Source organism: Pteropus medius, unplaced genomic scaffold (genome assembly GCF_902729225.1).
Source record: "Pteropus medius unplaced genomic scaffold, Ma_sr-lr_union100, whole genome shotgun sequence".
In the NCBI taxonomy this organism is placed as follows: domain Eukaryota; kingdom Metazoa; phylum Chordata; class Mammalia; order Chiroptera; family Pteropodidae; genus Pteropus; species Pteropus medius.
In genome coordinates, this window is record NW_024349802.1 from 25,278,504 (window position 1) to 25,350,592 (window position 72,089).

General features: G+C 35.2%; 1 protein-coding gene and 1 pseudogene across 4 annotated transcripts; one reads left to right on the forward strand and one right to left on the reverse strand.

The window, feature by feature from the left end:
- The first annotated feature begins 850 nt into the window (after positions 1-850).
- NGLY1 (N-glycanase 1) lies at positions 851-51,806 on the forward strand. 4 transcript variants are annotated; one of them, XM_039836730.1, is made up of 12 exons: positions 853-1,034; positions 8,016-8,130; positions 12,671-12,916; positions 21,845-22,010; positions 31,935-32,157; positions 35,217-35,338; positions 36,309-36,454; positions 38,415-38,525; positions 39,794-39,958; positions 43,833-44,018; positions 50,739-50,916; positions 51,277-51,806. In XM_039836730.1, exons 1-12 carry the CDS (start codon positions 904-906, stop codon positions 51,450-51,452), a joined length of 1,965 nt encoding a protein of 654 aa, XP_039692664.1. In that variant the 5' UTR covers positions 853-903; the 3' UTR covers positions 51,453-51,806. The 4 variants fall into 4 exon arrangements, with proteins under 4 accessions (XP_039692666.1, XP_039692667.1, XP_039692664.1 ...); XM_039836732.1 differs by lacking the exon at positions 12,671-12,916 and having other exon boundaries at positions 851-1,034; XM_039836733.1 differs by lacking the exon at positions 50,739-50,916 and having other exon boundaries at positions 852-1,034.
- Positions 13,140-13,254, reverse strand: LOC120581829 (uncharacterized; annotated as a pseudogene).
- Positions 51,807-72,089: the final 20,283 nt, after the last annotated feature.

The following is a 72,089-nucleotide window of genomic DNA, read 5'->3' on the forward strand; positions in this document are numbered from 1 at the left end:
TACAAAATAATACTTACTTTATTATATGGAATGTACATTTTTCTTGTCTTTTCTGCCCCGCCACCCATTCTATTTTGACCTTATTGCGTTTTATGCTGGTCACCACAAGGTAAATCGAGACCACCAAACACACTGCAACCTGCGGTTTGAATCGAGACCACTAAAAACTACATTGCAAGCTCTTTACAGAGGCATCATACTATTTGAGCTGAGACTTAAGCAAGAAATTTTCAATCATCTAATTTTAAAGAGCATCCATACCCCGGATTCCCAGCAGAGTTTACAGTCACGCGATTGTTTTTGAACGTTTGTTGCTCCTTCCTTCTGGGTCTTTCATCACAGAGGTGGGGGCTTTCATCACATCTATCTAGGAAGACCTGACAATCTCCGAGAAGAAAGCTGTAAGACTGTTTTATGTGAGGGAAAAGGATGCTTGGAGGTGGTTTCCCCACCTCCGTGGCTGGATCAATCGAGGTGGGGAGGAACCCAAGTTTCTGCGACCCACCGGCCAGCACAGAACAGCACCCGCTAGCCCTGCCCCTCCTGGCCGGAGCCCCCAGTCCTCTCGACCAAAGCTCCCACCTACTCCCCCAAACCTCCACCCTGACGCTGACCACGATACCCCGCCAGTCCTACAAAACCCTACGGCCCCTTCTGGTCCCTGCCCGCGGGCCCGAACAACCAGGCCCCTCCCTCTCCGCCCAGGCTCCCCGCCCTTCGCGTTAGGTCTCCGCCCCCTCCTTCCGGGTCAAGCCCCTGCCCTGCGGACCAAGACCCGCCCCTGCCGGCCGAGCCCCCCACCCTACCGGCCCGCCGCAGCGGCGACCACGCGCTCAGGCGCCTGCTCAGTGCGGGGCGCGGCGCGCGAGGGGCGGTGTCGGGCGCGGGCGCGGGCGCTCAGGCATGGCGGCAGCGGCGCTGGGCAGTTCCTCCGACCCCGCGTCGCCCGCCGTGGCCGAGCTCTGCCAGAACACTCCGGAGACCTTTCTGGAGGCGTCCAAGTTGTTGCTCACCTACGCGGACAACATCCTGAGGTGCGGGGCTGCGGGGTCGGGCCGCCGTACAGGGACGGGTGGGGCGCGGTTCTTGGCCAGCCGGGGCCCGGAGGGTGGTGAGGGCAGAAGGAGCAGGGCCCTGGGCCTGACTCTGGCCGGGTGTGCGAGCCCGCGGGCCCGGGGCCTCGAGCCCCCCAGCCCCAGCCAGGCCCTACCCCCGGCTGCGAAGAGGAAGTTTCTTTGCACGGGTGACTTGGCACCTGATGTCGGGCCGCGCCGGGGAGAATCGCTCGTCCCGCGGGTAGGGCAGGGAGAGGGAGCTAGGAAGGCGTACCCCCAAACACTGACCTCTGATGTGGTTTTAACTGTCTTTCGTGACGGCACCTAAACTGTAACAGCCCTTCTTTACCATTGCGTGGATTTTACAGAACGGGGTGCCATAAATTTCCATATGTTTATCAGAAGTTAGTCACTGAAAATGTTTCCTTCCTAATATTTTGCGAATATCCTAATAAGTATAATACTGAAGTGATGGGTTTTTAACCTTTTTATGGTCTTTTTCTGCCCGTTTTTTGTTGATTGCAGCGTTGTGAACTATTGCTTTAAAGTTACAATTGTGATATTAACATCTGAATTCTACTTTCAAAACGACCCTTTACATAAAAATTAGTGAAGCTAATCACTTTGGATAAGAGTCATTTGTTTTATTCTCCTGTGAGCAAAAGTACAATTCTATATCTCTCAGGGATCGTATACATTTTGGCAATTGGGAGGCAAGTTTGATTATTCATTTTGAATCATTATCGCGTCAAGTCTTAGATCAAATCTTGTGGTGTCTTAAGGAGAGGCATATGATGTATGGGGGACAGAAATGGAACTGAGGTTAACCAAGTTCCAGGTGCTTTAGAATGATACCTCATTTATCAGGTCGCTATGATTATCTAGGTTCTCTGGGTCCCCTCAGCCCCTGGTGCTTGCTCTTCTCAGTGGTGGGTATATTGGCATGAAGTCTAAAAGGAAATTCCTCTCAGTTTCAGATTATAGATTTCATGTGACCCAGTTTTAGAGACATTAGTTACAAGTGCAATGTTTTAACTCATGGCAGTTATAATAGCATTCATATAAGTAACACGAATGACTTAAAAGTAAACTAAAGGAAAAACATAGTGAGCCCTTATTATGTGCCAGGACGTTACAAGGGATGCAGCATGTATACTTTACACAGTTACACAATTGTGACCTATGTAGGGAACCGCCTCCTCCTCTGTGACACCTTCTCAACTCATGTTCATCATCCTAAGAGGTCTGACAGCTCCTAAGAGCAGAAGGATGCCAGTGGATAAATGAATTCACAGGCTGAGTTCTCAAGAGCCCATCGCATGGAACCTCCCACCTGGAAAGCCACCAAACTGTTTAAACACCCACTATTCAAAAAAGGGAGGTGGCCTTGTAATGTAGATTCACTTCTGCTTTCAATCCAGTGAAACCAAAAATGCTAAGATCAGGGTGTTTTGAGAAAGGAAATCCTTTGCATATAAATAATGATTTTCACGTCATAATTACCATTATGAATGTTTACCAAACTCATAGAAGAAACTTGGCATATCGTAAGGTCATGTTACAGTCTTTACCATGGCTTGTGTTTCTGATCTTAAAAAGTGTTTATGCAGGGAATTAGGAGTTTGGAACTCATTAATTGGAGATGGTATGAAAAACTCTTTTTATTTTGTCTTAAATAGTAGTCGCTGCCCTCCTATTCTTAGATTTTAAACTTCTTCAGGCATCAGGGGGAAAAAACCACCGTTCCTCCTCCTTCCAAGTCCAGTGACTTGCTAACCTCTTAACCGAAAAGCTGCAGATTGCTTCTTTATTTCTAGCCACACTGCATTACAGATCTGCTAGTCTAACTTATTTGAGAGTAAAGAACACTGAGGTTTTCTGTTCCTTTTGCTGTTTTGAGAAATCTATTAGTGGTAGAGATAAGGGACAGTATAAGAGATGTCATGTATTCCTTGCTCCTACTTCAGGGTAAAGTGTACAGTGTACATGCTGCATCCCTTGTACCGTCTGGCACATAATAAGGGCTCACTATGTTTTTCCTTTAGTTTACTTTTACATCATTCATGTCACCTATATGAATGCTATTATAACTGCCATGAGTTAAAACACTGCACTTGTAACTAATGTCTCTAAAACTGGGTCACATGAAATCTATAATCTGAAACTGAGAGGAATTTCCTTTTAGACTTCATGCCAATATACCCACCACTGAGAAGAGCAAGCACCAGGGGCTGAGGGGACACAGTGAACCTAGATTCTCACATAGTATTTTACGAAATGAGAGCTGAAATGAGAATTTCATTGGCAGTTTTTTTTTTTTTTTAAAAGCAGGGATACTTGTCACTACACACAAATGAAAATAATACTGCTAGTTAAGTTAAATTTCTAATTTGGATGATGTTTATCCTATTCCTCGACTAAGTCGTAAAGCTAATTAAATTACAGACTAAAATAATGCTAATTTGTATGCACAGTGTACCATGGATGTTTTGAACCTTTTACCTTTTTTCAGTTCATTGACTTCTAAATAAAGATAAGCCATCTTCAATAATGTCTGTTTTCTCAAAAGTCTGTAATAGTTTCACTGACATTCCACATGGGTTCCTTAGATGATTTGTTTTATTCAGTCTTCTAAAAATTTTTGATTTTCCACTAATTTCCTTTGTAAAGTGCATGCAATTTTTGGTTACAAATGGTACTGAATATGATTGGGAAGGGCCAAGAATGGAAAATGATTTTTGCTTTCAAAGAAAATAAGCATGTTTGGGAGAAGGACACAGGTATGAAAAATAGTCACAGCATAAAATCTATAGAACAATTCCAATATAGCATTTAATTACACTTTTATGTGAGGAAATAGTGAGGGACTTATCTTGGAGCTGTTTTGGAACAGAGTTTTGATGAGTTCAGTTAATGGAGTAGCAGAGAGCATATATTTGACATAGGCAAACAAAAGCCATTTGATAGGCAAGAGAAAGTGACCGTAGTTTCTAGACTGAAAGACAAGCACATAAAAGAGCTTCACGTAGAATAATGATGTAAGAAAACACAAGGCATTGATTTCATTTGTGAAGCTATTGCAGTAATCATAAACATAAGTGCAGATAGAGTATATATATATATATATACAATACACAACACACACACACACACACACACATACACACACATATATATACATATACATATATATATGTATATATATATATATATGGGCAGGGATTGGCAATTCTTGATGACTACAAAGAATAGAACTAGTTAGTTATGGGAGGAGACAACCAAAATAACTTCAGATTTCTAATCTAGTTTACTATTACCTGGAGAAATTGAGAGAGGAGAGGTAACCTGAGGATCGGTGCATTCGTTGGGATCTTGTATGGTAGAGACTGTGAGTTTTGCAATCAGACTAGTGGATTTAAATCCCAGTCAACCATTTCTTTAAAGTGTGATTATAGGTAATTTATGTAAACTCTCTGGGCTTCAGTTTCCTCATTTTTAAAAGGAAAGAAAAATACCTACATTATATAATTGTTGCAAAAGAAAAATAAAGGATCTGGCACATATGTTATCCATAGTTATTTTTCAGTTTTTCATGTTAAGCTAGATTATGTGTATGTTTCCCTTGTCACCTATAGACCATGGTAGAGGTAGAGCCAGAGATGGTTCCTAGATGGTTCTAAAGGCAGATGTTTTTGAAAAATTTACATGTATTTCAGAATAACAAATTTTCAGAAGGACTAGAAACAATTTTTAAAATGACCTACAAAGCAACTTTTGTGATTAGTAACAAAAAATTCAAGATTATAGGATGTATTAATGAACTAAGTTTCCATTTATGTTGACCTTTTCTGGAATTAGGCATTCTAAAGAGGAAGAAACAATAAAATATATTTAATTCTCAGTGTTCTTGAAATTTTGAAATAAAACATAAAATTTTTTCTAAGATACTATGACCTCAGTGGGCAGCCTAGTGTTAACATGTCTTAAAATCTTAGAAATATAGTAGATATAAGTAGATAAGCATGACTTTTTCCTACCATTCAGTTGTAAAGATGGAGACTCATTTTTCATAAGTTAAACAATTTGGTAGATACCTGGGAATAAGACAACTCGGAAGATACCAGAATATGTTCAAAATGGTGGCTGAGAGAGGAACAGGAAATTTGTGCCCTTATAGGACTCCATTCATTCCACATCATCATCCAACAAATAAACAAAAATCTCATTTGAAAGTGCAAAATAATTGCTAACAAGTAGGATAAATGTTACAAATTGTAGAAATTGTTAATGGTCAACAGAGAAAAAAAAAAAACCTCAAAGAGTTATACCAAAAAATATCTGAGAAAATTAAGTTAGTAGAAGATTAAGCAAAAATAAAGGTGACTCTTGGGGATGCTTTAGACACTGCACAGTAAGGAGAGTGGTAATGAGCTCAAGGATAGTGGACACCCTGAGGTAATGCTGTAAAGCTAGAGATTCAGAAGGTGTTTCATGTGACACTTTCCCAAGGGAAGAAATGGGATCTGATGTATTTGAGGTCTTGTAGCCTTGTAGCCAACTTCCCTAAGTCTTTAAGGGCTTTAGGGGTGGACTTTCAGCATCAGTCTGTGCTGAAGACCATGGCTGGTCTACTCAGTATATTTAAAAAGTGGAAGATAGGATTTGGGGAGCTGGACATTAGTGTAATTTTTGTTTGTTTGCAATATGCTTTTAGTTAGAAAAAAACAGATAAATAATATGTGAGGTCCATTGATGTTGTAAAAAGAGAAAATTGCTCACTAAAAACTAACGAGGAAAATCTAAATTATACAGAGAAGCTTTGTATCTACAGTTACTTTGAAGCATATATCAAAATAATAAGCTATATCAGAACAGTGGTGAAAGAGAGAAGAAAAACTGGAAAATTAAGCCTAGTGAAAGACTTTGATCATATAGAAATCTGGAAGCTATTGAGGGAAAAAATATGTTAAAATATCTCAAGTGGTTTTGCACCAGTAGGATATATATTAACCTGGTGGTGCTAATGTGTTTATTACCTTGTGGAATGTGTTGACTATAATGAAAAGATGCCTCATTTAGCTGTGACAAGTTTAGGATTATTTTATAATTTAATGTTTTCTGATGAAATGGTAAGAAAGAAAGGCGCAGTTATGATAACAGTGTGGCATGGAAGCCAGGGATGCTGGACATTGTGCTGTGCCCAAGGCAAGCCTCCACAGCCCCACCACAACAGAGGCCCCACATGTCAATAGTGCCAAGATTGAGAAACCCTGCTCTTAATCTTAATACACAGAATAAAAGAGTAGAGTATATCTTTTTCCTTGTGTTTCTCAACTAATTAGTGATTCTCAAATGACCTGTGGTGAATAACCATGTTTTTTATTTTAATTTCCAATCTTTTTGGACCTATAACTTTTGTAAAATAGAATGAAAGTTTTATGGCAGTATCAAATTGTTATAAAAATTACTAGAAACTCTCAATTTCTTTACTTCTCATGAATGGATATCAAAGAGTCTGTAGATTTGCACCAACCAATCTTGGACATTTTGAGTATTTTAGAATTTTTGTGTCTGAATATTCTGTAAAAAACTTGTATGAGTTTTGAAATTAAGGAAAAGAGGTTTTAAAAAGATCGATATTGGTTTTTTGTCTTATTTTTTTAATTTAATTTTATTAGTTTCAAGTATACAGTACAGTGGTTAGACATTCATATAGTTTATAAAACGATCCCCCCGATTGCTCTTTCTCTCCTCTGGCTCTCCACTTAACCATTACGTTAGGGCTAACTGCGTCTCCTATGCCATGCTCCCCATTGTTTTTATGACATTTTGGCAATAGGGAATTGCTTCATGGAAAATAAATGTAAAATTTGTTGAAATTTTCACAATTAAATTTCCTTTTTTTTGCGGGGGGGGGACGGTTGTTTTTATATAAGAATATCTAGAGAACATGTATAATTGAAACAGAGTTGCTTAATCAGTTGCTAGCTTTAGCCTCAGCTCCACCCCCCAATTCCATACCCCAAGTGGATGGCCTCAGCACTCCTTCCTATGAATCCCTGACACAGCCTCCGATTCCTTCTTAATGTAGTACTAATGGAAGCCACCACCATTTTAAAGGAGCTGGTATCAGATATAAACTTATCATTCTTAATTATGTTACGAAGATCTTTTGAATATAATACTATGATTACCTTATATTTTCTGGGATTTTTTGTTCATTTTGTAGGATTTCTGGTTTATCAAAGTTATTAAAGTCTCAAAGCTTTTCATGTGCTGGTCTCACCTAATGTATATTACTCAAAATCTTAATCATGGTAAAAGAAATTTATATCTTTATTTAATTTTGTTACTATATTTGCTGTGGTGAAAATATATCTTGAATTTGAAGCAGGTCTTAACATTAAATGCAATCATCTGTCTAAGGAAGAAAGAAAATCAGGTGTCTGTAAACATATACCTAGGTTCGTATTTGTCAGAAGTCTTTGAGGAACTGTGATACATTTTTATATAGCTTCTTTATTTCTTTTATGCATTTTACAAATATTTATTAGTCACCACTTGTGTATCAGGCAGCACTCCTGGTGATTGAGATCCATCGGTACAAAACAGGCAGAATCTGCCCCCTGCCTGGAGCTGACATGGACTTTTTTGTTAGCAACCTAAAAACTCATAAAGGTTTCTAGCTTTAACAACACAGGATTAAAATGTCACATGGAGTTCCTTACAGCAGTATTAATATTTTCAGCTGTGAAATTAAACAGTGAAGTTGTAGTAAATGTATACTGAGGAAAGAATCACAAAATGAGGCTACTTTTCTAGACGGTGTTTCTTCTTTCTTCAAAGTTGGGATCTATCCTACTTTGTAGGAGTATAGCCGTATAAAATGTGCAAAGTAGTACAAAGGTGTTGTGAAAATATAAATTGTTATATATAATCAAACTTTTTTTTTTTAATCAGAAACCCTAATGATGAAAAGTATAGATCTATCCGGATTGGAAACACAGCTTTTTCTACTAGACTCTTGCCCGTCAGAGGAGCTGTTGAATGTTTATTTGAAATGGGCTTTGAAGAGGTAAGTCTGTTCAAGCGTTTTTTTCCTCCCCAATTCATGTACAAAGCATTCATTATTGCGTTGATTGATACTTACCTCAGTAAGATTTTTTTTTATTAATTAATGATATTGGAAATCTGTATAACTCGTTATCTCTTCATCTATTAGACATTTAAAAGTCAGAATAAATATACTTTGAAATCACCGTAAACTATAACAACTCTCCCATGGGGAAAGAATTCTTAGAAGTCTCAGTGCTTTATAATTGGGAGGTCAGACATGCAACCCAAGGACCAAATTATCGCTCACTCTAGACTTTTAGTGAAAACCTGCTTTGTGAGCACACATGAATACTAATAGGGTGCAACTACCCTATTCCAGTAAGAAATGAAAAGCTGAGTCATAGGGGTTTTTTTCAGTGACAGGAGAAAAGAATCTCAGTGGGTTTTTTTTGTTTGTTTTTAGGTCAAAAGAAAAGTTTGGTATTTCCATCTTGAGGAATCTTGTGGCATAGTTTAATTTTATGACACAATGAAAGTAGTTATCAAGATTGTGAATTTTCTTTATATGTTTAAAGAAAATTTTAAGCACATAAATTTTCTTTATGTGCCTAATCATTTCTAGTTTATAGAATGTTGAAAGAAGTTGAACCAGGTTATGGAGACTCAGTCAGTAGCAACCAGAATTGACAAGGCTGTAGAAATTGTTAGAGACATACAGAGTTGCAATAGGATACAATTTCCTTCCTGCCTCTCTGCTTCTCCAAATTTTATTCCAGGCTCTTGGGATATATTGGTAAACTAGGTAGATATAGATCTCATCTCCATGGAGCTTGCATTCTAGTAAGTTAGACATGATAATAAAGATGAGTACAGAGAAGAAAATAGGACATGGTAATACAATAAAAAGCAACTGTAATGGTGAGGGGCACATAGAATGAGTGGTCAGAGAGGGCCTCTGAGGAGATAATATTTGAGCTGGGACCTGAGTGACAAGCAGCAATTCAGGTACCTGAAGCTCTCTGGTAAGAGTATTGCAAGCAAAAGAATTCACATGTGCAGAGGGGCTTCTAGCAAGAGTAGCTTTGGCACAGAAAGCTATACAGAGGCTGGCAGAGGCTAGGCCATGGGGTTTTGAGGACTGTGAAAAAGAATTAGACTTTAAATGAAATGGGAAGCCATTGGAAAGTTTTCAGCAGAGAATAATATTTCTGAAGATTACTCTAGTTGTAGAGAGGATATTTTGGATTATCTGGGATGGTGTCAAAGGATAAAGCAGGGAGATGAGTTAGAAAGTGTATTCTGTTAGTCAAAATGAGAAATGGTAGTGGTTTAGATATGTTCCATAAGGGCAGGGCTTTTTGTCTATTTTGTTTTCTGTGTTGCTACCTCTTGAGAATAGTGCTGGTATATTTAGGCACTCAGTAAACATTTGTTGAATGAAGTCTTGATAGCAGTGGAGATGGGGTGAAGTAGAGGGATCTAGAATTTCTTTTTGAAGCAGAATACACAGGACTTGCTGGGGAATTGGATGTAGGGTATAAAGGAAAGGACAGAATCAGGATGACTTCTAGGTTTTGGTTTGAGCAACTAAGTGGATAGAAGTACCAGTAATTGAACATGGGAAGTCTTAGAGAGTAATAGATGTCAGGAGATAAATCACTACCTATCTTTTGGATAATTACAACTGATATACTGTTAAATATTCAAGTAAAGATGTCCAGTAGACAACTGGATGTATAAGTCTATAACTCAAAAGGAGAGGTTAAGCTGGAGGTATAAATTATGGTGTCACCTGCTTATAGTTACTCACAGACATCTGAACATAGAGAATATAAAACTATAGAGGAAGAAAATTGAGAACACTGCTGATTTTGTTTAAAGAAATGCAGATTTTTGAGAGTCAAATGACAGGATAATTGAGTAAATGACATCTGGAGCTGTACTAATTTCTCATTGTTGAAATGTCACAGATGTAGTGGAATCAGATTTGCCTTTCAGCAAATATTCAAGTACCAGGTCAGGTGACCAGTCATCCCAGTTTGCCTGAGACTGTCTTGGTTTTAGCACTGAAAGCCCCACATCTCAGAAAACCCCCTCAGTCTCAGGCAGTCCCGAAAGTTGGTCACGCCAATGCCAGGTAACAAGCCAGATTAAAACTTGCAGTATTATTTGATACAAATAGAGTCACAATTTCAGAAAAGATGAATATGTAAGACTAAGTTACACTTAAAATTTCTGGCTGGCTTTGGACTTCACATCTATCAAATAAGTGTGTTATCATGTGGTTAAGTTGCAAGAGGAACTGGCGAGCCGAAACTGAACTCTACCACCAAAAAGAAATTTGGTGGCTTTGAGATGAGGTTGGAATCTAGACCTATCCTGAAATTTTCAACTGTATATTAAAATTATGAGCGCTTTGGGGCCCACTCGTCTCTGTGGCTGCATTCTTTTTTATACAAATTTTGAAAAGGAGATTGAGAAAGACTGGGATCCAAGTGGATATGTGACCCATCACCAAGAGCCATACCCACCCTCCAAGTGAGGATGAGGGCATTGGAGGGGGACAGTTTTTATTATCTTGGTGACTGGAACATATTAATTATCAGCATTTAGTGGGTAGGGCTAGGTTTGCCTAACATCCAGCAATGAGAATTGTCTCAGCAAAAGAGAAACATAGGTTTGTTAAATACTAGAATTCTCACTGGTTTCTTAAAATGTTATTGGATCTAGTATATTAAGCCTATAATTATCCTTTCATGAAAATCTAGTGCTTTTATAAAAGTTAAACATTTTTGGTACAAATCATTTGGCCATAATCATATGTTCTTTTAGGACTAGTCCCGTAAAGATGGAAAGGAAGAGAGCCAAGGCATGAGGAGCATCTCTGCCTTATCAGGGACCTTTCTGAAGTATGGACTGAGACGTAGCCCAGATTTTTGTTATCCTATATTTTCATCAGTGTGCATGGTGTCATGTACTTTTCTCAGTGCTCCTTCACTAACCACATGAGGCGAGAACCCTCCATATTTGGCTTTAAACCAGATGTCTGGTTTCTCTTCCCAGACCTCATCATAGATGTGAAATAGTTCCTCTCAATATTGGAAAAACCATTGTATTCCAATTTATGATTATATCATGTATGTGATCATCACAACTGTAGAAATACTATCTTTTTGCTCAACCCTTCCAACTGTTTGTACAAGTTTGTGGTTTTGGGTCTTTGTTCAGTCTAACGTGGAGCCTAATGATTAAGATCTTGCAGTTTGAATCCTTGTTCTGACAATTCTGTAAGAGCATCAGGCAGCTTAACTTCTCTGACCCTTTGTATTTTCGTATAAAAAGAGGGAATAAATCTAATGCCTATCTTTCAGGGTGGTTATGAGAATTACTTGAGATACTGTATGTAAAATGCTTAGCACAGTACCTAGAACACATAAACACAGTAAATGGTTGTAGTCTTTTTTACAGCTGTTATGGGTAATGTGTGGAGCTTGCACACATTAAAAAGACCTCTTCCATCTTTTTAAAAAGGATTCATGTGGAACTGATTTTCATGTCGTCATTGAGTAATGTCTTGGTCACTTAATTCCTGTAAGTCTGCCATTACCAGGAAAATAAGGTCATTCTCACTTGTGGTGTTTAATTTAAATGCTTACAACCTACAGGACTGTTTATTGCACTTTGTAACAGCTATTTTATCTCATTTGTAGTTGGTAGAATTACCGTTGTAAAACTGTTGCTTCTCAGCACCTTGAAACTTGATTGAATGTATTTTCATTTCACCTTTTTTCTTGTTTTGTAATTTGCTGACTATTTTACATTGTCAGTCTTGTTATAATCTTTATTGTATCTCAAGGCACTCTGATTATGTTATGGATATTCATTAAATGAATCATAACATAAAGGATTAGATTATTAATATTGTTTAATATTTTGTTTTGTTTGGACCGGAGACGTATGTTCTTAGTAAGCTAGTGTCAACTCTTATTTCTCTAGTTCTTGGGACAGAGTATTACTGTTAACAACCCATAGTTTTGAGTTGTCCATTAGGATATACCTTTTGCTCTCATGGTGCAATTAGTGAAGCCCATATACAGACTTTTAATAATGTAGCTATTCTTTATTGTTTTATGTTATCAGTGATCATTTTGTATAGCTGTATCTCTAGTATCATTATCATTTCATAAGGAATTTCATATAGAACAGTAGTATCAGATACTACTGCAGAAAAAATAGGAGTGTGCATATTTGCAATTCTTACGAGGCTTATTGACATTGACATATTATTCCTAAACAAAATATTTTTAAAGGTCTTTGAACTAATATAATAGTCAGCATTATATGCTAACAAGAAGACAAATTTTCTTAATTTGGGGGTTTATGTTAGGTGTTACCTTTGTATATAAGAAGTGTCATGGTAAGAAAACAGAATGATTGTTAAAATATGTATTCCATAGGCTTCATACACACACACACACACACGCACACACACACACACACACAAATAACTGTCAATGTGAAGCAAGGGTTAAATTTTTTCCTAATTTTATAAATTCCAGGGAGAAACACATCTTGTCTTCCCTAAAAAAGCTTCAGTGGAGCAGCTGCAAAAAATTCGTGACCTCATTGCCATAGAGAGAAGTAGCAGATTGAATGGATCAAATAAAAGCCACAAAGTAGAATTATCTCAGCAACCTGCAACCAGTACCCAGCTTCCTACAACACAGACTTCAGATCCTAATGGGTTAACCCAGCATGCAGGGAACAATGAAGGGCAGCCATCAAATCCACCATCTGCTCCAATGGTAACATTAGAATTAAACCTTCCTAAACTGTTCCTTTCAAATTGTTGAAACAGCAAAAGCTTTGAAATAAGTTATAATTTATTTCTGAATTTAGTCTCTAGTTATTCTTGTTTCTTTCTTAAAATTCCAAAACATCTAAATTTCCTTGTCTCTTAAAAATAATTGTCAAATTTGTAATGAAAGTTGGGGAAAGGGCTCTTTTATTTATACTTTTTTTTTTTAACGCCTCCAGCACCTGGTCTTCCTAGATGGTCTCCCATCCAAGTAACCAGGCCCGACCTTGCTTGCTTCCGAGATCAGATGGGGTTGGGTGTGTTCAGGGTGGCATGGCCATAGACTATACTTTTAAATCTCAACTTGTACTTTATTGCTTCTGTAGGTTATTATTATTTATAATTATTTATAAATGTACCTGTTGCCTTGGTGCTTAAACCAGTTACACAGATAACCATATTTCTGTAAGCTGAAGCAAAGTGTTGGACTTGCTGTACAGTAGCATGGCCATCAAATAAGACTTCCTCCACTGCATTGACACTTTGGATCTGAATTTTACCTGTTGCCATTCACCATGGGGATTAGTTCCAACAGCTTAACCATTATCATTAACTCAATTCAATGAAAAAAAAAATCAGCTTCCTTAGGTTTAAGGTAAATAATGCATTAATTTACTGATAGTGGTGCTAGCAAATTAGCGAAGTTTAGTTATTAGCATATACAGATACATCTTAAAAAACAACTCAAACTACTATTGTGTTACAGGCATTTTTGGTACACCTGAATGATCTCATTTAATATGAAATTATCCTGTATACAAAAATCTCTTGATAAAAGTCCTTAAGTATTCTCCTAAATTTTCACCGTCAGAAAAATTTTCATGCTTTTTCTATAGTAATTTTGTCTGTAGCCAACTTAAACTCATATTGTCTTATTTTAGTTTTTGGAAAACACCTTGTCACTGTCCTCCATACAGCAAGACTTTATGCAGAGTCAGTTATTAAATCTCTTAATTTTCTCCTGAATTATCCCAGAGGCTTTAACCTCACCTCCCTTGTAAGCAAATGATTTGCAGTCATTCCTTTCTGTGGGCTGGGAAGACCTTAAGCTTGTCTTTAAAAAATAAAGGTGTTAGAGGATAGTAGGGGAAGAGATGGAGTTACTGTTTTGTTTTGTTTTAATAATTTTTGTTGAGTGGTTTCCAAACTTTCATGGAGGATTAACTCTTGTAAGACATTCCTTTGTGCCTCAATTGACTTAGGTTAACCTTTAACTCATTTCCTGTTTGCTCAGAGCTGGCAGAACTTACTCCAAGGTAACTCACAGATTACAGTCCTAACCTTACCCCCAAAGTTTGCCATGAAATATTTTGCTTTTATTATTATTTTCGCATTGCTCTAGTATATCAATAGTCTTTGGAAACAAATAGCATCTGTTTTTAATAGTGGTATTTCCATTTACACAATATAGTAACTCTCGAACACTGAAAATGTCAAATCCTAGATAACGTAGCATTTCTACACGTGATGTTAAATGAATGTTGGCAGCGAGCTGCACTTTTGTTTTCTACATGGGAAATGGGTTAAATCTTTAAAATATTTTTTCCCATTAGCTTCACAGCTAATGTTTATTTATAATAATAAATACAACTAGTATTTATGAATGCTTCTGAGAAACTGTTAACTGATACTATTGAATCAACTAGTCATGATGCTAAGTAGCTGTGGGCATCAGAGAAGATAGCATATGTGAAAAGAAAGCTTTATAAATCGTAAAGGGCTTTAAAGGTTTGCCCTTGGTAATATTCCTTTCTGTAAAGTATCTGAGCTACTTCATTCAGTACAAAGTTATCACAGTAAAAAATAAGTGGGACTACTTTAATAAGACAGAATAGTAATCCTAATCCACTTCTTAAAACTGGTTTCCACTCTTTTTTGATTATATGTATTACCAGTAATAAAAAATGAGTACCTGATCCCATAACTGTCTATTTATTTATAAATTATATACTTTTATACTAATGTTTTGTACCTTATATAACAGCCGTGTAAAAAATTAAAGGGTGAAATAAAAAGTAAATGTGCTGTGCACCCCAGTGGATTCTTCTTTGCCCCTCTCAATTATGTGTATTCTGCCTTGGAACACTGAAGGTCTTCATCAGTTTTGCAGTTAAGGTTGGCACTGATACAGAAGCATATTTAACCTCTTTCTTGGCTTTTAGCACCCTTATGTATTTTCTAATTAAAGTGTTAGAATATATCTTTTAAGATTTTCTGCTTCATCTTTTGTTGAATCTCAGTATTAAAGTTTAAAATGCACAGTACTAATCAGTCTTAACAGAAAAGCATATAATGCATGAAAACAGTTTATTTAATGAAATAGTTCTTTCCTGGAACAAGTAGTGTTTTGTTAGTGGTCTGCTTAGGAAATCCATTCGCATCTTCTGAATCTTCTTTAACCATTTTCCCTTTTTGTATTCCTAACCTGGCAATGCAGATATAGTGTGAGGTCTTTAAAACTGTTAGTCACCAGAAAGCCTCTGGATGGTACACTAAATACAAAATGTCATTCTACTGCTAAAACAGATTTAGAGTTTAGAAGAAAATAAACTGTCTCAAAGACATATGCTCTCAGTAGGCTAGTATATGTCAACTCTTATTTCTCTAGTCCTTGGGACAGTGTATCTTTTTCTGTGTTCCCCAAGGGAGTTAGGAGAAGTTAAAATGAAACTTGTTTTTTTATAGCCAACTCTTGGTTATCTATGAATCACTGGAATACACATTTTTAAAAAGTATTTTTTTATTTAAGCTTTTATAACTTCCTATTATAGTACAGCAACCACTAGTTGCTGTACTATAATATTTGACAATTATGTTTTCCTGCCTTGCCCATTTTGAGTCGGGTACAAGTTGAGAATTAAAATGGACCAAAGTTAACCAGTAGGAGAGATTAAAAAAGCATTTAACCTGTATATAAGTTAGACAAACCCTGAGCACTGCTGAACTTTGTCGCTATTATAATTTTTGGGGGGTTAAAACTATATCAAGTAAAATATTGAAGTATAGAACAAGGTGATCGTCACAGATGTTGAAGTTTTCTAATTAGTTTTTTTTTCTTTAAGAGATAAAGTATTGGAATATATAAATGGTGGTGGTTATTAGAAACTTATTTTGCTTCCTTTCTGGAATTTTATGCAAGTGGAATTACATAATATATAGTCTTTTGCTTCTGGCTTATTTCCCTTACATATGTTTTTGAAGTTTATCCGTATTGTAGGATGTATCAGTATTTTTTCCTTTTTCATTGCTGAATACTATTCCATGATAGACATTTGGATTGTTTGCCTGTTATGAATAATGCTGCTATGAACATTTATATGCAAGGCTCTGTGTGGACATTTGTTTTCATTTCTCTTGGGTAGATTCCTAGGAGTGGAACCACTGGGTTGTATGGTAAGTTTATGTTTAATGTCTTAAGAAATTGCCGAGCTGTTTTCCTGAGTCATCGCACTATTTTATATTCTCACTAGCAGTGTGTGAAGGTTCCAGTTTTTTGATATTTTTACCCACACTTGTTGTCTTTTTTATTATAGCCATTTTAGTAGATGTTAAGTAGTATCTTATAGATTTAATTTGTATTTCCTTAATGACCCAACTGATTTTTAGATTTGCTAGTTATGTATGCTGAGTGTTTAGTGTTCTATAGAAATAACTTCCTATTAACTCTTTATATATCTTTATACCCTTTGCCTTCCAAAAGCAGATTCGAAACAGCAAAAACAGTTTTTCAAAGACAAAAAACTTCAGAATGTTAGAAGCATCATGTTTCTAATCTTGCAACTATAGGTTGAAAACGTGATTCTGAAGTGATTTGCTTAAAATAAGCATTCGACAGTTACATAACTACTCTAAATGTATGCTTTCATGTGACACATGACTAATTTGAGAATATGTATGAAGTTGTTAAGGACTGTTCATCCACTCTTATCACTGCAGAAATTATTGCGCATTGTGTGTATGGTATATCGTTATTTAAAATAATTATTTGGGATTATTTCTTTGCAATTATAAAAGTAATGTAGTTGTATTAGATCATGATAAATTAAATGAGTCAACTTTTAAACTAATTTAATCTTAAAGGTCGACCTCTTAGTCTGGATCTCTAGATAGTCTTCATAAGAAAAGAAATCTATTTGGACAGAAGATTTCAATGTCCAATTTCTTGTATGTAAACCTACCATTTTAAAGGTAAAATATACCTATATACCTTTCAATAGGGGATTATTTAAATTACCACACATCCTTAAATTGGCATTTCTAACATCCGTTAAAAATGATAATTTATGGGGTCTGTTTTGACATGGAGAATTATTATGTGGGGAAAAAAGGTAAACTGAGAATTTGAAGTTAAACCACATATGTTATGGGTATGTGTATAATATTTAAATTTTTGTTATAAAAATTCATATACATAAACATGTTTCCTTAAAAAAAGGTCTGGAAAGCTAGACACAGATATCTTAAAATAATTTTCTCTAAGTGGTGAAATTATAGGTGATTTTTATACCATTCAGTATTTCCTGAAATATTTTTTGCAACATTTATTACTTTTATAAATAGAAAAAAGGGGTTTTTTTGTAAGAAATAAGCTTACTAAAGTCAAAAGTTGATTAAAACTATCATTAAAAATTTGTTAAACAGAACTTTGTGTTTAAAAATAGGTTCTAAATTTAAAAACCACAAAAGCAAAGAGTTGCATAAAGGTAGAAAAAGGGCTAGTGGGCTTGGCAAGAGCCGATCCTTTACAAAAGAAGTAAATTGGTAATCCAACTTCCACTGGCTATATCACATGATTTGACACAAAATGCACATTGTCCTTTTTTCTTATAAAGTCTTAAATATCTCACATTAGAAACCAAAATAATTGGAATTCACATATGATTGGTGAAGAAAAAAATCTTTTTTATCCGAAACATACAGATTTTACATTTTAAACTTCTTCCATTTGTACTCCAAATAACTTTAACTCTCAAGCAATTAACTGCTGCCTTACGTACATGGTTACTCAGCTGCTATAATCGCCATGCAATCAGCAAACTTCTATTTTTATGGCTTAGTTTTTTTGGAGTTGTGCCAATGAATATGTAAAGAATTAGGCAAGAAAATAAATTTTATTGTTAGAGATTGTTTGAGTGCCATTAAAAACCACAATGCTTGAGGTAATTTCCAGATAGAAAAGTAGTAAATTGAAAATCAAAATTCTCTGGATGAGTTCTTACCCTCTCGGTGAATGAAAATCTGCATTTAAGAAAAAAAAAAGATAACACTGTAATTGCCTGATTTTTATAAGAATTCTTTCAAATAAAAATGGAGACATTTTTTAATGTTTCTGTATCAATTCTGGTAAAGGAGCATATTCCTCACTGTTGTGAATACCCTGAGTTTATCACCAAGTCTTCATCATGTTCCCATAGTCATTGATCCACTCAAGCGCCTTATGTTAATGGAGGAAATGTGTCTCCTCTAACTATGGGCCAGTCTCTCTTCTGTGCCTGTATTCCTTTCTCTCTGGTCACTGTGGAATCTCAAATGGACTATGCCCAAGTCTTCAACCTCCTCTTTTCTTGGGGATTCTTTTCAATGACTTTAAGGCCAGTTTTCATCTAAAGTTGAATAACTCAGACATGCAGATTCCTGGACATACCCCAGACAAACTGAATCAGAAAAGGAAAGGAGAACTTGAGAAACTGCATTTTTCATACGCATATTAATGTTTAAGAACCTTTTCTATAATTTCGCTTATTATAGAAACAAGCCAGGATAGGAATATCCCTAGATCCTGCATGTCCTGTATTTATTACTTCCTCTTTACAGCTAGTTGTAGGAAGAGTCCCCTATACTATCACTGCGTCTTTACTTCTCTTATACTTGTCTAGAGAGTCTCCATACTTTAAGTGTGTGCACTATCAGTAAAGTGTTTTCAAGCATATCCTCTCAATCTATATTTGTTTATAAATTGCATATATATATTGTTATGCTGATATACTTATGTACATTATACAGTGTAAAGAGGAGCTAAAGTGAATGTTTTCATTTTTTAAAAATGTATTAACAGTGTATCATTTAATGAATGTAGATATGACTATATTCTAAATTGTCTTGATAATTTAGAATTTGGGGGGCTAACTTTGTCAGATCTCAGTAGATTGTGATTTTTTTTTTTTTTTTTGCATTAAAATGTAGCTGTTGAAGGGCTAATAGTAAAACAGTAAAAGATATGTCAGCCCTGCTGTTTTCTTCTCATTACATATACTTGCATCATTAGTATTAGCCTCAATGCCTAAAGGTCTTTGTAATCTTTTTTTAAGTCAGGTTGAGGGTTAATTTAGTTAAAACTACATAATGTAACCAACCGGTAAATCTATTTTACCAGGCACATTTTTTTTCCTTCAACAGTCTTGACATGGCTTCTTTATATCCTTAGTTATAGGTCCTCTGTTCAGCAAGTCTTCAGATAGTTCTCCAGGTTGATTGTTCTATAATTTAGTTGTAATTTTAATGTACTCATGGGGGGAGGCAAGCACAGTGTTTACCTACTTTGTCATCTTGACCGGACCCTTAACTAGGCACATTTAAACTGCAAAACTTTGTAACATGAGAGTAGAAGGAAGAGTGAGTATGTCACTGTCTTCCCTCAGGAAAGCTGCTCCAGCCTGAGATGGAGCCCCTCTTAACCCAAATATTAAATATTATTATAACTTAATTGTTTCACTTTTTGGACAAAAAATAACATAAGTAGAAGTTCTGTTATTTCCTGTCCACCTTCCAATGTACTGTTTTGTACAGCTCCTTTGGTGCATTTAGCCCACTTTGGGGTACCACTTACACAACTAAGGCTCTTACACCTTGCTTTTCTTATTAGCACTACTACAAAGCTTCTTACTAAGATCATCAACAATCTTCACACTGCTGAATTTAATGGACTTTTTTTCAGTTCATTGTTATTTGACCACATATAGTTTTTAGCTTACTTGATCATTTTGGTTTTTTTCCTACTGTAAGTGGTTCAACTATTAATCCAGTTGTTCCTATCAAAAATCTATGGATCATTCGTATGTTTTCCTACTTTTCTAACTGCTCCCTGATTCCACAGTGCAGTCCCCAAAACATGTTAATTCTACTTCTTGTTCTTCTTATTTTGTTCACTTTTCTACCACTACTGTAACCACCCTAGCTCAAGCTACCAGCTCTCAGTCATCCCCCATTAGGTCTTGTCATACCTGCTTTCTTCACACTACTCCAGTGAGATTGATATTCTGAAAACACAAATCTGATCATTTCACTTTCTTGCTTAAGTCTCTTGAATAGCTTCCTGTTATAATGGAAAGAGATAGGAAAGATCTAGCTGTTTACCAACCAAACTTCATTCTTAGCCTTGTCTCTTCACCATTTTCCCCTTAGTTCTCTATGCTCTGATCTCTTTGATCCTTCTCAGCATTAATATACTGAGCGTATCCCCTATATACACGCTCCTCGACTTGCCTACATGCTGTTCTGTATGACAGGAATGGTCTTTTCCCTTCCTTGTTTACTAGCTGCTTATCATCCTTAATATTTTACCATAAATATCATTTATTCAGGTACTTCTAGGTTCAGAACCCTATTGTGCAGTCTCACTATCCTCTATATTTGCTTTATAATTCTTATAATTCATGTAATACCTATGAATAAGTTGTACCATTATATCCCTAGTACCTAGCAAATAATAAAGCTCTTTAAATATTTGAGTAAATGAACATTTTTGTATCAGTATTGTTTTTGTATCCATAGACTGCTTACTCTGTAAGGATGTCTTTGTCTATTTTGGTGTCCATTATTTTTCCAGTTTGTAACACATACACACTCACATACATTTATACAAAGTCAAGTATTTGACTTAATGTGGTGGTTCTGTCATTTTTTGTTCAGTGCCTTTCCTCGTTTAGACCATAAAGTGATCATGTCTGTCTTGAGCACCCTTCCCCAGGGCTTAATATAGTACCTGACATTAAAGTATTTGGTAATGGTTTTTATCTTTTATAATTAATCTATCTCTACCTTTTAATACACATTTAACCCATTCATTTTTACTGTAATTTCTAACACATTTGAACTTATTTCTCACATTTTGTAGTATTGTACATGTCTTTGCTTGCCTGTTTTTGTTTTTTTTTTCCAAATTCTTATTTTTTCTATTTTTGTTTTGTTTAGGGTGGGCTCTGCCAGAACTGTTCTGAGCCTGGGAACTCCTTTTAGGAATCTAAGCATCTTCCCTCACTCCTCAGATACACATTCTTTGTTGACAAGGAGTGATGGGGCGGGGGAGCAAAATATCTAGCTGTTCCTTCTGCAGTGCCCATCCAGTCTCTTTAATACTTGTTCTGAGGCCCCTTCCTGCTCTGTGGACCCTGTGGCTCCTCTGCCTTTTGGGATAATTTTGAGAACTTTTTTTAGTTTTCATAAGCACTCTCTGGAGGGCATATTGCTGTGGTTTCTTCCTTTAATCCATTTGTATCTGCCTTTCCTCTTTAAGAGTTCTTCATTTTTGCTAATGCTGTATAGAGTTTTTTTTAAAATCATTTATAGAGATTTGAAGTAGAAATAGCTGTCAGATGCATTGCTCAGAGCAGTGTTTTGATCCAAGCTTGCGGTCAAGAATTCAGCAAACCTCTGTTTAAATATAATCTCAGTAATATAATATACTCAGAGGAATAAATAGATACATCTTAGACTGTCATACAGATATGGCAGTCTCCTACTACTGATTTTGTAAATGTTTTTAATATAATTTCAGTAAATTCATACATTCATTATGAAATCATATAACCGGTGTTTTTTATTATATTATTTTTGTAGCATATGAAGAAAAACTAATTACAATTTTTTTTTCTATTAGGTTACTGCCAATTCAGTCATTCTGAAAGTTCTTCAGTCCAACATTCAGCATGTGCTGGTCTATGAGAACCTTGCTCTCCAGGAGAAAGCACTGGCTTGTATTCCAGTTCAGAAACTAAAAAGGAGATCACAAGAAAAGTTATCTAGAGCTAGAACATTGGATAAAGGTAGTGACTTAACCATTCCCTGCTAAATATGCATCATTGCTAAGTAAACAGAAACACTAAATGGTTCCTTTGCTGTATGTGTTATAAATATCTAACCAATATCTATTTGGTTTTTTAAGGAGTACAATAACAGTACAGTTTTATTGTGTATAATTAAATGGGCACATCTGTTACTATTTTCTTATAAAACTTCTTTTACCTGAATATGTATTTGCAGGTTAATTATAATCATTATATGAATTTTTTAGGTATAGTATAACTTGAGTCAGTGGACTATCTGATGGCATTATTAGTGACTTTTAATGTGAATCTGACAAACCATATTCAAAATTAATTTATGAGTAGACCATTAACTCACTTTGGTTAATACACATTTACTAATTAAGAATGTGGATTTTGAAGCCAGCCGCCTGAGTATAAATTCAACTCTGCCTCTTACTGTGTCACTAAACAAGTACTTTAATCTCTATGCCTCAGTTTTTTCATTTGAAAATAGGAATGGTAATTTTAAGAAATGAGATAGTACAATGGACACAGCTCAGAACAATGCCTACCACATTCATCTACCGATATTTATGTTGTTGTTATGATTAATTGTCTGAGGATTTTAGTTGTTAAATTATTCCAACTTTAGAATTTTTACTTTGAGTTTTTATGTAATTTTTAAAAAAATCTGTTAAGTCATTTCTTAATACTGTATTTTCTAGGGCAGCGGTCCCCAAACTTTTTGGCACCAGGGACCGGTGCTCCTATGAGAATCTAATACCTGATGACCTGAGGTGGAGCTGTGGTGGTGATGCTAGTGTAGGGGAGTGGCTGCAAATACAGATGAAGCTTCAGATGCTCGCCTGCCGCTCACCTTCTGCTATGTGGCCTGGTTCCTAACATATCTCAGACTGGTACTGGTTTGCGGCCTGGGGTTTGAGGACCCCTGTTCTAGGGGATTGTTTAATATTTTGGGAGTGGTTTCCCTAGTTTGCAGCAAACCCTTTTAACTAATCTCAGTCCACCTTCAAAAACACCATACTGCTTCATGTATAGTGGAGATACCTTTTAGTAGAATTGTCTCAGTTCTTGCCTCTCATTCCTTATGACATTGCTACTTTATTTCACTTATCCATATACTATAATCACTCAATGTAGATGGTCCACAATTTAACAACAGTTCACCTTATGAGTTTTCGACTTTATGATGGTGCAAAAGCAACGTACGATGGTGCAAAAGCAACGTACATTCAATAGAAACCATGCTCCAAATTTTGAATTTTTGATATTTTCCCAATCTAGCGGTACATAGTATAACGTGCTCTCGTGATGCCCGACAACAGCAACGAGATGGTTTTGCCCAACTGTAGGCTAATGTTAGTGTTCTGAGCATGTTTAAGGTAGGCTAGGCTAAGTGATCTTGTTCAGTGGGTTAGGTATATTAAATGCATTTTCAACTTCGAATATATTCAACTTAAGATGCATTTTTTGTGATGTAACCCCTTCGTTAGTCAAGGAGCATCTGTATATTGCCATTGTTATTATTTATACAGTAACTTTTTATATCAAAAATAAGAAAAATAAAAGATCGTATTTTATCTTCACTTACTTCTCTAACACTCTTTCTTTATGTAGATCCAAGTTTCTGACCTATATAATTTCCTTCTTCCTGAAGAATTCCTTTTAAAATTTTGCAGGGTAGGTCTGCTAGAAATGAATTCTCTTTGTTTTTCTTTGCTTTTGAAGGATAATAGCACCGGGATATAGAATTCTAGGTTGGTGTGGGGTTGGTTTTTTTTTTTTTTTCAGCCAGACAGTGTAAATAGTTTACTCCACTCTCTCTTTGCCTGCATTGTTTATGACCAGAAAGTCTGCCGTAATTCTTATCCTTATTTCTCCATAAATAAGGTTTCACCCACACTCACCCCCTGTCCCCAGCTTCATTCAAGATTTTCTCTTTGTCTTTCTGCAGTTTGAATATAATATGCCTAGGCGTAATTTTTCTCATTTTGTGTTTTATGAGCTTCCCGGATCTGCGGTTTGGTGTTATTAATTTTATAAAATTCTTGGCCATTATTACTTCAAATATTTCCTCTTCTCCTTTCTCTCTTCCTTTTCCTTCTGATATTCCAAAGTGAAGTTATTCTGTTTTACCTTTATTTATCTCTACAACTCAATTTCCCACAGGTGTTAGATATTCTGGAGGTTCTGTCTCCTTTTACTCTCATTCTGTTTTCCTCTTTGATTTTCAGTTTGGAAAGTTTCTGTTTCCCTGTCTTCAAATTTATTGATTCTTTCTTTGGCTGTGTCAGCCTACTGATGAGCCCACAAAAGGCATTCTTCATTACTGTTACAATATTTTTTATTTCTAGCATATCCTTTAGATATTTTTTAGAGTTTCCATTTCTCTGCTTACATTCTCTATCTGTTCTCATATATGGTCTTTTTCATTATAGCCCCTAACATATTAATCAGACTTATTTTGTTTCCTTTAATTCCATAATCTGTGCCATATCAGTGGTTCTGATGCTTGTTTAACCTCGTCAGACTGTTTTTTCTTGTCTTTCAGCATATCTTGTAATTTTTTGTTAAAAGCTGGACATGATGTATTGGGTAATAGGAATTGATGTAAACAGGCCTTCTGTGTAAGGTTATGTTCACTTAACTATGAGTTGCGCTGTGTTTAATGTTTGCTGTAGGTGTCACAGGCTTCAGTTTCCTCTGATGTTTTTGTTGTCTCCCCTGTTCTCTTTGGGCTTCCCCAAACACTCCTCCTTAGAGTCTGCATCCTGCAGATCTTTTCGTTGTAGTCGTTGTACTGTAGCCCTGTTGGTGTGGTGGTAGGTAGGGCATGGGGGAAGGGAAGTATTCTATAATGGTATAATTAAATCTCAGTGTTTAGAGGGACTGTATCCTCAGGCCTATGAATTTCACAAGTCCTTATTAACTTTGGTTCCCCACAGGTGAGGTAGGAAGGCTAGAGTGGGCTGGAGTCAGGGAAACACCCTTTCTCCACTTCAGATAAGCCTCTGGTAAAATCTTCCTCCCTAGAGAGTGGAATTAAGAGGACTGGGTTTTCTTGGTAATTCTACTCTTTCCTTTTCCTTACTAAAGCCACAGAGGGATCTTTTTGGTTCTTCACAATGAGAATCTGGTGGGATACCTGCAGGGAAAACCCACAAAAGGATGAGGGACTCTTCTCTCCATGCCCCCCACACCCCCCCAGGATTGCATTTCTCAATCTCAAACTAGCCCATATTCAGCCTCCAGCAATTTGTCAAAATTACCATTTAAGTATTTCTGCCAGTTTATGGCTCCAGTGACTTATGCTCCTTGTAGAGTATCTTGATCTGTCTCCCTAAATTTGGGGGTGACAGTTTACACTGTGAACTCAGTTCTCTAATGGGTCCAAGGAAAGTCAGTGATTTTTAGTTTGTTCAGCTTTTTTTTGGTTGGAAAGATAGGAATGACAACTTCTAAGCTCTTTACATGTCAGAGCTAAAGCTGGAAGTCCCTCTGATGGATTAACTATGTGTCTCTTTTCCTTTTTTAACTTACTTTTTAAAAATTAAATTTTTTTAATTGAAGAAATGATTTAAGTTTTTTTTTAATATTTATCACTTAGATATTTTGTCACTGCTTGGGTTTTGGTGGTTTTGTCTTTATTGTGATATTATACAATGTTATTTCCTTGTATTTGATGATGGGACTGAGCCTTAGACTTAGCTCAGCCACAGATTTGTTGTGAGACCTTGAAATAGTTCATCTTCTTGGGTTAACAGTTTTTTTCCCGTGGAAAATAAGAATGCTTATTAATATGTGATCACAATGGCCCCCTCCACTTTATAGTACTGTAGTCCTTCATATGATGTCTGGCATTATTAGAGACCTAGGTGCCTTCTTTTGGCTCTGGCATACATGTTTTCCATCCTCCAGGTTACCTCATAGTCCAAGGTGGCTGCTAGAGCTCTGGCCGTTACCTCTGCAGGCCAGGCATCTGGAAGAAGAGGATAAGAAGCAAAAAGGTTATATCCTTAACCGAGCCTGTTCTCTTTCCGAAGCGGCCTCCTTAGCGTCTCACACAAGCTTAGTCATTTGACCTCACTTAACTGCAAGGGCAGCTGGGACCTGTAGTCTTTAAGCTGATGCATTGCCATCTCAAATAAATTGGAATTCTGTAAATAAAGAAGTGGCCATTGGCTATGGTGTGGCAACCAGCAGTCTCTGCCCCAGTGACTAGTTGGCACTGAGATGCTAACAAAGCTTCCTTTGCCTAGGTCAGTGATTTTCTTTCATTCATGTGATATTTTGTCCTCCCCAGAAAAAAACCTTATTCTGGGTTTCCGAACTAGGAAAAGTGTTCTGGTTTGAAGCAGAATTAGAGACCTTGGAGCCCTGTCCTATGTTTGGAGATAGTTATGGCTCAGAGAAGCATAATTTGATAGCTCTGGCTTGGAAGCCTGAGAAAATGAAAATACTTTTCTTGACTGTTTGTCATGACTGAATGTTCAAAATACAGGTGAAACTCCTTTTGAAAAAAAAAACCCTGTCATTTTGGAAAAGTGGTAACAAAATACATGTTGGTCTACTAAATTGAATGTGAAGACATGGGAGGCAATATTGTGTCTTAAAGGATGTCAAGGATGAAGCTACTTCTGCTGATGTTTTTACCGGTTTCTTCTAATTCCCTCACTTTTATACTCTGATGTCTGTGGTTTTCGTAGGATGGAATTAAAGCCTAAACTTGTTCATTTCATTTTTGTCTCTGAAAACTCACCAGAATCATTATATGGTATTTTCGAAGATGCTAAATTTATTAATTTGAAGTCTTGATTATAATTTAAAAAAACACTCTCCATGTATTAAGTATTATGTTCACAGAATTTAGCATCTCAAGTCTTACTTTCCTTTAAGCTCTATATCTCCAAGCTTTCTGAACTCTTATCCTGTACAGATAGGGTTTCACTTTCATTTCTCTGAGCCATAATTAAAGATATTGCTTAACCAAGGAACACTGACCCTTAGGTGGGCCTCACTCTATTTAATAGTCCTACTTCTTTTTTTTTTTTTTAATTGAGGGTATAATTGACATATAACATTAGTTTCAGACTATAACATAATGATTTGATATTTGTATATACTGCAAAATGATTACAATAAGTCTAGTTACCATCTATCACCATATAAAATTAGAAGAAAATTTTGTCTTATGAGAACGTATGTTTTACTTTCTTAGCTACTTTCAAATATGCAATACAATATTATTGACTGTAGTCACCATGCTGTACATTATATCCTTATGACTAATTTATTTTTTATAGCTAGAAGTTTGTATATCTTGATGCCCTTCACCCATTTCTCCTACCCTACAACCCCCATCACCTCTAGCAATCATCCCTCGGTTCTCTGAGTTTTGTTTTTATTTTTTTACATTCCACATATAAGTGAAATCATACGATATTTGTCTTTCTCATTTTGACTTATTTCACTTAGCATAACACCCTCAAGGTCCATCCATGGTGTTATAGATGACAGGTTTCCACCCTTTTATGGCTGAGTAGCATTCCATTGTGTGTGTATACATGTGTGTGTATCACACCCCTTTATCCAGTTTTCCATCAGTGGACACTTAAGTTTTTTCCATCTCTGAGGTATTGTAAATAATGCAGCAGTGAACATAGGAGTGCATATGTTTTTTAAATTAGTATTTTCATTTTCTTTGGATAAATATCCAGAAGTGGAATTGCTGGATCATATATGGTAGTTCTCCTTTTAATTTTTTGAATCACCTCCAAACTGTTTCCATAGTGACTGCACCCTAATAAACGTTTCCTCCAACAGTGCATGAAGGTTCCCTTTTCTTCACATCTTTGTTAACACTTGTTATTCCTTGTCATTTTGATAATAGCCATTCTGACAGGTGTGAGGTGATAACTCATTGTGGTTTTGATTTGCATTTCCTTAATGAAGAGGGATGTCGAGCTTCTTTTCATAAGCCTTTTGGCCATCTGTATATTTTCTTTAGAGAAATGTCTATTAAGATCCTCTGCTATTTTTTAACCATATTATAGCAGTCGTTGAGTTGTGTGAATTCTTTATGTATTTTGGATATTAACCCCTTATCAAGTATATGATTTGCAAAATATTTCTTCCATTCGGTAGGCTGTCATTTCATTTTGTTGATGGTCTCCTTTGCTGTACAAAAGATTTTTGGTTTGATGTAGTCTCGCTTGTTTATTTTTGCTTTTGTTGCTTTTGCTTTTGGAGTCAGCTCCAAAAAATCATCGCCAAGACGGATGTCAAGGAATTTATTACCTATGTTTTCTTGGAGCTTTATGGTTTCAGATGTTACAATCAACTCTTTTTGGGTTAGTTTTTGTGTATACTATAAGATAGTAGTCTAATTTTATTATTTTCCATATGGCTGTCCAGTCTTCCCAGCACCATTTATTGAAGAGACTAGCCCCCATTTTATATTCTTTTCTCTTTTGTTGTAAATTAATTGATTTAAATGCACAGGTTTATTTCTGGACTCTCTATCCTGTTTTATAGATTTATGTGTCTATTTTTAGGCCAATACCATACTGTTCTGATTGCTATAGCTTTGTAATATACTTTAAAATCAAGGAGCATGATGCTTCCAGGTTTGTTCTTCAGCAGTCCTTTTTCCCATCTTGGTAATGACTATTTGGTGAACAGTGTTGATTCTGAGTAATGTTATGAGAATATTTGTTTGTTTGTTCAGTCTTTCCATCATTCATTTAAATAGTTACTGAACACCTAATGTATAACAAGCACAGCTCTAAGTGTGGGGATATAGCAGTGACCAGAACAAAGTCCCTGCTATCCTGGGGAGAGACAGCCAAAAAAAAAAAAAAAAAAAAAATCCAACCACTCAACTATGGCAGGCAGTGTTAAGGGCCAAGAAGACAAACAATTCAGGATAACAGAATAGAGAGTGACTAGCAAGGAAGCTATTGGGCATAGAATTGTTAGGAAGGGCTTCTCTGGAAAGCAGCGATTCTCCTTTCACGTAGGAGGCACTGGCAGCTGCAAGGGCTCCTTGAAGTGAGAGTGAGCTTGGCATGTTTATGGGATGGCAGGGAGGCCATCGTGGTTGTAACAGAATAAACAAGACAGAAAGAGGTCAGAAAGGTAAAGGAGGCTGCTGTAATAAATTATAACAAACCTTGTGACTTCACACAACAGAAATTTGTTCTGGAAGACAGAAGTCCATAATCAGTATCACTGGGCCAAAATCAAGGTGTCAACAGGGCCACACTCCCTCCAGAGGCTCTGCGGGAGAATCTCTTCCCTGCCTCTTTCAGCTTTTGGTGGCTGCCTGGGATCTTTGACTTGTGGCTGCATCACTTCAGTTTTCAAGATGAGCATTTTCATATCTCTTTCTGCTTTGCCTTCACATCGCCTTCTCTGTGTGTGTAAAATTTCCCTCTGCTTCCCTCTTATAAGGAGACATATCGATAGCATTTAGGACACACCCAGATATATCAGGATAATCTCCTCATCTCAAAATCCTTGACTTCATTATATATGGAGACTTTTTTTTTTTTTTTTGGCCATCTATGGTAATGTTCATAGGCTCTGGAAGTTAGCACAGAGATATCTTTTGGGGGGCATTTTTCCACAGGTGAACCACAGGGGACCAACTGAAAGAACAAGAGTATAGACTTTGAAGTGTATTCTGAATGAGACGAGAACCCATTGGAGGGTTTTGAGTGACATAACCTACCTTAAAATTTTTAAAAGACCACTGTGGCTGCTGTAGGGACCCTGAGGAGAAGGAGGATGGCAGTGCTGTATATTTAAAATTTAACATGCAGAATTACTTCCTGTTGGAAAACTAAACTCTTCCTGCCAATCAGTCTTATTCCTCTTCCATAGGTAACAGCTATTATCCATGATATGTTCCTTTTCATATCTTTTTCTGCGTATTTATACTCATTTACAGTTATCTGTAAAAATTGTTTATTATGTGGGTTTACATAAAATTTATCTCGTATAACTTCAGCTCTTTGGTGTTTTTAATTTACTATTATGTCTTAGAAATCTTTTTAACTCCCCGTGGTATTCTATAGTAGGCATGTACTATTATTTGCAGAGTTCCCTATTGAAGGACACTGAGATTTTTTTTTAACCATTTTTCTCTTTTCTAAATATTGCTGCAGTGAAGATTCTTGTAAAGTCTGCCTCCTGGTGTGTACATGCACAAATATTTCCCTGAGATACATATAAAAGTGCCCCAGGTGTGTTGGTACATTTATGCTGTAATGGATCCTGTCAAACAAATTGCCTTCCAGTTTATACCAGAAGTATCTGAGAGTGTTGGTTTCCACTTAATGAAATTATTGGATTTCTTTTATGGACTTTTTGAATTTTTCTAATGGATTTGTCAATATTCTTACTGATTTGTAGAAGTGCTTTATATAGTCTGGATACTTATCTTTTCTTTGTTAGCTATGTTACATTTTTTTCTCTTACTGTTCTTGTTTAATTTCACTTATAGTATATTTTGAAATACAAAGTTATAAATTTTAATATAAGAAAATTTAATTTTTTCATTATTTTATGAATTTTGTCTTACTTAAGAAGGCCTTCTCTACTCCAAAGTCATAAACATATTCTCATGTAAGTTCTATTACTTTTATAGTATTCTCTCTATATTTTTTATAGATAAGGATGAAGTACAGTAGGGATCTGATATTTTGATAGCTACTTGTCCCAATATCATTCATTGAAAAGCCTGTCTTCTTAGAACTACTTTGAAAGGCTAACTTTATTAACTAAAATACCATGTATCATTTAGAAATCTGTCTTTAAGGACTCTTTTGTTTCATTGATCTACTTGTCTGTTCTTCACCATTATCACAGTGTTTCAATTATTAGAATTTTGTAATTTGATATGTAGTAGATGAATTATCTCATGGTTCTTAATCAAAGTTATGTTGATTATTTTGCACATTTTTTTCTTTCACATGAATTTTTCAGTTAGCCTGTCAAATTGTATGAAAAATTATTTTATAATTTTGATTGAGATTGCATTAAACCACAGATTAGTATGTAGAGAATTAAAAACTTTAGAATATTGAGTTTTCTTATCCATGAAAATAATGTATTTCTGGCCTTTTCATATTCTCTGTATTTTTTTCCTATAGTTTTTTTATTTTGAGGAACATCAAACATAAATACAAGAATATAGTATATCAAACACCTATGACTAGCATTAAACTTTATTAGATTTTAACATTATGCCATCTTTTCCTTCATATATCATTTTTTAATAATAAAACATAAAATAGAGAGATGAGAGCCCCCTATGTAGGTCTCCTAAATAGTTTTCCCCTCTGCTTTCCTTCATTCCAAAGATATTACAGTCTTGTATATGGTCAAGAGAGACCTTTTTATTTGATAAAGTGGAAATAATATATGTCATGCTTCCTTACTACGGTTATTATTTACAGTGTAGACATGGTTTTTTTTTTTTTTTTTTATGTTTGTGGTAAGTATCCATGGATAGATTATATTGTATAGGTGAAGCAATGATAGAAAAGCTAATAGGATGATTTTTAAAATGTCTGGAATTTTGTTTTTTCTTACCTCTCATGTGTTTCAGGATCAATTCCAAACTGACCATAGTTCTCTGAGAAAACATTGTGTTAAGCTTACAATCTTAATGCGTGTCAGTTAGGGTATATAAAATGGTAAACATCTTACTGTTCTAAATATGCAGTATATTATGTTAGTGTATCTCAGCCTAGTTCACAGTATACTGACAGTTCTTTTTCACATCAATTTTTATGCAGACTTTTTAGATCAACTTACATTTTTCTAAATTTCAGCTCATATTTGAGAATAAAATATGTGGATATTTTTAGTTTCTGTCAGCTTTAGCTCTTACTTGGTTCTATTTTAACTTCTCAGGTACTAATGTAAGTGAAGAGGATTTTCTCTTGCTGGAGCTCTTACACTGGTTTAAGGAAGAATTTTTTCATTGGGTGAATGACATTTTGTGCAGCAAATGTGGTGGTCAGACTCGGTCTAAAGGTAAACCATTATTTCCCAATGATGATGAGCTGAAGTGGGGTGCGAACCGTGTAGAAGATCATTATTGTGATGTATGCCAGCTCAGCAATCGATTCCCAAGGTGGGTATCCACTGGAAAATAAAGCCAGAGAGGACACTCTTAATGGAATGGGCAGAAGAGAATTTTTATTAAATGAACTTTTTATCTTCATTTTAATTATTAGAAATATATTTCTCTTTGACAGGAGTCGGCAAGCTATTGCTGGCAGGCTAAATTCAGTTTTATTGGGATACATCCATGCCGATTCATTTATGTATGGTCTATAACTGTTTTTACCTTAGAATGGCACAGTTGAATGCCGGCAGCAGAGATCATATTGCCTACAAAGTCTTGCTTGCTCTCAAACATATATTAGGTGTAGTCCTAGCACATTTAATGCTCTAAATCTCGTATTTTTTCAGCACATGAAATTTAACTTTAATAATACTTGATAGTACATAAAAAATACTAACAGTAATACTGATAATTATGATAATAAACAGTGCTTAACTTAAAATCATCAGATGGTAATATGGAAGATAAAAATATATATATTTTGTTTAACTACAGAAGTTTAATTAGGTGCCTACTCTGCCCAATTTAACCTACCCTCATATCTCTAAATTTTAAACTGAGGAAATTTGAACTTCTCAGTTAATTTTTTTCCATCTTTTAATTTACAAGCCTCTTATCAGATTTTCTTAAATGGCAATACTGGTAAAATATGGTTATATCATCAGGCAAAAAAAGATAAAAAATTTTTGAAATGCCTAATTTAGAAGGTTTAGAGACTCAGTTCTGTTCTCACTAGGAACCATCCCTATGATATACAGAATACAGGATAAACAGAATCCAATATCCAATAATTATCTAAAATTTGTTAAAGTTCTTTTTATATTCAGCATACATTTGCACAGGTACTTTGCAAAGATTTGAAAATAAAAGATACAAATTAAATTCCTCATAAATTCTTTCTAGGCGGTTGGATCTAAACTGATAATGCAGTGTGGAGGGTTATAGGCAAAAAAAGATATTTATACAAAGTGTTGTTCTTTTTCTTTTTAAACGTTTGCTTGTTTTACTGTTAGCTGTTTTCTGCGTAGAGTTGGGATGATGAACACTATTAATTAGAGGCTAAGCTGGTTATTCACCTTGACACAAGTAGTATACAGGAGATGGAGGTGCATAGGATGCTCTAATTTTGCTGTTTTACTTCTTAATGTAAATTTATAACTTCAGGTACTTTAATTAGCTAAATTATAATTTCACTTAACTTCGTAAATTATGTAAATGTATAACTACTACGCTATATACCTGAAACTAATATAAAATTATACCAAATATCAACTGTAATTTAAAGTAAAAATAATTTTTTAAAAAAGATACAGAAACAATAACCCATTATTGGCAAAATTTAAATTATGATTTAAAGTAAAAATATTATAAAGGAAGTGGGAAAAAATGCACAATCTGGAAGAAGGTATTTCAACACGTATAACTGTTCTTAATCAATAAGATGACAAGGAAACAGAAAAATGGGAAGGGACGTGAACTGAACAGACTTTTGACAGAATTATGTCTGTCACAATATATTTATATCCAGAACATATAAAGAATTATTGAAAATCTGGAAGAAAATAAACAACTATATAGAAAAATGCACAAAAGAAATAAATAGACATTTGACAGAATTGCATCACAATTTTTGAAAAACGTACAAAAATATTCAGCAATCAGATTACTAGTAACCAGAGCAATGCATATTAAGACTACAATGAAATATTTTATTAATTTGGCAAAAAAAATTTAAATATGATGATATGAGGTATTTGTGAGGCTCTGAGAGACACAGAAAGAGAGAACAACAAGAAAATTCTGCTTCTAACCCTACTGGTAGATTACAAATTGGTACAACAGTTTTGGTAAGCAATTTGGTGTTTTCTTGTAACATTGAAGAAACTTATGATTAAAGATGCATTCTGTATGATTTCTTTATCAAGTTAAAAAACATGAAAAAGAAAACTTGGGAAAGTGGGCTTTATACAAATCCAGTAAACTAACAAGGCCTTGATAAATCCCTAATTCAGAATAGTGGTTATCCAGGTATGAGGTGGGAAGTCAAGAGAGGACTGAAATTGGGATACTATCAGGTCTCAAAGTATTTCTAATGTGCATGTTTTTAAGCTCAATTAAGTCTAAGTGTTCATTTCTACCTTCTCTCTCTTTCTCTTGTGTGTGTGTGTGTATAAAATAGTTTGTGTTTCATTCAAAGAGAAAGGAAAATAAAGGAAAGAATAAGTGGACAAAAAAAAAAAAGAGCATCTGCTTAAGACAAACTTGTCATTGCAGAGCCAGTTCATTCGTGCAGCTATTTCCTTCCCTCGTAAGCTCATGGCTGACATCTCTGCTCAGCTGGGGCACTTTTCCTGCTTATCTCTATCAGTTCAAAGTCCTTCTCAACATAGTATGCAACATTTGGTGTTTTGTGATCATTTTATAGCTGGAGACATCACAAATGTCTCTATCTTTTCAAAAAAACAAAAAAGACTTCCAAATTAGCGAGCACCTTTAAGTGGATTCTTTTTCAGGAGAATAAAATTTCAATCAAAATGCCATTAAAGGAAAAAATAGTATTTTAAGTAAAATTGAGTTCAGCTACACTTTAAGAACTTTAGTGAGTAATCTGTTAGTGTTGTTTACCTTTTAAATACAATGAGCTAATTATACCACATGTTAGAGTAACGCTAATGCTCAAAGCAGATTTCCTGGAGAATCTCTGCCAGTGCAAATCCTGTCTGTCCTTCAAGGCCCAGTCTAAGTACAAGCTCCTCCTCCCCAACCACTCTCCCGTAACACTAAATCTCCCATAACACTGACTTGATGAACGGTTTGTATCACATTCTTCCATGTAGTAAAGTTATTTGTGTAAATTCCTTCTCTCTCTTAGGACTCTAAACTCTCTGAAGGCTGTACTACTGTTGAATCATTTTTTACCAAAGATTGTAGCACGATGCCTCATATATTCTAGGCTCTTATTAAAATATGAAATTAAGAAATTTTACTGTTTAGCACAGAAATAATATAAATTTGTTAAGATTCTTATTATAATCAAAACTTTTTTTGTTGTTATTTTAAACCAGGTATAATAACCCTGAGAAACTTCTAGAAACAAGATGTGGACGGTGTGGCGAGTGGGCCAATTGTTTTACACTTTGTTGCCGAGCCTTAGGGTTTGAAGCTCGCTATGTTTGGGATTACACAGGTACAAAGCAGAGTATGAGCAGAGTTAATGGGGCTATGCAGACTTAAGGATTTAGGTTTACAGTCTGGGCTCACTATTTTCTGTTACTTTCTGGTGTTGTCGATCTGAATTTCCATTTGCCTTTTGTAAAATGATAATACCAACCTCACCAGTTTTTCGTGGGGATCACAAGATTTTTATATTGCATCTAGCATTTTGCCTAGTACTTCATACTATAAACATTGTTTTATTAATAATTTACTGTGACATTTTTAATGATGCTGTTTCTATATGGATAAGAACATGTGTAATGTGCTATAGAAATCTTCATTTTTGTAGGGATTAATATAAAAGATTTAGTAATCTTAAGCCTTAATATACAAAAAAAGTAATAAAAGCCATGTGAAATTTATATTGTCCTTATTTAGAAATGTCTCGCCATCTACATGTTAAAAGTTTGTTTTCCTTGCTCTTAGAGTTTTACTTCTGTTTCTTTTGTTTTTGTAATAATAAAAGGAAACTTTCACTTAATAGTTATTCTCTTATTATTGAACAGAGACCATCAATAACCAGACATCCTCTGTTAGATCTCCTGTTATTCCTCGGTTTTAAAAGTTGAGGAACAGACTGCCTTTTCAAAAGTGGCACTAACTTCTTCACATTAGCAGAGTGTTTCCCATGTTTTTGATGCTGCTGTTCAACATGTTCACCTTTTTAAAAGTTACAGCTCACATTATTTGTAATTGAACGTGAACCTGACTACATTGAAGAAGATATTCCAAAAACATTTTCAAGGGTTTCAAAGAGACAGAGAAAAAGTGTTCTAGAGTCTTGTATGCCACAAAATGCTGTCTTATTAACTGAAATTTATAATATTGCAAGTAACTTTATTATGTGATTCTTAGGAGTTTTGTATATAATTATTAGAAGTCATTCTGATTTTAACTTTTTTTCCCCCTTTTTTCCTGCTGCTTTCTTGTCTCTCGAGTAGACCATGTCTGGACAGAAGTCTATTCTCCTTCTCAGCAGCGGTGGTTGCACTGTGATGCATGTGAAGATGTCTGTGACAAACCACTCCTTTATGAAGTAGGGTGGGGCAAGAAGCTTTCCTATGTTATAGCGTTTTCTAAAGATGAGGTAGGGCATAAGAGAAAAAGATTTTTTTCTAAGAATGAAATATTTTTTGATAGCTTTTGAAGGTATAATCAGCATATAAAAAGCATCGAATATTTAAAGTGTACAATTTAATAAATTTTGTCATTTATATACACGCATGAAATTACCTTCACAGAATCAAGGTAGTGAACATACCTGCTCTCCCTAGAAGTTTACTTATCTCCCTGTTATCTCTGCTGCTTGCCCTTGTCCAGGTAACCATGGATCTGCTTTCTGTCACTAGATTAATCTGTATTTCTAGAGTTTTATGTAAATGCAATTATATACAGATGGTCCGACTTATGACTATCAGCAATGGCTTGACTTAATGATTTTTTGACTTCACGGTAATGCAAAAGCAATGCACATTCAGTAGAAACTGCACTTTGAATTTTGATTTTTGATCTTTTCCTGGGCTTGTGATATGCAGTACAGTACTCTCTCGCGATCCTGGGCAGTGGCAGCGAGCTGCAACTCCCAGAAAACCATTCGATCACAAGGATAAATAACCAATACTCTACAGTGTATTAGTATTAAATGCATTTTCAACTTAATGATATTTTCAACTTATGATGGCTTTATTGGGATGTAACCCCAGCACAAGTCAAGGAGTATCTATCCTCTTTTTGGTGGGGTGGGGGTAGAGATGTCTGGTTTCTTTTACTCGATCATTTTGAGATTCATCCATATGTTTACATGTATCAGCTGTTTATTTTTATTTCTGAGTAGCAATCCATTGTATGAATATACCATGGTTTGTTTATCCATTCACCTGTTGATGGACATTTGGATACTTTCCAGTTTTTTATTATTTCAAATAAAGCTGTTATAAATATTCAGGCACAAGTCGTTACATGGGCATATGCTTTTTTTTCTCTTTGATAAATTCCTAGAAGTGGAGTGAATGACTGGATCATATAGGTGTTTATTTAGCTTTTTAAGAAACTGCTAAACTGTTTTCCAAAGTGATTATGCCATTTCACCAGCAGTATGTGTGAGTTCCCAGTTTCACCATATCTTTGCTAATATTTAGTATGGTCTCACTTTTTAATTTTAGCCATTTTAATAGGTGTTTAATGGTATCTCATTGTAGTTTTCACTTGTATTTTCTCTAATGACAATACTGAACATCTTTTTATGTGCTTATTTGCCATCCACATGTCCCCTTAGTCCATTTTTTTAAAATTTGGATGTGTTTTGGGGAGTCTTAGGAGTTCTTTACATGTTCTGAATACAAATTTTCTTTCTCTTAATGACTTTCGAATAAAAATTGATGAAGTCCCGTTTATCAATTTGTTCTTTTATGATTATGCTCTTTGACATATCTAAGAAATTATTGCCTAGCCCAGGCCACAATGATTTCTCTTTTGTTTTCTTTGAGAAATTTCATACTGCTAGTTTTACACTTGGATCTGTGATCTATTTCGAGCTAATTTTGAATATACTTGAAGGTGTGGATTGAAACTCATTATTTTGCGAATGGATAACAAATTGTTCTAGCACCATTTGTTGAAAAGATTATCTTTTCTCCACTGAATTCTCATTGTACCTTTGTCAAAAATCAGTTTTATAATATGAATTTTATGAAATCAGCTTTATAAATAAGTTTTTAAAACCTTAAATATTCCGAAAATTTCCTCTTATCACAGTCTGTCTTGGAGCGTACCTGTAAGAAAATGAACAAAAAACATATTCTTGATTTTTTTCCCACAGGTTTTTAAAATTTTAAACAGAAATAGCATTTTAAAAATTATATTTAAGAATTAAACATTCTAAGAGTAATTAGGGGGATCGTTTTATAAACTATTTAAATGTCTAACCAATGTACTATATTACTTAAAACTAATAATAAAATTAAATGTAAAAAATTACATTCTAGATATTTAGCAAATTAAAGTTGATAGTTATAATCTTGTTAAATATTTGTATTATGTAATTTGAGGTGGTTGATGTCACTTGGAGATATTCTTGTAAACATGAGGAGGTAATTTCCAGAAGAACTGAGATTAAAGAAGAAGTACTCCGAGAAACTATTAATGGACTTAATAAGCAGGTATGTGATGGGCATTTGTCACTTTTGTGAGGACATTTGAAATTTTTTTATATACTCAAGAGCCAATTTTTAACCCATTGACATTTTTAAAGTAGTAGCATTATTTTGCAAGCAAAAATATTTTAATATGTTAAATGTCTTTTTGTTCGTTGAAAATTTTGATGATTCTTTTTAAATAATTGTGCTTTTTTACATTAAAGGGGCATGTTTCTTAAAGTTCAGTGAAACAAAATTTCAATATATGTAAAACGACATAAAAAGTGTTCTGTCTTACATATCAAAATAAACTGTGTCTTGAATATAATTATACACACACACCTACACACTTGTGCAAGTATGGAAATTTCTGAAACAAGGCACAGAAAATTGGTAAGAGCGACTGCTTCCACGAGAAGACCTGGAGGTCCGAGAGGGAAGATTCAATTTTTATTTTACATCCTTTTTTACTATATACTCATTCGTTTGTTTGTTTTTCACAACTTAAAAAACAAACAACTAATTTTTGTTGTTTGCAGATCACCTTAATCCAGTCAGTGATTGAGATTCAAGGTGAGGTTTCAGCCTATTTAGGATTTCACTTTTAATGTATAGCCCATCAGAGAACCTAATCTGAAAACTGGAGTGTTTACTAGAGCTCCTCACCTTGAAAGGCTCTAAACGTCAATCTGTTTACTTGCCAGCACTGTGTTTTTGCTAAAAATTCTGCTTTGTTTTTTAGCACTTTATCCTCCATTTTGTGCTTAGCTTCTCAGCTTCTCCTCCTATCAGTTAATAATTGGCAAATGCCTGGAAAAAAGAGGTGCAGTATTGTTTGGTTCACCTCAGTTCATTTCTTCTCTTGGGATGTTAGCTTCTTCAGTCTGGCTATGCTGGTATGCTTTCTCTTGCATTCAGACAGGTGTTTTTATGTTATGTCTTTGTGTGTGTTTTCCCCAGCTTTTCTACGTTTTCTCAGCAGGACAGTTGGTCTGACATAAGCTAGTTTATCATGCCCCAAAACAGAAATTGCTAGCTTTTAAATCTAGCACAGCAAAAGCTGTGGAGAGTTGGCTATGACTGTAAAAATGATTTCTTTACATAAATTTTTAAAAATTATTTTGAATTTTGCAATGTTGTTTTTCTTTTCAAATAATTATACGTATGAAAATAAAGTTGGTTACTTCTTTCAAGATTCCCTTAAAATACGGATGTTTTAAGTATATTCTTACTTAGAGATGGACCTCTATATTCCTCTAATCTTAATGACTTTTTTTAAACATGAATTGCAGAGGCAAGTGTCTTTGTCAGAAAACAGAAGAAAAGAACTTCTCCAGAGGATAATTGTGGAGCTTGTTGAATTTATATCTCCAAAAACCCCTAAACCTGGAGAACTTGGTGGAAGAATATCTGGGTCAGTGGCTTGGAGAGTAGCCCGAGGTGAAATGGGTCTAGAGGTATTTAATTCATTAAAACATGATAATCTTCTCACTTTCCTGTTTCCTGTACTGTGCTCTTTACTGATTAAAAAATGCATTGGCTATGACCTTTCAATTAACTTTTTATAGTAATTACTAAAATATGTAAACATTTGAAGAAGATGATTGATTGACATAGTCTAATCACATATAAGATTATCAAAACATTTTAAAACAGGATTTTTCTGTTTACCTTAGGTTAGTTTTGAGTGCCATATAACTTTTACTGAAGTACATACAGAAAATGCACATATTATATGCATAGCTTAACAGATTTTCACAAATTGAGCACCCATGTAATCACGCATTAGAACCCTTTCAGTTCCTGCCTTTTTCCCCAGAGTAACCATTATCTTGGTTTCTCATTAGTTTTGCCTGTTATTGTGCTTTATGTAAATAGAATCACATATATGTACACTTTGTGAATGGTTTCTTTCTCAATATTGGTGACATAGGCATGTAACAGATCATAAACGTGTAACTCTTGTTGCTACATGTTTATGGTATGTTTATTCTCATTGCTGTATAACACTTTATTGTATGACTATACATAATTTATCCATGCCACTATTGATGGGTATTTGGGTTGTTTCTAGGTTTTGGCTATTAAAAGTTGTGCTTCTGTGAACATTCATATGCATATTTTCAGTGAATATATTTACACATTTCAATTGGGTATATACCTAGGTGTGGGATTGCTAGGTAATAGAGTATGAGTATGTTCCATGTTAGTAGATACTGCCAAATAGTTTTCCAAAGTGCTTGTGCCAGTTTACACTCTCACTAGTGGTATGTGAAATTCTTCCATATCTTTACATATAGTTGGTATTGTCTGTGTTTTTCATTTCACCAGTCCTGGTGGTATATAGTATTAATATGTTGTGATTTTAATTTGCTCCTTGGTGATAGCTGATAAAGTTGAATGCCTAGTCTTTAAATTTTGGATATCTTCTTTTGGGAAGTACTTGTTCAAATCTTTCAGAGTAAGATTTTAATACATTTAAAAGAGCCTTGTTTTACCTTTTTTCCATATGAAAAATTTAAAGTACAGTGGGAAAATATAGAATCTAGATAATGCAGCTGATTGTTTATTATATATTGACAAACATCTGATATTGGCTAGAAATTATTGCTTCTGATGTGATTACTATTATATTGTCAAACTTATTTTAAGGTATCTCTTGATTAACCTTCCCAAATTAAATAATGAACAATGGAAATATATCTATAATTAGAGGCTGGCTAGGTGAAAAGCTCTGTAATAGACATTAAGAAAGTACAGTAGACTGTCCCTCACCCTTTATGAATTTAAAGTTGACTCACTAGGAAATATTTTATATAAAAGTTTAAGATGATATGTAATGAAAGGAAAATAACTCATCAGAATATTAATAGCAACAGTTTCAAACAAATTAAAGTTTTGTATCTACATTTTCTAAATTTGCCATTGTTGCAACTCATTTCTCCAGTAAAAGAATATTTCCAAAAGGGGTGAATTATCCCCAGTAAACTTTGTTTGCTTTTTAATTATCCTGGCATCTTTAGCAGGCAGTTGGAAATGTTGGTTCAGCCATAGAACTACAAAATCTAAATTCAACAGATAATTCAAATCACTGCTGATGCAATACAAGTTACAAGTATAAATCTAAATGAAGCCAATTTAAAAGAGCTAATTTAATTCACAGCTGTGTTCAATTTAAAACGTCGATATTATTTAGGTCTTCATTTCTTTTTCTTTTTACGGATGGGTGTGCTTCCTCTTGTGTGGCATGTAAGTTGATTAAACTTTAAAAATATGAATTAGGTCATATGCTCAGATTATTTTCCTTTTGAAAATCTTTTAAATTCCTCAGTTACCAAAGACCCATATTAAGGTCGTGAAGTTAAAAAGTCATTATTAATTTAAAAAAAAAGAGAGAGATGTTTATTTTAAAAGTAAATTGAAAAATACCAGTCCTAAAAAATTATGGAACTATACCTTGAAATGAAGTTGAAAATGAAGAAAACGTTGGTAATATTTACAGAAAGAGTAGTTTTGTCTTAATGTGAGATTTAAAAGATTTTATAAAATATCGACGTTATTCTTGACTCCAGATTGTTTTTTCAGTTGCATACATGATATGTTTAGTAACAAATGTTTTTCCTTTTTCTTTTGTCCTTTGTAAAATTGTAAATAATACTATTTTTTAATTTTATTTCCATTTGGTTTATGTCTAGGCTTTGAAATATCTTTGTTGTTACATACTTGTTTTAAAATATACTATACTAACTATAATACCAATTTCAGAAAATAAAACACTGCTTTTTCTTTTTTTACCTTTAAGGCAGTAATATTTACAGGCTCTACTAGGGAATTATCTTGTTCATACATTCAATGTTACTATTTTGTAATTCTGAGAGTGATATATGCATACACACATATAAAAATATTATTCTCTGTCTCTAAGTTATTTTATATTGTTGATTCTTGTACATTTGAAGTTTTTATGTTGTTTAATACCTGCTACCCAGTGCTTAACTGAAAAAAAGCATTGCCTACTATCTTGTTAGTACATGCTGTAACAACGTGTTAGCATATACTAGAGCAGTGGTTCTTCAAAGGTGTGTGATTTTGCCTTCCAGTGGACGTTTGGTGATGTCTGGAGATACTTTGGCTGCCACAGCTGGGAGGAGGGATGCCACTGGTATCAAGTGGGCAGAGGCCTGAGATGCTGCTAAACAACCTGCAATGCACAGAGCAGCCCCTTAACAACAAAGAATTATCTCACCCAAAATGGATGAGATAATGTCTAAGGGAGAAGGGACCATTGTGTCAGTAGCACATGAAGACATAGGATAAATATATCAACTTTCTCAAACTTTAGATTTACTTAGTGATTTTAGGATTTCTGGGGACTCTTTTACATTAAAAACAAAACAAAACATAGATTTAGTTGGGGCTAGAATGTAAAATGTGCCTGGAATTTTAAGGTAAAACACAAGCTTTTATTTTAAGGTGAAACATAAGCTTTTATTTTAAGATAAAACACAAGCTTGTATTTTAAGATAAAACACAAGTTTTTATAGTAATTACACACATACGGAAGATTGTTTCAAGCTCCCAGGCACTTTCCTAGCTTAGGGTATCAGCAGAGAACACTCTGATGGAATGGCTTTAGTTTGAGGCCTGAAGGATGAGAAAGAATCAAGTATATAGAAAACAGAGAGGACAGAATAGATGGCAGAAACAGCATGTGTAAAGGCCCTGAGGCAGAAATGAGCTGAGCCTTTTTGAGGAAATAAAGGAAAAGTAACATGGTGGGAGTATAGAGACAAAGGGAAGAGCAACACGATATCTGCTCGGAGAAATAGGCAGGGGACAGGTGATGCAGGGCACTCTTAGCCTTGGTTTAGAGTTTAAGTACAGCGGAAAGTCAATGGAGTGAGTCAAGCAAGAAAATGACGTATTCTAATTTGCATTTCTAAAAAACCACTTTCAATACTATGTGGAGCATGGATAGAAAAAGTAGAACGTGAAAACTGGGAGTCAGTTTTAGGAGATGACTGTGGTCCAATTAGAAGATGATGGTGGTGGAAATAAAAAATAAATGAATTCAGGTTGAACACAATCACAAATATATAAGTCAGAGCTATAGTTTATATTTCTTATTTTCTGTCTAGTAGTGGGTGCTATATCAACATTATACTGATTATATTTAACCTATAAAATATTTTTCAGTGGCACCAATTTTTTCATTTTTAAGTCGAAGGAATCTTTTACTACTATACATAGCAGTTTTTCTCTCTGTTCATATATATATGTATGTATATATCTTCCATTATGCTGAAAAACTAATTCTCCTTTCTTTTTAAGAGAAAAGAAACCATGTTCATCCCTTCTGAAAATGAGAAGATTTCTAAACAGCTTCACCTTTGTTATAATATTGTGAAAGATCATTATGCTCGAGTTTCAAATAATAATCAGATCATTTCTGGATGGGAAAATGGTGTGTGGAAAATGGAATCCATATTCAGAAAAGTTGAAACAGATTGGAACGTGGTAACTTAATGCATGAAACTTTTTTAAAACCTTTGTCATCATTTAAACAGATATATAGATTGGCTTCATGTTTCAGTTGTGTATAATGAGAAAACCATTATATCAAAATTACTTTTAGTAGTCTTTAAGCCTGTAAAAGAAAATTCTGTTCTCAACATTTAATCAACAAGAGCTTAAGAAATTTGTGCATTTATATGAAGGAAATAGTCATTTTCATCAAAGAGACTGGATTTAATGCTTTCATGGGGAAAACTAATCAAGTGACCATCCCATGTGACTGATTTTTGCACAAATATGTAAAAATATTGCTGTTTAATTCCTTTACCAATATTTATTGATTGCCTACTAAATACAGGCTGTTTGGGTGTATAACATTTAGTTCAAAGTCCCAAGACCTAACCATTTAACACACTTTCATAAGAATGTGGGTGATTTGAGCAGTGATATTATTTCTACTCTTGTGTCCTAAAGACGAAAGAAATGGATGCAAGGACTATAGTAACAAGTAAGAGGCTTTGCTTTTAATCTGACCTACTCCTTAGACACAACCAAAATAAACTCAAAGTTATTCAAATGACCTCAATAATCTAGCCATATTTTTGATAGATTTTCATAGAGTTAATGAACTTATAGGGAACTTTTGATGTTAAATACCATGATGTTTGAGTGAGAAGGGAGTTGTTCACTTGTAAGGCATATTGGATAGATTAAAGAGTGAGTCACAGATTAACAGCTGCTAGTGTGTATGGATATCTACTGAATGCCTATCATAGAAGACACACAGAGATGAGGTCCCAGCTTTTTTTTTTTTCCCAATCATAAGATTTTGTTCTAAAACTTACCTTGGTGATCTTTTTGTACTAAACCAAGAATAACTTATAGCATTATTAAAATTGTGGATTTAGGAATTTTCTTCTGTAGTTAAAGAAGGGCATAAAAAATAAAGAAGATAAAATTTCAAAATTTGAATCTCTGTTGGTATCTCTACCTGTGATTATATAATTGATGAGCGATACTGAACTTCTTCTAGAAGTCTATTCTTATCCAAAAAATTCCTCTGAACAGAAAGCAGGATAGGATAAATTTGTTACTTATCTAAGAACTAGTCTATAGTTGCTGAACTGAAGAAAAAGCATGCCTTTCTTCCTAACCAGCAGTATTAATGTAGAAGGTAATAATGGAGAAAAAACTGTTCTGTAGAAGATGTGATTTTTCTGAGAAACAGGTCTGTTGTATGGCTTATTTTTTCTTTGTGTTATTCACTCTTTGCTTCATCAGCCAACATTTACTTAGTGTCTGTTGTGCTAAGCGTTGTTCTCAGCTACATGCATAAAAAGATGAGGTTATGGTTTTTGCTCTCAAAATCTAACAGGGGAAACTGAAGCATAAACAGTCATCTTAACCATGATGAAGAGTGCTATAATAAGGATATCAACACATTGCTATGGAAACACCGAGGAGGGAGTAATTAGCTCAGGCTGTGGGAGTTGGGCAAAGCTCCACAGAGCAGGTGACATTTGAGCTGGACGCTGAAGAATGAGTAGGTGTTCATAAGGCAAGGGAATAGCAGGGGAAGAGCATGGAGTACATGGCATAGTTTGAGATTTCTAAATAGAGTATTGTGGTCAGAGAGGGTGTATTGTATGAGAAAGAGTCAAATAATGTAAATGAGATGCAAAGGCCATTAAATAAAAATCAGGCCCTTACTCAAATAAAGTTTATGCCTTGATATGTTTTTATGAAAGGCATCATTATTTTAGAAGCTAACCGAATCAATTTTCAGTTACAATATTTAGTGCCAAATGAAGAAAAATACTAGAATCTTAATTACACTTGTAGGGACTAATAACTCAAAAGTAATATATTGCCATTAATACATGAATATTCCACCTAAATCAGTATTTTTAGTTCTATACTAGCATGTCCCCAATTAGGGATTTTCTAGGTTCACCAAATAGAAGAAGCCTATTTCTCACCACACCTTTATTCAGCAATCTCCAACCTGGAATCAGGATGCAGTTCATGTGCATCCTGCTCTCAGGTATTTAGAACAGAGTCTCACTCTCTTGAAGAAGTAGCCTCCCTGGAGCACAGGGACTTACTAAATTTTACTAGTTAGCAAAAACATTGTTCAGCAAGGTGTGGATTTGAAAGGAATATAAAAAGCTAAAGCAAGAAAACAGGTATACCTTTTAGTAGGCAAGTGATAACACCTTGATCAAAGTGATGTTAATTGCTTCCTCAGTAGACTCTCCGCATCTGCCCTGGTGCCTTTGAAGATGTTCTCCATTTTGTAGCCAGAAAAACATTTTCAAAACTGCAGTCATCACTGAATACTGTTAGGGTACAGCCTTGTCCTTCTGAGTCTGGCCCTTGCCTTTTCTCTGGCTTCACCTTGCGCCATGCTTTCCCCTTACTCTCTGTATTGCAGCTGCACTGCCCTGCTGCCCTCCCCACAGGACCTCCTTTACTTAATTCGTCTGTTAGATTAACTTATCCTTAGAACTGGGCTTAAGCTTCACTTCCTCAAGTCCCAGCTAACCGGATCCATTTCCCCTTTTATTGACATACTGCACCATGTACTTCTCCTTCATGACATTTATTTAACAAATATTTGTGAGGGGAGATTATTTGTCTCTCATTGGCTAGATTGTAAATATTTCCCGGACAGAGGCTGTCTTTTTGTATTCTATAGTATTCATAGATCTATGATAGTGTCTGATATATAATAAATGTTTAGTAAAGTTTGGTGAATGTAAGAAAGAATGATTGTATATGGCGTAAGTTCTCCATCACTCTAGGGCTGTAATAGAGCACCATAGTAAACCCTGTCTTCATTCAGACTGTGTGCTTTGGATGTTCTTAGATACTTTGCAGTTTTGAGCAGTTTGTCATTCTCTTTGTCGCTAGAGTCACTTTTTGGTGCCTGGCATCATGTCAAGAATTGACTCATGTAGTCATTCAGCAGGCATATATATTGTCAGACGTGTTTGGCACTTAGGACGTAATGTTGAATTAAGAGGCGAGCCTCAAGGTGAGCATAGGCTAGTGAAGGGGAAAGATGAGTGGACCAGCTGTTTAACAGATTAGTAAGATAAGTGCTAGAAGCATATAGAAGGCAGCACTGTCTTTTGAGAGAAGGCCTTGCAGAAGAAGTTATACATGAGTCGGCTTTTGGAGTGGGCAGAGGGAGAGTTTCTCCTGACGGGGACAGGATGTAGAAGGGGACCATGTTCTGGGGCATTAGAAATAGCATGTACAAAAGCACTGACATGAGAAACATCTAGTGTATCCAGGGAAGAGTAAGTAGGGAATATGGGGAAGAATAGTTGGAAATGAGACTAGAGAGGTGAACGTTGTCAGGCCCGGAGACTTTGATTACCTTGCAGTTACATAATAGAGAATCATAAGAGTTCAGGCAGAGGAAGGACATGATCACACTAGTGGTCCAGAGGTAATTCCAGAGGCCTCAAATGGAAAAAATCGGAAGCATAGTATAGAAAGATTATAATGCGGACTGACAGTGATTCATGTTTGATGCCAGTGATAAAACAGAATAACCAAAAATAAGATTCATGAGCAATACCAGTTTACCAGATTTAAACTAAAATCTCTTGAAATACAACCGCTCTGCTGTAGGAATGACTGACTGCAGCGTGTCTTCCGTATGGTGAATGTAATTAGAGCTAATCTTAGTAGACTAAGCTGAAAATAATTTTAAGAGCATACTAGAGAAAACTTCAAATAGCACAGTACGAACCAAACCTCCAGGAACCTACAGTAGCAGACAAACCAGCCTGGCATGTAGTAATCAGAAAATTTCTAAGTGGAAGATATTCTGTAGAATGTAAAATACATAAAACTGACATGAAAATTGTTCTTGGTCTTGAAAAAGGTAATTACAGTCACAACTCAAAGGACAAGTTTTATTTGTATACATGGTGAGTCGTATAACAGACCTTAAGTCACAGACACACCAGTATTGTGTCCTTATAGATGCCAAAGAGGGGTAATTACATGTGGGGCACTGAGGGCTGCTATATACAGATTTCAGTCCATAGGAGAAAATCTCTCTGACTTCTGATTTTAATATCACTGCTGCTAGAGTAAGGGTAGCAACACTCACCTCTTAGTAGTCCCATAAATTGCAAAACCATGCATGTAGAACTGTATACAATAATAACACCAATGGATTTAAAAAGCCAACAGGCAAAAAATTTTCTAACAGAACTTCAAGAAGTGAGGAACCTTCAACAGTTACAAAAATGCTTTTTTTGTTGTTTTTTTTTTTGTCTCAACCAAACAATTGAATATTTGAGAGCTTATAGTATATTTTTCTACTAAATTATAATTACTGATTCTGTTGGTATCATACATAGGCAGGATCACATATGGAAGTTTATATAAATCCTGTTGTTTTGGTGCATTTCACATTACCAAACTGAGTATACATATTATTGTTAATTTCCTACTGCCTCTAAAAATGCTGAGTTAAATTGGTTAAAATGCTTATATTATGTGAAAAAGATTACATGTATTTTTAATATAGCCTGTTTTATCTCCATATATCATTATTTAGCCTGAGACCTTTTATTTGTTCATAGTATATTTGAACGTTTATTTAAGCACTTAAAAATTGAGTGATGATCCATCATTTAACTATTTAGATTTTAAAGGCTGGTGCTTTTAGAACTGAAAAATGTAAGTCTTAGAACAAGCAATTCTCTGACATGTTCTGCGACTATTACAAACCTTCTATGACAGTTGAAACCACAGTTCTGGCCCAGAGCCACATGGTATAATTAAGACATTTCTTGGGGTAAGCTAGAAATTTGAAATTAACCTGACTTCAGTCTATCATATTTTATAGTCACACTTTTGGGGAGACATTTGAAGCTACTGAGCTCTGAAAATCTATATGATATAGAAATATATACTGAGATATGAATTTGAATGTATTTCTGTCTTAAGATTACTTTTCCCCTATCTTTTAGTTTCTTCCAACCACCTTTCTTCCTGTAACCCCACTGTTTGGCTCATCTTTTCCAGATAATCCTCTTTACTATCCTCTTCTTTGAAGGGCTAATTAAGCTATGGATAGCCAGTAGTTAGGATAGGTGGAATAATCAGCTCCCAAGGGAGCATTGGTGCATTCCTGAGTCCCAGGTTCTCCTTACACAAACTCCTATAAGAGGAGTTTAACATGTAGTATTAACATGTGAGCATCAGAGGTTGTTATAGTGAGGTTGCCCTGAACTTGCGTGGAGAAGTTGACAGTCCCATACATCTAGGTGTGTCATCCAGAACAACAGTAGTTGATTATACATATTTAGTTTAAGGAGTTCAAATATTTTTCCTTGGAAAGTGATTGTTGTTTTATATCTCCAGCTCACTGATTTTAAAAACTTTCAAATTAACTGACAATTTAACCTGGAAAAAAAGTATCTATAGATTGCCTAATAGAATAGAATATCATTAGAACATTAGCAGTGATTAATTTCTTACTTGATAACTAAAGACATGGAGTAGAACATTTTCATGCAGATGTGTTTTATATGATACTTCAAACTATTTGCTCCTGAGAAGTGAATTTGACATTTCTAAAAGAATATGTATGTGCATATACAAATTAATACTTAAATACTATTTATTAAATTCTTCTGTGAATCCAGAACCTATGCCCCCCAGAGAGCTTATGGCTTGCTTAAATTAGATCATACAGGTACACCTGAAATAAATTGAATAAGGGAATATTGGCAGTTCAAGGTGGGATTAAATTCTGGAGGACCATGAAAGCTAAGAGTTTGGATCTAATGCAGGAGCCAGGTGCTCACTGTGCATTCTAGACCAGGCAGATGATATGAGGGAAGTGAGATTTTTAAAACATTAATTAGGCAGTTGCAGAAAGATGAGCATAAAGTCGTGGCTGTAGTGGTAAGTGCAGTATAAATGAAGAAAGGGACTTTTTCAGGATTTCAAAGAAATGCGTAGCTTATTATGGGGAATTTGGAAATCAGGGATTTACGATTAAAGAGTCAGATCCTTAGGAGTTTGAGCCTGGGTGAATGGAGTTATCTGTGAAAGACCAAAGCTGTGGATGTCAGTTTTCATGTCATCATCTTAAAGAGTGTAGGTGATACTATGAGAGGACATGAGCTAGAAGCAGCCAGTAAAACTTGGATGCCTTAAATAGTATATATACATTTAAAGTTGTAAGGGAACATTGATGGTGAAGGAAGCATGAATATTACCTTTTAGACCATTACTTAGCAGTAACTGAGGTATTTGATTTAGACAATATGGCCCATCATTCTAGGAAAGTATATCTGAAAATCTAGACTTTGAAAAGATAAATTAATGAATAATTGCATTTAAAAGGATTCTGTATTTTCAGCAGGATTCATCATAAAGTTCATTTTAAATAGCTGGACCTACTCATTTAAAAAAGAATATGATTTATCAAAATTTGTTTAGCATGCAACCCTTTAGGGCTGTATTCATTGGGCTGTCTGTATTCAAGTAATGTCTTTCTTCCAAAGCAAAAGATGCTATAGGTAAAACTGCTAGTAAAATTTTTTTTAAAAAAATGTTAGCAGTAAAAATCTTTTCAGTGAGGAAAAATTCCATTTATACATAGAACCCTGTGACAATAAGACTGACTATATTAATTTTCTACACTATTTCATTATTTCTGACAGTTCCTTTTTTCCTCATTTGTAGGTGTATTTAGCCCGAAAGGAAGGATCATCTAATGCTTACATTTCCTGGAAGTTTGAATGTGGGTCAGTTGGCCTAAAAGTAGATAATATTTCCATTAGAACAAGTAGTCAAACCTTTCACACTGGAAAAATACAGTGGAAATTGCGATCTGATACAGCACAACTAGAACTGTCAGGCGGTAAGCATTTGACTGGAGAATTAATCGTGAGTGTATATTTAACATCCTATGTAAAAAGTAATTGTACTTATTTGAGAGAGAGTTTCGAGTTTTTCCTACCCAAGAATTATTCATAATATTGCAGTAAAAATATTTTTTTTAAATTAAAATCTGTATAACCTCATTCTAATAGAAGGGCTTAATTTTTTTATTGTGAAACACAAATGGAAGGAGGAAAATCATTTCTTTGTTTCAAAGGACACATTTCCTCCATGAAGATTAATTTGTATTTATTTTTTAAGGGTTGATTTTTACCTACAAGTAAACTATCTGTTCTTTAAGTTACCAAAAGCAAAGTGTTATTTTTTTTTCTTCCAACAGATAAAACTCTTCGTTCCTATCATGATTTTTCTGGTGCCACTGAAGTTATTTTGGAAGCAGAATTAAATGGAGGAGATGGTGTTGTTGCTTGGCAACATACCCAGCTGTTTAGACAAAGCTTAAATGACCATGAAGAAAATTGTTTGGAGATAATTATAAAATTCAGTGACCTTTGAGAACCTGAACATTATAGAAAAGCTGGCAATAATCAAGGACTTACCATGTTCTAAATTAGTCTCTTGGTTCTGTGCATGCTTAGATGGCAATTTACTACTTTCTGCTAGCATATTTCTTTTGCTGGCTATCCATCATGTAACCCTCATAAAAATATGTCTTTATACTATGGACCGTAATGAAACCTTGAATTAAAAACTCCCTTCCATATGTGACTATAATTTAGAAAAAAAAGTCTTATTGTCCCAATTTGAGGTTTTAATCTAAAAGACGTAAGTATGGTTTTAAAAGTGAAATAAAGGTATTCATGATGAAATGCTATTCATGATTATGATAAAATCTTAAGCTAATTGATATTTTCTGATCAACCATTCATTTCTTCATAAGTAATTGAATTAGCTTTCCTAAAATTTTTAATTTTTAATAAATGTGAAACTGTAGTATCTCATAAGTTATAATGCATGAAAAATTTTATGGTTGAAAATACATAAGCATTTAAGAAATAAAATGAATTATTTTGCTTTATATCTTTTTAGTGGTTACTTTGCCTAAGTAAAAACCTTTGATAAGTATGCTAAACATTGAAAACTGCTTGAATAGACAAGAGTTATGAAAGATTTAACATTGACCACATGAATTCAAAGATATAAATCCATATATAGATACTTCAGAAAATGCTTTACTTTTGAGTATTTTATCTACCTCATTGAATAAAATACCTATCTTGACTTTGAAACCATTTAACTACATTATATAGTATTTATATGCTGTCTCAACAAGAGGTTTTTGTATGTGTTCCGTATAACCTCTTCAATTAAATTTAGCGACTATTAAGCATTTGTGTGCAAAAGCATTGTGACAGCACTGTGAAGGAGGCAATGGTGAAAAAGACATGGCCCCTGTCTTCTGAATGCCTTTGCGACGTTCTGCAAAGTGCGTTCTCAACTCTTCATACAAGAAAAGTACATCCTCAGAGATCCCCACTCTGTAACTCAGTAAAACATTCATATGCATTATAAAATATGTACTAAGATCCTGAAACAAAGTTTTTATATTTATGTTTTGATTGTAGTCAAACTCAGTTAAGGATCACTTTCTTGCTAAAAAGTTACATTTCAAAAAAAAGTAGTTCGTGCATCTAAAGTTATTACTACGTTTGAATATTAGAAAGTTTTCTAGAATTTTCAGACTCTTAACCATAGTATTGTATAGTGGCCAAATACGTAAAATTGGAGAAACTTGATTCTTAACCTGTCTGGTGTTATTTAATATTGGCACATGAATATTTAGATGATCAAGTGAACCAGCCCTCATGAGAAAACCTGGAAGATCTACAGGCAGTTTTATAAAGATGGCAATAAAAATGTGGGAACGCCACTGAATGTACTTTATCTGTGAAAAAGATACATTCTAATTCTTACTGTGGATTTAAGCAGAAAATTATTGGAGTTCGGGTGTCTGTTTTTATAGTGTTGATTTGTTAAAGAGAAAAAGTAGTTGCACAGTTTACTTAAATATATTTTATGAGAGTTTCAACTCTGATATATGTTAATAGATACTTTATTATACATAAAAGTTTGGAAATGGTACAGAAGGTATGGGACAAAATAGTTCTCGATAATGTGTAAAGCTAAGTGACAGTAAACTGGTAAGGCAAAAGTAATGGAAAGATGGGCTGTTAGTACAGACCTACTTAATAAACTGGCACTAATATTAGGGTCCACTTTTTATAGCAGTCATATAGGAGCTCATTTAAAAGCACATCCTCTGTCGTAACTAAAGAGTGAATGTAAAGCACTGAAGAAAACTACCACGTTCTTGAAACATGCTGTGATTGATTAGCCTTCTACTGCCATTGCTCATTGTTAAAAAGAATTTATGCCTTGGTTTTAGGTCAGATCCCATCATGATGAATTTTACAGTCTGTTTTTTATTGCACTGTTTTTTTAAAGTAAGTCCTTGCTGAAAATCTCATTCTCAGGATGAACAAAAAACTACATCTGATGCTTTGATCGATTTACAAGGAAAAGTACCTTGTACTAGGGAGGGCTAAAGAACACTTTGTCATAGACTTTTGGCATAGGAAGGGTTGTTAGAGATCATTTAACCCAGACTTCTCACTTTTCACTGAAAAGACTCAAATCCAAAGAAGTTAAATGACCTGTCCAAACAATTCAGTAGATTAGTGACATAGGCAAAATTCACATACATCTCAGTCTTTCCTTGTACCAAGGTACACTGTTACAGTATTATAGCCCTGTTGTGTGGGTTGCTGGTTTAGTAGGCGTTTTGTGAATATAGATACTTTGATAGTAATGTTCTATTTGAGGAGATATTAAAATTGATTTTAGAATGATTTTTCTAACTATAGTTAAGCTTTTCTTGAGAATAAATATATTGTAATTTGATGATCGATTAGATATGGATGCTTTGGTATATGTGTAATAATTTTTAAAAGTTTTGTTCCTATACAACACAATAAATTGTGTTTTGATTTTATAGTCAGAGCTAATAACGCTCATAAGCTAATAGCTGTGATCCAGGAGGTATTCCTTAAATACTCTTGGGGAAAGAATAAGAGTAAACCAACACAAGTCCTAATTGGTTTTATTTCACTTAGCATGTATTCAGTCACATCTTTATATTGACCAAAACGGTGCTTTATTTCTGATTAGAGATTTAGAATGGACCTAAACTAATAATGGCCACTTTTGAGTGTCTAATAAGTGTCAATGACTTCAGGATCTCATTTGATCACAATGGTATTGTATAGTAGGTAGTGTATCTTATCCCCATTTTTCAGATGATGAAGCTGACAGGCTGAGAGCCAGTATTTTAGTGCCTGTATGTCAGGGTTATTCCTTAGTCCTTATACTAACCCAAGTAAAAACACTCAGAAGTTGAGACCTTGCTCTCAATTTTCACTTGCCCTGAGATCAAAGAAATTGTAGCAGCAAGTAAAAATCCATAAGTAAGCAAGAAAGGGTCTCTGTAGAGCTAAAATAAATATAAAGTCTAAATAGTAAATCCCATATATACTGTAAGAGGTCGTATGGGTTTGTCTCTTATTTACCAGTTTTAAATGTTTAAATTATTAAAGCCAGTTTTGTTAAAAGTTCAAATAATATTATAAAGTGCTGCCTTAACTTCCCACATTTTACCATTTTCAGAAGTAACTTCCAGAATTTTTACGTGTCTTTCCAGAGCTTTCCTGTAGATTTTAATATTCATGTATATACACACAAAATCAGTTTTCATATATTTGATTTCTTTTTATGTAAATGGAAGTGCATTTTCTTATTTTCTTAATGTGTCTTACTTAGAAGTCTTTCTATGGTCAGTCACAGATAGGCCACATTTTTTTTTAACTGTTCCATAGTATTCCTTTATTTACCCATTTCCTTATTTACAGATATTTAAGTATTTCCCCCTTTTTTTGTTATTGCAAACACTACTGTATTGAACATTCTTATACATAATTTATTACACATAGAATATATGCAAAGATAAGTGCATTTTAATTCTTATCTACTCTCAAATCGCCTTCTATGTGAAGTACACCAATGTACACACCAGCAATAGTACATCAGGACACCTATTTCCTCCCATTCTTGCCCAAACTGCATATTGCAGTTGTGGTAGCCAGTCTCCAATGAGCCTCATCTGGCTTTCATGTGTTCATGCTGTCGCTTCCACACGAAATTAGAGCTTGCCTGTGTGTCCAATAGAAATAGTGGAAGTGACCATGTGGTACTTCTGAAGTTTGGTCATAAAAAGCCTTTCTTCGTTTGCCCTTGAGGAAGTCAATTTCCATGCCACGGGTCCTCAAGCAGGCCTGTGGAGAGGAACCAAGGGCTCTCTCCAACCTCTATCACCAACTTGCCAGCCATAGAAATGGACCCTTAAGCCCCAGTCAGTAACTATAGCTTCATGAGAATGACACACCCCAAGTTGGATATGCACAGCCAAAACAATTCTAAATTTGTAATGCACAGAAATGAGACTGAGTTTTAAGACGCTTTCGTAGTGATTTGTTTATGTAACATTAGATTACTACTATGGGCTGGATGTTTACATCTCTCCAAATTTCATGTTGAAATTCTAACCCCCAGCGTGATGATATTACTAGGAGGTGGGCCTTTGGGAGATAATTAGGTCATGAAGGTGGAGCCCTCATGAATGGAATTCTCACGCCTTTATAAGAAGAGACAGAAAGCTTGCTTCCTCTCTCTGCTTTCCACCACTTGAGAACAGTATGGGAAGAGGGCCACTTATATACCAGAAAAAGGGAGAGGGCATTCACAAAGAACTCAACCTGATCTTGGACTCCCAGCTTCCTCAACTGTGAGAAATGTTTGTTGTTTAAGCCCCCCAGTCTGTAATTTGTTACTGCAGCCTGCACTAAGATAATTACTAAAATAGTAGTGCTATTTTTGCCAACCTGATGGGTGAAAAATATCTAGTTTTAACTTATATTCCCTTGACTACTTGTGAGACTAAACAGTTTTTTATATGTTCATTAGCCATGTTTGTTTCTTCTTTAAGTTTTTTATATATGCCTATTGGGTTGGCTCTTTGTTTTGATGATTATTTCTAATAGTTAACTATTTATGAATTGCTTTCCTTCATATCAGCTGTGCTTGTTTAATGATTGTAATGTCCTCTCTATAAGAGCACTAATTAGAACTTTTCTAGACATCTGTTTTATTAAAGAATTCACATTCATCTTGGTTTCCCATTCCTTAAATGTTTGAGCAGCTATATTTATGACTAAGGACTAAGCTGGTAATAACAGATAACTGGCATGGGTTTTCTCACTCCTTGTGTGGGTAATTTCCTCACCAGCTCCCTCTCTTGGTTGGGAGGACTGACTACAGAACAGTGCAGGTGGTGGGTGGGGCAGGCCAGCAGTGAGCCATAGGGCAGACATGCTGGCGCTCTCACACCCCATCTCTCCCTTTTTAGTATTCATCTGTTAGATTATTACTATGGGCTGGATGTCTCTTTCTCCTTTATTTTTTTCATAGGTAAAACATTTACACAATTCCAAAGTTAAAACTAATATAAGGTGGAAGCCCTGAATTCTGCAAGCTTCCAACCCTGTTCTCTCTCAGTTCTCTATTCTCCCACCTGCCCCACCTTTGTGAGTAACCACATTTATTAATTTTGGTTCATTCTGGTCTCTCTTTTTTTTTTTTTAATATAAGCAAAACTTTTCTCCCCCTTTCTATTACTATAGAAACTGTACTATTCTACACACACAGTTTTGCACCTTTTTTAAATATGTCAGTGTGTTTGTAATGGCAGCAGTTGGCTGAGCCAGACTAGTAGCTATGCTTCCTTTTAGACAGGACCTGTATTCCCTCTTATGGGAATTATGGGAACCATAATCCCCACACCTCCTGTCCCCACCAATGCTGAAGCCTAGTGTCAGTCACCATTTACTGTAATACTTGTATTACTATTCTTAAAGAACTATCCTCTGTTGTCATGTCTAGCATGATTGATAAATCAGATAGACTAAATGGGTTGCATGGTTTTATTTATTCATTTATTTATTTTTACCTATAGTTACTTTACTCCTAAAAGTTATTCTGCTGTACCTGTTGAAGTTTTTGACTGCCCTAAAGGAATGTACTATTTTATTTGTGTATATTTCAGTCAAGTTTAAAGTAATTGCTTTAAATTACAAGTTGCTTAAAGCAAGATAATTTGATATGTTGAATAGCATGGTGGGAGGAAGTTGAATTTTCAGGAACTTAGAATCCATCTGTAACTTAAGATTGTAGGAATTATTTTCATTATCAATTATAAAATATAGGGGACTTAATTTTTAAATCTTTAGTCTATAAATTTTAAGTTTCCCCGACTACTTTCAATTTTCTCTGAGGGAGATATATTCAGTTCTTTTTTATAGTCTTTGAATCCTTGTGTTGAATACTTCTCAGAATGCTTCGTAAATATCACCATTGCATTTTGTGACACTAGACCTGCACAGTGGCTAGTCCCCTCCACAGCATTCTCACTGTTTAAAAAGATTATCATTATTATCTGCAGTTATTTTTTCCCAGATTTCACATATTGTTACTATATTTTAAAAATTAAAAAACAAAAAGAGTACAAAGAATGATAAAACAAAAACCAGTGTACTATCCACTCAAGTGAAATATATTAATATTTTGTTTTATTTGCTTTATTTCCTAAGGAAAATCAAAATAGCACTTATGAAGTCGAAGTCCCCTGTGGACCCTCTTTCAGTCTCATTCCCCTTTCTTCTTTCCTCAGAGGCATCTATAATCAGGAATTTAGGGTTTATGTCATGGTTTTTACTTTTACTATTTACATATATTTAATAATTAATATTGATTTATATCACTTTACATATATATAAATATAAATAATGTCCTATAATTTACTTTTTTCAGTCATTTCCTATGTCCTCATTGATATAGATTTTAACTTTCTTAACTGCAGCATAGATTGTATCATTTAACAGTAACCATAATTTTCCCTTACCAACCTGATGGATATTTGCTTCTTCTTGGTGTTTATTGCAAGCAGTTATTATTACTATTGCAACCGATGCTATGTATATCCTTGTGGATAAGTGCAGTTTCTCTAGGATATATTCCTAGAAATAGAATTGCTCAGTCATAGGCTGTGTACTTTTCAAATGTATTGTCAATTGTTCAAGATTTTTAGTGCCAACTTACAGTGTTAACTGGCAGTTTACTCAAATTCTTGCTTCTCTATGTCGTGGCCTACATGAAGTTTCACTAAGCTTCTTAATTTTTGCTAGTATGATATGAGTAAAACAGCATTTTGTTTTACTTTGTATTTTCTTGATTATTGATGAATTTGAGTATTCTTTCACATTTATTAACCATTTGAGTTCCCTATTCTGTGATTGCCCATCTTCATATTTTGCCCCCTTTTCTATTGGTTTCTTTGTCCTTTTCTCACTAACTTTTAAGTCTTCATGTATTTGGCTTGGGACAGCAATTATTTGCCTTTTGTATATTTCTCTCCATATGTGATCCATCTTTTAATTATGTTGATGAAATGGCCAACGAATATATGAAAGGATGCTCAACATCGCTAGCAATTAATTAGAGAAATGCAAATGAAAACCATAATGAGTTACCATGTCACACTTGTTAGAATAGCTATAATCAACAGGACAAGGAATAACAAATGTTGGAGAGGATGCAGAGAAACAGGAACCCTCATACACTGCTGGTGGGACTGCAAATTGGTACAGCTACTATGGAAAACAGTATGGAGGTTCCTCGAAAAACTGAGAATTGGCCTACCATATGATCCAGCAATCCCTCTACTGGGTATTTACCCCAAAGACTTGAAAGCTCATATCTATAAAGATATTTGCACACCAATGTTCATAGCAGCATTATTCACAATGGCCAGGACATGGAAACAACCAAAGTGTCCTACGATAGATGATTGGCTAAAGAAGTTGTGGCACATATATACAATGGAATATTACTCAGCCATAAGAAGAGATGAAATACTGCCATTTGCGACAACATGGATAGAACTCGAGATAATCATGCTAAGCGAAATAAGCCAGACAGAAAAAGTTGAAAATCACATGATATCTCTTATATGTGAGATATAAACCTAAAAGCAACAAACAAACGACAAACAGAGACTCATGGACATGGACAATAGACTAGTGGTTACCAGAGGGGAGGAGGGAGGAAGGGGGTAGACGGGGTAAAGAGGGTCAAATATGTGATGACAGAAAGAAATCTACCTATGGGAGGTGAACACAGTGTATATATATACCTTACAGTTCAAGTGTACAGCTGAAACTTATTGGATTTCGTTAACCAATGTCACCATAAAAAATTAATTTTAAAAAATAAAAAATACATAAAAAAATTATGTTGATTATTTGTCAGACAGAAATAACAAAACAAAAAGCCACCTTCTCTACAAGATCTATTTGGGAATATAACAACTGTTGCCAGCCTTACTAGGAAAAGGGCTTCGTGCAAAGAAAAGTGGCAAAGCAGTATCTAGTGGCAGTAAAGAGTGGTGTGTTAAATTCCTGGTGTTCTTGAAATAGAATACTGAATAAAATTCCATGTGTAATGGCAGCATGCTTATACTTTGGAGAAGTTTCAGCTTAGACATAAATGCTTGAAAATGAAGGCATTCTCATGCCGAATTCTTTGGTGGAAAGAATGACTGTCATCTGAAATGTTATGTCATCCCTTGCAGATGTAAAAGACTAAAAAAAGCAAAGAGCCTTTGATCTTCACTTAATAAATAAGGGACCATCAAAGCTTTGGTGCTGCTTGTAAACTTAAATTTGAAACAGATTAAATGCTACGGGAGAATGATGGTGGGAGAACTTCGTAAAATGAATTACGAGGTAATCGAATTTCAAAAATTCATGGTGGAAAAAAAATGAGTGTGCTGTAAGTCAATTGGATTCAAATTATCTCACAGGATAAAGAGTGTTGGTACTAAATGGTCATGCAATCAAGTCACGCATCTTTGCCACCAAGGAAAAATATGGTATTTTTATTCATAAAATACTATTAGCCTGAAAATGCCAGAGGAGCACGGGAGTTACCCCAAAAGATACAGTGCAAACCTAAGTACCATTTTTTTCTTATCCAGGTGTATGGAAATGTGTGTGTCCACTGAGGCATCAGAGGGTTTCTCTTCTGCCTGAACTGCCCGCCAAGGGCTGGAGTGCTTTACCCACTGCCCTCCTTCTCCTCTGTAGAGTTTTTGATGCAAGTCCCTGGACGCACGCAGGAGCTGTGCCGAATGCCTGCTAACAAATATGGGTGCATATTAAATAATCGTTACTCCCAAAACGTTCAGTGGGAGAATAGAAATATTCTACTTTTGATTTCTCGAACTTTACTCTCCACATCATAAATCATGATATTTTTGGAAACTTCACTTTGCTTTGAGAGTATGAGTTAATTATTTTTCTTAGTTTGAATGCAGCGTTGTGTTTAAGCCTTATTTTCTGATAAAAAAAATATATATGTATAATTTTGATTTCACTCACTGCAGAAGGAATTGCATACAGATTAAATTATACTTCTATTTATGAAATAATTCCACTTTAAACTATTTGTGAATGTATTACAATGGGAATACATAGAAAGAAAAATAACAAGCGTATTTACTATTTCTGCTATTTCTCCCTTGTAATGGTAATCCCTCAGAGCATAGAATTTTTCAGGCAGTGTTCCCAGAGTAAGGACTGTATTACACCATCTGAGGGGACATTTAAAATGCAGATTCCAGGGCTTCATGCAGGAGATTTTAAGTCAAAATTCTTAGGTTGAGGGCAGGGAATTTCATTTATGAACAAGTCTCTGATTCTTAAATGGACAAACATTTGAGAACTGCTATTCTAACCTAATGCTCTCATTTCTATGTTGAGCACCCTGAGGTTCAGAGAGGTTAAGACATTGGCCCAAGGTCACTCAACAACTTAACAATTCCTTGCCCAGTGCCTAATATTTGGAAGCCTCTACTATTGCTAACCTGTCTCATTCGCATCTTTTTACCAAGATTTGACTAACGTAGGGTGGTTCTGTTTTGCTGTTTCCCTTGCATCATTATGTGCTAGCTGTTTTTTCTTTAATTTAATGGAAAAGAAATATAATTTTTTTCAGGTTCTCTTCTCTCAACTCTTAGAGTAGACCAGGGTTACCTGCAGAGGGAGAGGGGAAGAAAGAAAAATGATGTGTTTTAGATTAACGGGACCCATTCTTTACGTCCTATTTCACTTTGAACTCATTGCAGTTTGTGTTTTACCTCTTCTCTGCTGATGACACAAGATGGCAAGTCCCTGAATGCCAGGAACTATGTTCCATTCTTTTTCGTTGCCCCTCCTACACTTAGCACAGAACCCAGAAGGGATATAGTAAGAGACAACAAAGGATACACAGATAAACTATAGAATAAAAGGAACTGAAAGTGAGTTCACTGCCTCACCAGGGAACTGCTACTCTTTGGGGGTATATTTGGCAGTTTTGCCTGGGACACATTCCAAAAGTTTTGCTTCCATTGTGTTGTGGATTCATGTATAAACTTGTGAAATGTCATTAAAGATCTGCTTCTCAACTCTTCTTTATCTTTCTCTTTAGGGAGCCATCTCAGATAAATGAATATCTTTTCATTCTGCCTTTGTCACTGGGACTTGCTCTCTCTCAACCCACATTCTGGTTTCTTTTCTGATTGGATCTATCAGCATAATCCAAACTGGCTTTCTTTTACCCTAATCAGTTAGGTAAATGCTCATCTATTAAAAATGATATTAATATTATCCAAATTAAAATCTATGGTTGAAATAATCACTGGGACACTTGGACAGCTCGTGTCATACACCACATCTTAAATTTTTTTTTGTTATGGTCGATTCTTATCCATTTTTCAAGTCTTCTTTACCAAAGAGGGACTTTACCAAAGCTCCATTTTGATTTTTCTTTTTAATTTCACTATTTATATTATAGAACTGAACATATCTCATAGTCTCACTCACAAACCCAGACATAGATGACTCCCACAGTTGGACATTATGCTGATAGCTCAGAGATGCCTGAGTATCTGTTTCCTGTCTCCAGCTACACACGGTCAGTTTCCATGCAGCTATCCCATTGCCATTCTCAAATACAACCCAGTCTCCATGATGGCAACCTTTTTGTTAACTACTGTGTATGAACCTCTTGATGTTCATGGCATAGTTGATTCAGTCATTTAATAAATATTATTGACAGCCTAATCTGTGTTAGGAATTGTTTCAGGTATGAGGAATATGGCAATGAATAAAACAGACAACACTCTTTGGCCTCATGGAATTTATATTGTAGAGAAGGAGATATATTTTAAGCAAGGCACATTTTTAGATAGTGATACATTCCAAAGAAAAAGACGTTTGAATATTATTTTGCCAAGATGCAAAATTAGGCTACTAAACCAGTAATGGCTTGCTTGGCTAATAAACCTAGCTGAGTGCCCACCCTTTGAATGAAATGACTGGCAATCGCATGTAGCTCTATTGTCTACACTCGCCTCTACCTGACAGATGATGGTTACAAGAGGAACACAGTGCCATCCATTACTATCTCTTGCTGTACTGAATAATTTAGGCTGTGGATTTTGCACAATTCCTTGAGGTAGCTGCAAGCATCCCCTTTTCTGTCACACTGGTTGCCCACACATCTATGTGTCCTCAGGATAAACCTAATGTACCTTTTCTCCATACAAAATACTTTGCTTTTTCATTTTTCTGTTGTGTTAATGATATTAATTGTGGCCCCACTTCTAGAAAGATCAGCTACTGGCCTAATGGTGTTGAACCAAACATCAGGAGTGAAACTCAGTGTTTATCAGCATCTCTCCATCTCTGCTGGGACCAAATTTGCTTACTTGCTTTGGCGTCAGCTCTAGTGCAGCCACTTTATTAAACAGTTGTAGAGCTTTAAGCAAGTTCCTTCTAAGTCTGTGTTATTGTACCATATACAGGGATAATAATTCTAACTTTTCAAGAATGTAATGAGAATTAGAAATATTATAAAGCATTAGCACGACTCTTGGATATAATAGGACTCAATGCATGGTAGTGGTCATTATGATTGCTCCCTCTCCCCAGAGGGCCACACTGGCCAAATCACGCCTTCTAGAATTTTGGCCTTGGCCACTCCTACTTAGATACCTTTCTACTCATGCATAATTTTGCTTCACCTTTAACATCTTTTTGTAAATTTGCAGTTCTTCAAAAATCAAAGACATTGAAGAAAATTGAGCATGCAATAATATTTAATTAACTTGAAAGCAATTAAAATGTTGGATTTTTTTCTTATAACTTTTTATTATAATATATGTTGACTACAGAAAAATTAAAATACAGATAAGCAAAAATTACAAATCACCTGTAACCCCATTGCTCAGAGATAACCACTGTTTAGATTCTGGTCTTTATCTTTATATAAATAAAGATATATATTTTAAAGTTTTTATATCTATTTTTAAAAAAAATAGAATTACACTATGTATAATGTTTTGTAATTTAAATGTGTTTGTGGATTATAATGTGCTTTTCGTTATTTTTTATGATTGTATAATAACCAACTATACAGATTCATTATAATTTGAAGCAAACCAATTTCTTATTGGGTTTTTAGTGGTTTAATTAGCTTGTTGTTTTAGCTTTTGCCAATTTTTTATTTTAAAGACAAAGAGGTAAATGATAAGCAAAGGCAGCTTTTAGCAAATTTTTTTAGATGAAAATACCCATAACATGTCCTAATACAATATAGATTCAGTCTAGTTTTCCATACTTTGTTTAGAAACATCATAGTAATGTCACCAATTCATTGTGACCATCACTTAATTCCTCCTGTCCTCCTTCTGTCATTGCTGGATACTTTCTATATGCCAAGTACTATAGTGGGAACTGAGAATACCAGCCAGCCTTCAAGGAGCTATTTGACTCCTCAGCATAGGACTAATACTTTTGGGTGAGAAAATATTTAAGCAAAGACTTTAAAAAGACATTTTTGGTTTTGTCTAACAAATTAAATCAGCCAAGTTTTGTGGTACATACATAATTGTTACAGAGATGTTCTTTAAATTTAAATTTCAAATTTATTTACTAGTCTAAACATATAGAACATCAAATATACCATTTCCTAGTCTTCTTATTTCCTACGTATTATGTGTTAAAGACAAAACAATTTTATTGATTCTCCCCATGTAACATAAAGATTAAGTAAATATCATAAGAACTGGAAAAGACTTGTGTAATCTATGGAAAATATGTTTGGCATTGCAGGATGACAGCAATTTTGAAGAGAAAACGAGATTAAAATAGAGCCTAATGGATAAGCGCAGGCCTTTCGGTCCTGGATACTGCCTGTTTAGCATAGATGTGGAGGTTTCGATTTCCACAATTCAGAGATCCACATTAAGCCAAATACACTGGTCTCAGAGAGCTGTTTTAAAGATAATGTGATTAACCCAACGTTATGCAAGATAGGTGTAGCCCCAATTTCCTGACAAGTTGCCAACATGGGCAAAGATTGAACCCATTGATTGTATATTGATAAGATGTAAACAATGTTCATTGTAGAAGAAAGTAAGATTTCAAAGGTACAGTTAAATCTCAGCTTTCTGCAATAGATGTTATACCTATTATTAACAGAAAGTAAATGTGTATTATAAGAGTGCTTCTTTCCGAACTAATCACTGAATAAATTGAGGAGGAACCAATTGGAAGAAATTCCACATATTTTGGATTCTTATAGTTAAATTGATCCATAACCATTTAGATGAGCCACCATCATTGTAAATTTAAGGTATTCAACACCAAGCCAAAATTGAACTCCTCATCTTCAATTGATTGATTCCCTCTCCTACCTTTTCTATTTTTATTAATAATGCTACCTTATATGATGAAACTTTATCAAGTGCTTCTTGTTGACTGTTTCTTTAAAATCTTTCTATCTTCCACCCATTCCTTTCTAATCTCACAACATGATCCTAGCCCTCATCCTTCTTAACTGGTTTCTGTGCCTCTGGTATCTGCCTCTTCTAAGATAGTCTACATACCGCTGCTAACATGATATGAGATCTTTCTAAAACATTCATTTCGCCAGATCAATACCCAGTTCAAACTTGCCCTTGATTCCTCATGAGTTTAATTCCTGGCTCATAGTAAGTTGTTAAGAAATGTTGAATACCTGATGAACTAACTCACTGATTGGTTTCCAAAATGTGAGGTTTTGGTTTGGTTTTAGGTTGAACATGTGATCCAGTAAGCTTGAAGTTGTTACTGTACTTCTTACAGGCTATTTTTATTTACAATTATTAAATGCACTGTGACATTGGAAAATGATTGTTGGCAGTGGAATAAACTAAGGAGATTAAAGCTTTAAATACACTTCTATCTTGTGAAATTATTTGGAGTCACAATCTAACTTGTGCTTCATTAAAATTTGAATCATTCATAAAGTGTGTCTTTAAGGTGAAGAAACTGATTTCCATAATCCTCACTTGCAAATCAGCCTCATTATTTTCTACATCCCTGTGTATGCTCAGCCCTTCTTCCCATTCTTTTATTTTTAGACCCATCCAACCTGTCAATCATCTGTCTGTGAGCTGCTCATGAGCAAGACCATCACTAAACAGGATTGTAATGTTAGGGTTTTTGGCTCCTGCATAAATGTTTGTAAATCAGTTGAATACATTGAGCTTGTAGAGTTTAATCATTATATATTAAAGAGTTTTACATTAAATGTTAAATGCTTTCTCTTCTTCCCCATTTCCCCCATGTAGGATTTGCAAAGTTGCGATACTTTAACTTTAAGCAAGGTTTAATAAGAAATTTAGATAAATTGTATAGCCCAACTCAAAATGACACATATCATCAAAGTACACAAATTGAACAAAACCTGTGAGTTGGTTAAAACAATTCATAGAGTGATGCTGGTATATTGTCTCCCCTCAATTATCCCAGTTCATAACCATTGCTATTCTTTACCAGAGCTAGGTTTTAGAACTCTAAATATTAGCTGATAGGAGAGTTTTCTCTTTCTCTCAGCTTAATTTTGATAAGCACTTCTGAAGATGTATAACTTGCTGATCAGTGACTGCAAAAGAGAAAAATGATGTAGATCAGCCAGATCTATTCTGGCTAATATTGGATGATGCTGGATAATTAACTCCTGAATAATTGGCTGTAATATGCATATTTCTTTGGTTCGCAGTCAGAAGCTCTTTATGCTCTTCTGATTGCACTCTCTAAACTTTCTAATTGTAGCCTGAGTGTCAAGTTGCCCATGTTCCAAGCAGACTGGGAGGAAATGTGGGAAGTTAGCTTATGTTTCAAAGTTATTTAAAACGTGTATAGCTCTTTTAAGCTGTGGTAAACTATTCTTGCCAATAAGCTAAGTTTAACATTTCTCTCAATGTGCTGAACGATGTTGCTACTGTAAATTGCTATTGTGTAGATTGGAACTTTAAAGAGCAATTATATGTTCAAAGGGCTTCGAGCGCGAGAGCGCGGAGCCAAGTTCTACATTTCTCAACAATCTAGCCAGTGTGATGCTACTAAAGTTACTCATTCTTAAGTACAACACCCGGACACCCCTAGCAGAATCTGAAAAGACTCAACAGTGACCTCTAAAAAAGTTATTTCCTGTCGAACTGGAAATCGGCAGGGATATATGATTTAATATATGAAAGATTCAGGGATTTCTTTGCCTCATAGTGGGCATTATTTTAAAAATCTTTTAAGGATTATTTTTACACGGGGAGCATTGTCTTCTTCAGAAGCTTTTTCTAGTTTATTTTAGTATTATCAAGGTTGTTTTGCTATTTGAACTAGAAAATGTCAAAAAAAAGTGTATATGATTGATTTGATTCCATTTGTACCAAACAATGAAAAACATTAAGGCAGTAATTTGAGGCATATTTGGCAGAGATTTTTGGAAAAGTTATACATTACAAGGTATTCTTTTTCTTTCTTTAAATGAATCAATAGTTCTGTTATTTATAAGTACAGGCTCTACTTTTGCTCCATAAGTCTGTTTTGAGGTAAGTTAGTGGAAAGACCCAAAACTTTTAAATAAGCCAGACCTGGTCAAATCTTAGTTCTATTATTTCTTAACTGGATGAAGTCCCTAAACCTTTCAGAATCTATTTTTACATGTGTGGAAAAGAAATAATATCTTTTCTACTGAGTTGTTAGGTAGCTTAAAGAGAATATATATTAAATACAAAGCATAGGGCTTGTGACATAGTAAGTATTCGATTAATAACAGTAATAGATTAGCAGTAGTAGATGTGGCTACAGTTGTTTTCAAAACTTGGAATTAACAGTGGAAATATAGGTTACTATGCTATGCATAAAAATGAGTTTTTGTGGACCAGCCTGGAAATCCCATATTATTTAAAACTCAGGCAAACACGATTAAAAATAATAATAATAATAATAATAATAATAATAATAATAAGGCTCAATTCCAAAAAAACCCCAGATATTTGAGACCAATATTTTAAAATTGTATAATTAAATTAGCATAAGCCTATGGGGAAGAATATGTAGTTTTACAAGCTTAAGAAGCTTTTGACTAGAAGAAAACCACTGAGAATATGTGCAGTATTTTTGACACTGAAAGTTTAAACTGCTGGTATTCGAGAAGAAGCAAAAGGGACAAACTTTCATGTTCATAGAGCTTTAGAGTTCATAAATTTGTTCATATACGTTGTCTCAGAGGTCGTCCCACTTTACAGATGGGAAAACGGACTCAACCAAAATCACTTGCCTGAAGTCACACAATAAGTTAACAGCAAAATGGGAACTAGAATTAATTCATTTAATTTTTGAAAACATCTGCTGAGTCTATGCTAATATTGGGGATGTGGAAATAAATATATGTCCCACAGCCACCTTCTCTTCTTACCATCACATACAATCTAGGTCTTCCACTCCATAATTTTAACTTCCCTCTCTGTTTGAGACAAACAAGGCTCCCTTCCCTGTAACAAAATACCACAGGCTGGATAGCTTAGAAACAACGGAAAATTATTGCTCATAGTTTGGGAGGCTGGAAGTCAATGCCAGCATGCCCAGATAAGGACCCTTTTCTAGGTTCAAGACTTCTCTGTTGTATCCTCACAAGGTAGAAGAGCTAGGGATTCCTCTGGAGCCTCTTTTAGAAGAGCACTAATCCCCATCATGAGGGTGGATCCTCCCAAAGGCCTCACCTCCTAAAATCATCACATCTGACATTAGGATTTCAATATATGAATTGGAGCAGAGGAGGCAGGGGTGGGGAGTGGGGGGTCGAGGGGACTGATATCCAGACCATGGCACTTCCCTACCAGTGCACACGCATCCTGGAAGGTCTCAGAACCAGAGATTTCTTGTTACACCAACGCAGAGTGCTGCTGGGAATTCTAGAAGGCCTGCATTGCTCAAGTGTGGGTAATTTGGTTATTAACTACATAATAGTTGGTCACTGACAAACTGTTGGTCAGGTACCTCTCAAAGCACCAAAAGTTAATGTATCTTATTCTAAAATGCAGGAACATTCTGTGATTATCATTCTCTTTCAAAAGGCTTTTAAAGTATTTCAGAAGTTTGAAAAACCATGAAAAACTTTGCATTCTAATTCTGGAGAGTTCTAGCACAAGTTGAAACAACATACAGACAAATGTCTAGGGTAGATAGTTTTTAAGAGCAGGAAGTATGGCTTTACTTTTTTTTCTCCTTTTGCAATGTTCACAGCATTTTAAGAACAGAGTCTATAACTAAATAAATTGGGGTTTTGAGGTTTTCAGGATTCAGACCATGAATGGGTTTTATTACTTTTATCTAAAGCATAATATATTATTAAGTTTCTCTCTCAATATCCAAAAACCTAATAGCTTTGTGGAACTGTGTTCTCTTCCCCAAAAAGAAAATTCTAATTAACTCAAGCACTTTGATTCAACCGCTCAGCAATTTAAAGATGGGGGATGGTGCTACATTTGGTCTTAGTTTCTGCTAAGAAAGGCTAACGTCCTTTGTTAGCCTCATAAAAACTCCTATGGATATGAATCTTAATAGATTTCAGTTCTGTTCTATTTTCACATTCCTGCTTGTCCTGAGGGAGTAGTATAGTTTGGTTATTGTTGGTCTGGCATGCAGCTGGAAGAAGAATGTGGAGTTTATGGGAGTAGGGGGCCTCTCTGCTTATTGCTGCTGCCAGAAATGTATATCTTGCAATTCCTAGGTTTTGTGCAAGACATTTTATAAAAGGAACCGTGCACTGTTAGTGGGTATAAGGGAGCCCGCCGAGATTGGACTTACTTGTGTATAACTTTCTTTGTCAACAGAAAGATAGAAAGATTACCTATATCCTGGAATATTTTCTTGCCTCTTCCCTTCTCCCATTCTTTTCAAATGGCCTGGCTTTCCACCCTCAGAGAGAGTTACTTGTTTGGGATAAGGCACTGTATTTTGAGGAATCCTCTTAACATGTCAGTCTTATAGCTTATTTGTTATCTGAAATAGCAGAGGCTAGAACCTTGGCACAGTTGAGCATGGGACAGGCAAATTTTGAGAGAGATGTTAAGTGACAGGTTCAAGGTTACACAACTAATAAGTGTTATAGCTACAACTAATTTCACCTCTTTTTCTCCAAGCCTCTCAGCCTGCCCATGACTTTGCTTTCTTCCTCTCTTAGCCTAGACCTCTGGGTTGAATCATTTCATCTTCTGCCTCACTCACTCTGCCAACCCCCATCCCTCATCCGTCTCCTCTTCCTTGCATACCTGAGATTTGTCAGGCTGCTGGTGAAACTCATTGCCTTACAGCCTCTTCCCACTTTGCATGTTTTTCCTGAGCCGGAGTATCGACCTTCACTACTTCAACTAGTAAACCTGTGAGGGCATGTTGCAAACTGTTATCTGCAGCTCAAGCCTCTGTTCTGAGTTCCAGACCCATAGCCTAACATAGTGGAGACAGTCACTTAAATGCCCTAGATGGAATTCATCTACTTGCTCAAATCCACATCTCTCTCTATTGTTAAGACCCTATGACAGTGGGAGAGGGGAAAAAAAGCCAAGAAATCAAAAGCCAAGAACCTGGAGTCCTTTGTTTCTTCCTCTCATCCAAAGCTAATTAAAGCCTAGTATATTGAAAGGCTGACATTGTCTCATGCTTTAATCAGAAACATTATAATCTAAGTCATTGTGTGCAGAATTTCAAAGTTTCAGGATGGGACATGTTCATTCATTTATTAGGCATCATTAATGATGCCAGATATGGGCCTGGGAAAAGGAGAATTATTTAGATAAATATGGCCTTGGTGTGTTTTCCTTATATGTACTGGGCTATTTTAACATTTCTTGAATAACCAGTCTCCCTGGGATATACACTCTCCTTCTAAATGTCTACACACTGCCCATCCCTCCTCCTACCATGTAATTTGTATTTAAAGCATTATCCTGAATGTATATCTTTTGAAAAGGGGGCCACAAAAAAGACTTGATATCCTTTGGGACTGATGTAACATAAATGTCATATTGAGCAGGGAAAAATCATAAATGTCAGCCGGGAAAGAACTATAAGATCAGGTATGATTAAATCTTGCCTGAAGGGCTGAGTTGTATGAGACTGTTTCAAGTTGTGGAGCAGGTTCCATGTTGTGACTTGACTACCACAATTGCATATACTTACGTACTTTTCTGAGTACAGTTCCAAGGGCCTTGGAGCAAGCCTCGACCTTGCTTTTGCAATGAACGTGTCTTGCCATTGTCACTAAAAAGAACACCATGATGATTTGGTTTTTTACTTCTTTAACAAAGAATGTCAAAAAATAAAGGTGTGCCTGTTGAGGTTTGGCTTTTTTTACAGGGATATGTTAAAAGTGGAAAAACAAGGACCCAGGAGATAGTTTACGTTCCTATGAGCTCTGTGATATGAAATAGGTCACTTCATTTTTCCAGCTTCCATCTCCTCTTCCATTAAATGAAGATTTTTGTACTTCATTTCAAAGTCCTCAGTTCTCTAATAGAACACTCAGGATATTCACTGCTTTGTGATAAATATGTTTTCACGATCCAGGAAGACCAACTCTCTTACTTTAAGATCTCTGTTATGTTGACTCTATATTTTCTTTTTTTGAAACAGTAGTTAGATTTGAAATACTTTTATTACTTGATGGATTTGGAAAATTAATTTTAAAACAATGGTTATGGCATTAGACTGTGAGTTATTAGCCACCAGGATCCCTTATAGACTAATGATATATTTTAAACCAGAGTATTTAATTGCAGGGGGTCTATGAACCTTAAGAAAGAGAATGGGAAGTATAGGAGTCAAGACGATGGAAGGGCCTTTCACTGAGATGGAGAACACAGGGAAGAATAGGCTGGGGAGGGTGGAGTCTGGATATAAACCTCGTTAGCACATGTCATTCTCTTGCTCAAAACTCAAGTGGCTCCCACTTCACTAAGTATAAAAGTGAAGTTTCCCACAGTCTACTGGACCCCGTACCATTTGGCCACTGCTGCTTCTATAGACTAACCTGCCTCCTTCCCTTTCATCCTGTTGCTGGAGCCTGACCATTTCTGGGACGCACCAACTCACTTCCACCTCTGAGCTTTTGCATTTTTTCCCTCATTCTAGAATCCCATCCCCCCGAACCTCACCTAGGCATAGCTCATTGCCTCACTCTCTCCAGGGTTCTACTCAAATGCCAGCTTATCAGGGGGCCTTTCCTGACCACCACAAATCAAAGAACACACCTTCTGCTCTCTTTACTCTAGCATCATTTCTGTTCCTTACCTACCTTTATTTTTTTCATACTCTTACTGCCAACCAATGTCTATTGGTTTATTTATGGTCTATATGCCTGCCCCCTCCCCCGCCCCACACACACACCATATAAACTTCAGATATAGGAGAGAGAGAGGATATGCTGAATTATTATTAAGCACCTAGAATTGGCTCATGGCAAATGCTCCATAAGCAATTACTGATGAACAAATGAAATCATTTTGGGACATGCTGAATTAGAGTTGTCTCAGTTACATTTAAGTAGGTCGCGCAAGCAACTGAATAATACAGATTCATCAGAGAGGCCTGGGCTATA

Excerpts from the sequence above, each read along its gene's own strand:
- NGLY1 (XM_039836730.1), top strand. The coding sequence starts at position 904 with ATGGCGGCAGCGGCGCTGGGCAGTTCCTCCGACCCCGCGTCGCCCGCC. Across the intron at positions 32,158-35,216 it reads CTCAGCAATCGATTCCCAAG|GTATAATAACCCTGAGAAAC; the intron begins GTGGGTATCCAC and ends ATTTTAAACCAG. Across the intron at positions 36,455-38,414 it reads TAGCGTTTTCTAAAGATGAG|GTGGTTGATGTCACTTGGAG; the intron begins GTAGGGCATAAG and ends ATGTAATTTGAG.